Source organism: Schistocerca nitens, chromosome 3 (assembly GCF_023898315.1).
Source record: "Schistocerca nitens isolate TAMUIC-IGC-003100 chromosome 3, iqSchNite1.1, whole genome shotgun sequence".
Lineage (NCBI taxonomy): Eukaryota > Metazoa > Arthropoda > Insecta > Orthoptera > Acrididae > Schistocerca > Schistocerca nitens.
In genome coordinates, this window is record NC_064616.1 from 150,008,672 (window position 1) to 150,080,760 (window position 72,089).

A 72,089-nucleotide genomic window follows, 5' to 3' on the forward strand; every position below is an offset into this window, starting at 1 on the left:
ATAGACGTCTTACACCAAGCGGATCTTGTTTGCCTCAACACGGGGGACACTACATTTTTCTCTGCCTCCACGACAAATTTCTCTCATTTGGACCTTTCGGTCGGTACTGTTCCGCTAGCTCGGCGCTTCGAATGGTTCGCCCTTGCTGATACACACTCCAGTGACCACTTTCCATGTGTCCTTCGATTGCAGCCTCAACTGTCATATATGCGTCCGCGACACTGGAAGTTTGCCCAAGCCGATTGGACACTTTTTTCGTCTCTAGCGACTTTCGATGACCGTCACTTTCCTAGCGTCGACGAAGAGGCCACTCATATTACAGACGTTATTCTTACAGCTGCGGAACGTTCAACACCTCGCACCTCCGAATTTCCCCGGCGCCCCTCAGTTCCTTGGTGGAACGAGGCATGCCGTGACGCAATACGTGAGCGGCGACGTGCTCTTCGCGTTTTCAGACACCATCCTACTTTGGCCAACTGTATCCGCTATAAGCAGTTCCGTGCGCGATGCGGTCGCGTCATCCGCGATAGCAAGAAGGCAAGCTGGGACTTCTTTACTAGCTCATTTAACACCTTCACTCCCTCCTCGGAAGTTTGGAGTCGGATTCGACGGTTATCTGGCGCGCCTAGTTTCTCCCCGGTCTCTGGGCTCACTGTCGCGCATGATACATTAGTGGACCCCGTCGCAATTTCTAACTCATTGGGTCAACACTTCGCTGAGATTTCGAGCTCTTAAAATTACCCGCCAGCGCTTCTCGCGAAGAAACGCGCAGCGGAAATGCAACCTCTTGCCTTCTCCTCTCAAAATCGTGAAAGCTATAACACTGTTTTCTCCATGCGGGAACTCCAACATGCACTCTCTTCATCTCACTATTCCGCCCCAGGACTGGATGGTATCCACATCCAAATGTTGCTGCATTTACCATACCATAGTCTGCGTTACCTCCTTCGCCTTTATAATCGAATTTGGACCGACAGTACTTTTTCCAGACGATGGCAGGAAGCTATCGTCGTTCCTGTTCCGAAACCTGGAAAGGACAAACTTCTCCCATCTAGCTATCGCCCCATTTCTCTCACGAGTAGTGTATGTAAGGTTTTGGAGCGTATGGTGAATTGCCGTTTAGCTTGGTGGCTGGAGTCCCGCAGTCTTTTAACACCTGCCCAATGCGGTTTCCGAAAGCATCGTTCTGCAGTTGACCATCTTGTTGCTCTCTCCACTTATATCATCAACAATTTTCTCCGGAAACGCCAAACGGTAGCAATATTTTTTTGATCTGGAGAGAGCATACGATACTTGTTGGAGGACAGGCATCCTCCGCACACTGTTCTCTTGGGGCTTTCGAGGTCGGATGCCCCTTTTTCTTCGTGAATTTATGGCAGAGCGCACATTTAAAGTGCGGGTGAACACTACTCTCACCCGTACTTTCTCCCAAGAAAACGGGGTACCCCAGGGCTCCGTGCTAAGTGTTGTACTGTTTGCCATTGTCATAAATCCAATTACGGATTGTCTCCTTCCTGACGTCTCGGGCTCCCTCTCTGTGGACGATTTTGCGATCTACTACAGCTCTCAACGGACCAGCCTTCTTGAACGACGTCTTCAAGGATGTCTCGATCGCCTCCACTCTTGGAGCATCGAAACAGGCTTCCGCTTTTCTCCCAGTAAGACCGTTTGTGTTAATTTTTGGCGTCGTGCGGAGTTTCTTCCGCCTTCCTCACATCTAGGACACGTCAACCTTCCGTTTTCGGACGTCGCTAAATTCTTGGGTCTTATGTTTGACAGAAAACTGTGCTGGTCCTCCCACGTTTCCCATCTTTCGGCTCGCTGTCTGCGATCCCTCAACGCCCTCCGTGTCCTGAATGGTACTTCCTGGGGAGCGGACCGAGTGATCCTTCTCCGCCTCTATCGCGCCTTAGTGCGATCGAAATTGGACTACGGAAGCATAGTTTACTCCTCTGCTCGGCCGTCTATTCTTCGTCGTCTCGACTCTATCCACCACCGTGGATTACGTTTAGTGTCTGGAGCTTTTTACACCAGCCCTGTGGGAAGCCTTTATGCTGAGACTGCTGAACCTCCGCTGTCTAATCGGCGAGCTCTCCTTCTGAGTCGTTATGCTAGCCATCTGTCTTCCATGCCTGCAAATCCGGCCCATGACATTTTTTTCGACGCCTCCTTGGATTTAGGGTATGCAGGCCGCCCTTCCTCCCTACTACCACCGGGGTCCGCTTCCGTCAACTGCTCCATTCTCTTTCTTGACAACTGGAGGTACAGCACTGCCACGGCTCCGTCCCCGGACCTGCCTGCTCCGTGACCTTTGTCAGTTTCCCAAGGATGGTACCCCTTCACTTGTTTATCGTCGGGCATTTGCTGCTCTATGTGCACAAATGAAGGAAGCCACATTTATTTACACTGATGGCTCGAAAACATCGTTAGGTGTAGGGAGTGCCTATATTGTTGGCGACACCCCGAATCAATTTCGGCTTCCCGACCAGTGTTCGGTTTATACTGCGGAGCTTTACGCTGTTCTCCAGGCTGTCCACTACATCCGCCGCCATCAGCGGTTACCGTATGTTATCTGTTCAGATTCTCTCAGCTCTCTCCTCAGTCTCCAAGCTCTTTACCCTGTCCACCCTCTGGTCCAACGGATTCAGGACTATCTGCGCTTGCTCCACCTGGGGGGCGTCTGGTGGCGTTCCTATGACTCCCAGGACACGTTGGTATCTGTGTAAATGAGGCGGCCGATATAGCGGCCAAGGCAGCAGTCTCTCTTCTTCGGCCAGCTATTCGCATGATTCCCTTCGCCGATCTACGGAGTGTTTTATATCGTCGTGTTGCTTTTTTATGGCACACACATTGGTCGACACATCCCAATAATAAATTGCGGGACGTGAAAGCTCTTCCCTGTGCTTGGACCTCTTCCTCCCGAACGCGTCGTCGGGAGGCGGTAATTTTAACTAGACTCCGGATAGGGCACTGTCTTTTTAGCCATCGACATCTTTTAAGTGGCGATCCTCTCCCACTCTGTCCCCACTGTTCTCAGCTGTGGGCGGTAAAACACCTTTTACTTGAGTGCCCCTATTTTATTCCATTACGCGCCCGTCTACAGCTGTCGCCTGATACGAGGGGCGTTCAGAAGGTAAGCTCCGATCGGTCGCGAAATGGAAACGACTATGAAAATCCGATAAAGCTTTGCATAGATGTGTTGGGTAGTGTCTCTAGTATAACCCCAGTTAGCATCACGTCGCTCTTCTCATTTCTGAGCTCGCAGTGAGTGCGTAAAGATGTCTAGAAAATAGTGTCTGCCGCCAAGTACGAGGGCCTGGTGAGAAATTTCGCCTGAAGCTATGCAGCTAACATTACATAACTGTCGTGCTGTTTCTTCTTCAAGACAATTCTCAGCCGCATTCTGCAGGGGCAATGAAGATGCTCCTGCATCGTTTTCAAATGGAAATGTGAGATTACCCACAATACAGTCCGCAATTGTCTCCCCCTGAGTTTCATCTCTGGTCACATGAACCGCTGTCTTTGAAGACAACATTTTGACACAGACAACGAGGTGTAGGCCAGCGTGGAGAATTGGCGGAAAGCACTGGCGGCTGCCTTCTATGATGAGGCTATTGAAAAGTTGGTACAACGCTATGACAAAAGTCTAAGTCAGAACGGCGACTACGTAGAGAAGTAGCTGAAAGGTGTAGCTAATTGTTACAAGTAAAACATTTCTGATGTTCACTGTGGTTTCAATTTGGCAATCAATCGGAGCTTACTTTCTGAACAGGCCTCGTATATCTTCCATTTTAGCAGATGACACGCGCTCAGCCGATCGCGTTCTCGAGTTTATTTGTGCCAGTGAGATGACGTCAGTCATTTGAAGCTCTTTTTGGGGACAACCAACCCCCTTCTATAGTGGTTTTTTAAAGCTTTCCTTCTGTTTTTAGTTTCTCCAATTTTTTGCGTTTTGTTCCCATTGCTGCTGGTTTCTAGTTTCGTTTTTTTACCTTTTCCTAAGTCACAGACTGGGCGCTAATGACCGTAGCAGTTTTGCGCCCTAAAACCATAACAAAAAAAAAGTAACACCCATTTTACTTCCTGAACAGTTCCAGATACCGAAACGAGGTTTTCCGAATTGATGATATACTGTGTAGCACGTAACGTTTTATATGGATAATGCACTGCATTCTGGTATCAACCGAGATATTGAAACAAGCTGTTTTTTTTTTTTTTTTTTAATGGGGATCCTTATGCTTTTGACAGCTTCATTCAGTAGCTCTTGGAAAGACAGTTACAGTGATATAGCGCTTTTTAGTATTGAAGGTTGATATCTTCCGCAAAATATCCCGAGAAATGTAGTAATTTTGGAAAGCAACGCGGCAAGATTCGGCTATTGCGCCACGCAGAGCTCTCATGTCAGGCATGCAGAAAGACAGGCTTACACTACTAGGATAAAACCGTATTTCCTATATGACACAGACACAGGGTGAGCTACGGTTTTTGTATATGAAACTATGGCATGTTCAAACATTGGAAAATCCAGGATAGAATAATGACATATGCCATCTAATGGCATACACTAACTTCTGGCGCATCAGACTTAGGAAAACTACTTCAAATGTGTGTACGTTTCGAGGTTTTTGTGGAAACTTCTACAGTTTCGTCAAGCAATTTTCCGTTACTATTTAGATAGCATTGTTGAATATTCGTCGTACCATCTCTAACTTCTACTCACTGATGTACATGTCTCCACGCAAAAGGACTGATGACCAAGCAGTTTGGGAGCCCCCCCCCCCCCCCTTTTTTTTACTCCAACCATCCACGCAAGAAATACTGAAGCTGAAATGACCCTACGATAGACAACACAGTTTCTGCTATTTCTGCAATGCAGACAAGTAAACAGTCGAAAGGTTTGATTGAACGACGTAGCTTGGCATGAGCGTACTTACGCAATAGCCGATTTGGGCCGACTAGTTTTCAGTTTCAGAATATTTCTCGGATTCTTTGGTAAAGAGTTTTAAACTCAGAATTAACAGGCAGTATACAGTCTGGATCACCTAAAACCTGCACCACAAGTGTTACGGAAATGGGAATTGCTATTGATGTGCGGTTTTCACAGAATGGGTCGGTAGTCGGAGGCTTGTACTGTTAGCCAATCAACAGAATGTAATAATACTTAGAAAGCGTATTTTTTTGTGCAAACCTACACTTTCTTAAACGGAAAAATGCCTACCAAGAGGGTTGTATCAAGATCAGCTAACGTCTATGCCTTAAAGTATTCGTATATAGTTATGCATGGTAAATTGGCTTAAAAGCTATTTATTGTACTGTGAAAGTCGGAGGTCCTCCGTCCCTACGATTCTTTCTCGTGTGCGTGATCTTGCAAGGACAGTAGGGAATATTTACTTCACAGTAAGCAAGAGCGGGAAAATGGTTGTAAGAGAACTACAACTATGTTATGAACAGTGCTTTTTGTCAAAATAACCTGCTTTTGCCTGAGTCCTAGTCAGTGTATAAAAATCGTACTCCTTTAGAGCAAACTATGCATCCTGAAATGTGTGTGACACTGCAGGTCATACCACCTGGAACCAGAGAATAAATCCAACCTCTGGACGTTTGTTTTTTCCGTGCCTCTGAAACATATTATAGCACTATCTGCAGCTACGCCTTTAAGGAGAGCCAGTTTCACGATACGCTTCACGACAGACTGTTTCGCATTCGCTTGCTTACCATTACATTCCATCTGTTCTCATCATCCCGTTACACCAATATGATTCTATATGCATTCTTTAAGAGTGGTTACCTAGCTAAACGTCTCACGCGGTTTGTAATACCGAAAGAGTTCACCTTCGATCCTGATGGTGCGAATCTTTGTGATCACTGTGGCGCGCCATTTTTCAATTTGTGAAGTGTAATACATACATCGCATCGAAAGTTGATTTCTGCACCTCCCAGACACTCATTTTCTGTAGCCCGCCTGCTACACATGTTGAGTCATTAGCTGCTAATATTTTTTCTTTTATAACTATTAACATAGTTGTTTCAAATGAGCCTTACTAAAGGCTGATCTTGTGACCTTGAACTCAGAGTGTTCCTTGTATGGTATGTAATCAGTTGATGATCCTGCTGAGAAAGCTACTATAGAACATTGTTATCGCACTGTCAGTTAATTAATGTAGTAGTCTTTTGTGAAAAAGAAAAGATTTTTGCTTGGCAAGAGATGTCGGGTCTCTAAAGCAGTTTCCACACATCTCTCTGCAGGAAGGATCTGTGAGACCAATTAACAAGTTTTCTTACAGATCACACATGTTTGTAGTCGTATGGTTGTGTAATTAAAATAATTCTCGTATTTAGTGCGAGTATACTGAATTGCCTAAAGTTTGCTAGATTTATCTATATTTTTATTGTCCATAGATGATAAAGTAAAGAAAATGTAATTGATTTACTGTCCTTGGTTCACAGACATACTTCAGGATGGTGAAAGGTTAACTAAGAGGGGCCTCTGAATACATGTACTCCTTTAAAACTAAAAAAAATAAATTTGTCCGTTGTCTTAATAGTTTACATAGTTACTGAATAAAAAACCTGTATGCTACAGTTATAAGGGGGTATTAAAAAATGTCAGTTCTCAGCTCAGACTGTGATGTATTGACTCTGAGCACTATGGGACTTAACTTCTGAGGTCATCAGTCCCCTAGAACTTAGAACTACTTATACTTAACTAACCTAAGAACATTACACACATACATGCCCGAGGCAGGATTCGAACCTGCGACCGTAGCAGTTGCGCGGTTCCAGACTGCAGCGCCTAGAACCACTCAGCCACCCCAGCTGGCAGACTGTGATGTATTTAATGAGTTCATAAAAATTAAAAGTTTTGCTTCATTTGATCTTCACCTTTCTCATGAAAGATTTATACTTATGACAGCTGGAATTCTTGGTGCTCTGCTGCACAAATAGATGATACACGAATAAAATTCACTGCAATGTCTTATAATAATTATCATGTGGCTCTAGCTGTATAATGCCACAACTAATGATTCAGAGAAGTTATTGTGTGCTTCACATATACGTTTTGCAGGTCTTTGTCTGGAAGAAGCATTTTTAAGAAAGTCTTGTTTTCTCGAAATTGATATTCTGTGTACATTGGAGATCAGTGGATAAGAAATAGTTCGTAGCTAACCTGAATGGGTCACAGATGAAGTGTCGGTGTAAATTGCTGGAATGTATCCAAGTTTATTTTGGAATAGTTTTTGATATAGAGAGGTCCATAGATAGCATGATGTGTTAAACGAAAATTCCAGTACTTCATAATAGGTTTCCTGCAAAATTTAACTCCCTCTATTTACCTTTGGTAAATTCACTGCTAGGTTGACTGTTGACTGCAGTGGTGCTTGTGAGAACTACATGAGAATACAAATTTCACCAATACCCAAAAATGAGCCTGTGTTATTTCTGTTAAGAAACTTGCTCATATCTTATCACATAGTTACATAATATGTTACTTTGTAAGACAGGGAGGTGAGTACAACTGGTATCAAATCGGCACTTTCGAATACTGACTGTCGATCTGGAAGACTGTCGTTTTAAGGGAGTTTATTGTTTACTGTATCTGTGTAGCCTAATACTGGGCTAGTCACCAATCTTCGCCTCACACACACACACACAGTACCCCAACAGTTGTATACAAAGGCAGGCGTTCACAGGATTTGTACACTGATGATGTACACGAAATCCCTCCATTTGGATAATGGTGGCGTTGTACCATCTGCTGCCAGGTTCACATCAGTGCGTAAATTGACTGCTGGGAAGGGAAAGCGCGTCATTACGTAACACCGGTGATTTTAGTAGTTTGGTATTGAAGGATATAAGTGTCTGGGGAACTGCGATCTATTTAAAAAAAAAGTCTCTTTAAGGGGGGTAGGACGTCAAACGGGCCGACTTGGAGCAGGAGAGGCACCACAGGACATTTTAATTTCCACTGTCTATACTTTTACAAGTAAATACATACAACTTTGTGAGCATGACCAGTAAGGATTCAGGATTCACACTCGTAGCAGCGGAAGTTCAAAAACATAACAAAATAATTTTTTTTACATGTGAAATGTCATCATTTTTTCACTTACTATTGGCTGCATTTGTTGCTATAGGTACACTTTTCTTCATAAGTAAGAGAGACCGTTCGATGAATTTTGCACAGCATACAAACCATATTTACAGGTGTCTGAAACTCTAGAACCTATTTAATTTATGAAAAAATGAATGAGCTGTTACGTTTTAAACTTTATGTTTAGAAGGAAAATCAAATTTTGTAGTTAATTATCTCAATTTTTACCACAGTTTTTAATAGATTTGGAAAATTCTAGAGTTTCATACATCTGTAAGTATGGTTTGTATGCTGTGCAAAATTCATCAAAGAATCTCTCTTACTTGTGAAGAAAAATGTACCTATAGCAACAAATGCAGCCAATAGTAAGTGAAAGAATAATGACATTTCACGTGTAAAAAAAAATATTTTGTTATGTTTTTGCACTTCCACTGCTATGAGTGTGAATCCTGAATCCTTCCTGGTCATGCTGACAAAGTTTTATGAATTTATTTGTAAAAGTGTAGAGGGTAGAAAATGAAATGTCATGTGGTGCCTCTCCTGCTCCAAGTCGGCCCGTTTGACGTCCTACACCCCCCCCCCCCCTTAACGAAGTTTCTCGTTTCTTCTAGCCTCAGCCAAAGAGAGATACCTGTGGGAAAGTACAAACTGGGTACAGGAGACAATTCTTTAATTTCGAAAGGGTTTGTTGGTTGGTTGTTTTTGAGGAAGGAGACCAGACAGCGTGGTCATCGGTCTCATCGGATTAGGGAAGGATGGGGAAGGAAGTCGGCCGTGCCCTTTCAGAGGAACCATCCCGGCATTTGCCTGCAGTGATTTAGGGAAATCACGGAAAACCTAAATCAGGATGGCCGGACGCGGGATTGAACCGTCGTCCTCCCGAATGCGAGTCCAGTGTCTAACCACTGCGCCACCGCGCTCGGTCGAAAGGGTTTGTTAGAAGTTTTGTTAGGAAGGCGGAAAACTGAACAACATTTCCGAAAATAAAAAATAGCTTTAATTATCCGCAAATAAAATTTTGCGATAAATAAATATCTCGCTTGTGCAGCACAGACTAGATAAGCGACGCGACGTAAACGACAGCAGACGAGGAACGGACGAGCGGACGAACGGAGAAGCGACGAGACGCGACAGAAATTCAGTCTTGTAATTGCGGCGGCAGCGGCGGCCGCCTACATGTTGAGGCAGCGCAGCTTCTTGGGGGGGACGGTGGCGGTGAAGTGGCGGCCCGCCCCCGCGCCGGCAGCTTGGCCGTCGCCGTCGCCGTCGCCGTCTCCGTCGCTATCACTGTAGTCGTCGAAGCAGTGCAGCGGCTTGGGCGGCGCGCCCATCAGCGCCTCCACGCTCTGCCGGCTCTCCCGCACCGCCGCCACCACCAGCCGCTCCAGCTCGAACAGCTCCTCGTCCGAGCCCGGCGCTATCCTGTCAAAGTCATCTCACCATTACATTACAATTTTAACGAACAGACGGATCATTTTTATTACACTACTGGCCATTAAAATTGCTACGCCAAGAAGAAATGCAGATGATAAACGGGTATTCATTCGACAAATATATTATACTAGAACTGACATGTGATAACATTTTCACGCAGTTTGGGTCCATACATCCTGAGAAATCATTACCCAGAACAACTGCCTCTGGCCATAATAACGGCCTTGATACGCCTGGGCATTGAGTCAGACAGAGCTTGGATAGCGTGTACAGGTACAGCTGCCCATGCAGATTCAACACGATACCACAGTTCATCAAGAGTAGTGACTGGCTTATTGTGACGAGCCAGTTGCTCCGCCACCATTGACCAGACGTTTTCAGTTGGTGACAGATCTGGAGAATGTGCTGGCCAGGGCAGCAGTCGAATATTTTCAGTATCCAGAAAGGCCCGTACAGGACCTGCAACATGCGGTCGTGCATTATCCTGCTGAAATGTAGGGTTTCGCAGGGATCGAATGAAGGGTAAATCCACGGGTTGTAAAACATCTGAAAGGTAACGTCCACAATTCAAACGTGACCGAGACGTGTAACCGAAGGCACCCCATACCATCACGCCGGGTGATACGCCAGTATGGCGATGACGAATACACGCTTCCAATGTGCGTTCACCGCGCTGTCGCCAAACACGGATGCGACCATCGTGATGCTGTAAACAGAACCTGGATTCATCCGAAAAAATGACGTTTTGCCATTCGTGCACCCAGGTTCGTCGTTGAGTACACCATCGCAGGCGCTCCTGTCTGTGATGCAGCGTCAAGGGTAACCGCAGCCGGTGGTCTCCGAGCTGATAGTCCACGCTGCTTCAAACGTCTTCGAACTGTTCGTGCAGATGGTTGTTGTCTTGCAAACGTCCCCATCTCATGACTCAGGGATCGAAACGTGGCTGCACGATCCGTTACCGCCATGCGGATAAGATGCCTGTCATCTCGACTGCTAGCGATACGAGGCCGTGGGGATCCAGCACGGCGTTCCGTATTACCCCCCTGAACCCACCGATTCCATATTCTGCTAACAGTCATTGGATCTCGACCAATTCGAGCATCAATGTCGCGATACGATAAACCGCAATAGCGATAGGCTACAATCCCCCTTACACGAGGCATCACAACAACGTTTCACCAGGCAACGCCGGTCAACTGCTGTTTGTGTATGAGAAATCGGTTGGAAACATTCCTCATGTCAGCACGTTGTAGGTGTCGCCATCGGCGCCAATCTAGTGTGAATGCTCTGAAAAGCTAATCATTTGCACATCACAGCATCTTCTTCCTGTCGGTTAAATTTCGCGTCAGTAGCACGTCATCTTCGTGGTGTAGCAATTTTAATGGCCAGTAGTGTAAATGTACACGTGTCGTATGTTTCGGTTCGGTTCGGTTGTTTGAGGGAGGAGACAAAACAGCGAGGTCATCGGTCCCATCGGATTAGGGAAGGAAGTCGGCGGTGCCCTTTCAAAGGAACCATTCCGGTATTTGCCTGGGGCGATTTTTAGGGAAATCACGGAAAACCTAAATCGGGATGTCTGGACACGGGATTGAACCGTCGTCCTTCCGAATGCGAGTCCAGTGTGTTAGCCACTGCGCCACCTCGCTCGGTGTGTCGTATGTTCATCCCGATGTTTCATATTACAGTTATGCTAGATTTTCGTTTCCATTTCGAATGTACAGGGTGACAATTATTGAACTATATGAAAAAAAAACGTAAATTAGTTACAAACTACAGCGAACACACATTTTATTCAACCTGTAAACGTCACTACAGATGTCCGGGTGTAGGTTATGACATGTTCGATAATCCTTTCGTCATTGGCGATGATGTGGCGCAGACGATTAGCGAAATCTGCATGACCCACAGAAGAGTCGGAACATCAGAGCTAACGATGACCTCCTGAATGGCTGATTTCAATTCAGCAATGGTATTGGAGTTATTTCTGTACATCTTGTGTTCAAATCCGGAGAATACGGCGGCCAATCGAGGCCCATGCCAGTGGCCTCCGGGTGCCCCAGAGCCAGAATGAGGTCCCACAAGTGTTCTTCCAGGACATCACTCTCCTGCTGGGTCGGACTTCGTCTTGCATGAACCACATATTGTCGAAATTGGGGTCACTTTGGATAATGGGAATGAAATTATCTTCCAAAACCTTCACGTACCGTTCGGTAGACACCGTGCCGTCAAGGAATATCGCACCGATTATTCCGTGACTGGACATTGTACACCACACAGGCACCCGTTGAGGGTGAAGAGACTTCTCGATCGCGAAATGCGGATTCTCAGTCCCCTAAATAAACCAGTTTTGCTTATTGACGAACACATCCAAATGGAAGTGGGCTTCGTAGCTAGACCAAACAACACTGCGCATAATAAAATTATAAACAGCCGACCAGTTGCAATGGATAAAGCAATTCTTTACCGAGGTTTCGACAAATATAAATTTGTCTTCTTCAGAAGGTAACAATTTTACATTAGTAAGGACTAATATACCATCGCCGTTTTTACAATTGTCGGCATAGATCCATGTGTCAAAAATAAAATATAGCCCTAGAATTAGGGTTTGTCACGTTAATATAAAATAGCTCATGGATCCTGCAGAGCTCACAAGATCTGCAAGATCCATGAGATATTTTATATTAACGTGACAAACCCTAATTCTAGGGCTATATTTTATTTTTGACACATGGATCTATGCCGACAATTGTAAAAACGGCGATGGTATATTAGTCCTTACTAATGTAAAATTGTTACCTTCTGAAGAAGACAAATTTATATTTGTCGAAACCTAGGTAAAGAATTTCTTTATTCATTGCAACTGGTCGGCTGATTACAACTTTATTACATGAAACCGTTGCTGTTGTGCAGCTGAGTTTAAAATATTGAAATATTGAACACTGCGCATACTAATTCCCATTATGCTTCGCGGCCCACCGTACAGTTTGAACGTCCTAACGCAAACCGCTCAGAAGTTACAACTTTATTTCATATAGTTCAATAACTGTCGCCCTGTATCTCAATGACAACAAACTCTCATAATTTTGAGACCATAGAAATTTACACAATTCAAAATCAAAGTCGCATTCACTGTTATCAAAATTTTACTTAGAACTGTGATTACGAACTCAGGTCCGCAGAATATCACTGTACGAGCGAGTAAATGAGGGGAATATTGGTTTTTTTAGTCATTTCGGCCTTCTCTCCGAAAGTCTTTCTCTAATTTTTTTCCTTGTTGGGGGCGGGGGTTCTTTTCCATTCTGTCTCGGCTTACTAAACTTCCTGCGGTTTACCTGTTCTGCTTGTGGACTCTCGAACCGTGTCGGATTTGTTGTACCGTCAGACCGTGAAAGGGCGCCTTTACCTGGCTTCGATGTTCTCCACAATCGCCCTGAACTGAAGCCCATCCACGTAGGAAAGAAAATGAAAAGTAGTTTGTAATTTTCTAGATTTCCTCGCCACTTTAGCGATACTACGGCACTCTATTCCCCGAAAGTTACCTGAGAATCTTGGAAATGCACACGTAAAAATGTTAACGCTTGTACTAAAATTATGCTTCGACCTCCACCCACGGTTCGGATACGCCCGGTGGATCCAAGCAAAATGTGCAGAGGGTGGAGACTTACGTGCGCACGAACTGTGCCAGCCGCAGCACGTACTCGACGTTGTGGCCCGAGGCGCCGCTGGAGGAGGCGATGTGTCGCGCCATGTCGGGCAGCGGCGCGTCGCCCAGCCAGTGGCGGTTGTCGGGCGTGGCGACGTACAGCAGCACGGGGAACGCCGGCCGGTCGGCGCGCCGCGGCTCGAAGTTGGCGACGAGTGTGCGGTAGCCGCCCAGCTCGCACTCGCGGTCCTTCAGGTACGGCAGCGCCGCCTCGCCGCGCACCAGGAACGCGCAGCCCCACACCTCGCCCTGCGCAGCCACAAGACGCACCACTGTAGGCTATGCAGTTCCACTAAAAAATGGTTCAAATGGCTCTGACAAGGGAACCTCCCCATCGCACCCCCCTCAGATTTAGTTATAAGTTGCCACAGTGGATAGACCTTGAAAAACTGAACACAGATCAATCGAGAAAACAGGAAGAAGTTGTGTGGAACTATGAAAAAATAAGCAAAATATACAAACTGAGTAGTCCATGCGCAAGATAGGCAACATCAAGTACCGACAGAACACAGGAGTGCCGTGGTCCCGTGGTTAGCGTGAGCAGCTGCGGAACTAGAGGTCCTTGGTTCAAGTCATCAGTCTGCTTTCGGCCGGTGAGCGGCGAGGACGTCTTGTTTACGTCCCGTCCGCAGAGTTGCGAGCGCGCGTAGTTTGTTTACTTCCTCGCCGCAGCTAATACTCGCGTCCGTGAACACTGAGTCGCCGTGGCTCATTCGAACAGAAAATCTACCATCAAGATCAGCTTCCAGCCCGACTACGCACGACCACGTGCTTTTGAAGTCGAACGATTCATCCGTGACGAAGTTCAAATACCAACACAGCACATCATCGGTATCCACCTATCCATCACAAGTAGCGTCGTTTACGTCAAGATGGTCGATGACGAGTTATGTCACGCAGTTGTGAACAGATGCGCGAACACTCTCAAGTTCAAACACTCCGATGGTCACATCGGAGAGGTTACTGTTGACCATGCTGGACTAGGATTACGCACACTAAGTGTGGTGTCACAGCCAGACACCACACGTGCTAGGTGGTAGCTTAAATCGGCCGCGGTCCTGTAGTACATGTCGGACCCGCGTGTCGCCACTGTGTGATCGCAAACCTAGCGCCACCACAAGGCAGGTCTCGAGAGACTGACTCGAACTCAGCCCAGTTGTACGGACGACAGAGCTAGCGACTAGACGTACGAAGCCTTTCTCTCTCATTAGCCGAGAGACAGAATAGCCTTCAGCTAAGTTAATGGCTACGAACTAGCAAGGCGCCATTAGCCTTACAGTGATTGTAATTAGAGTCTCACTTGTGTTCACCATAGAGATGTACAAGAAGAAATTAAAGATAAGTATATGAGAAACTCCGTTCTTTTCTTCATAGCATTAATTACGTATCCTGTTCCAGTACTTCACGCTCGTCTGCGTTAGTCTCGCGTGCCCTTTAAGCCACCTCTATCTACAAGGTGTTGGCCCAGCTGCCGACACATCACTAAGAGTCTTCGAACTCCCTTTCGAAGTACCACCGGACGTCGTTACCTCAGCTTTCCGCCCTTATGGGACGGTAATTAGCCACGTGGCCGAAAAATGGAACACCTTCGAGACGTACCAGGTCCTCAACGGCGTCCGACAAGTGAAAATCGAATTAAAGAAACATGTGCCGTCCTACTGAGTCATAGGTGGCTGTCGAGCAATAGTAATGTACGACGTACAACCTCGTACTTGTTCTGGTTGCGGCCAGGAGGCTCATGTGCGCTCGGCGTGTATTCAACGTCGGGTTACACAACTTCCATTGCATGACACGACACCACCTCCTACGCTCACGGCCCTCCCCCTCAATTACGCAGAGGTGACACGATCGACCGTCATGACAGACGACAACCTCCCCGGAAGACAGAAAGCGTTAGAATGCGCACCTGTCGCCGGTCCTGGATTGACCAACCCCATTATGGTGTCTGCAGAGGTTGAAGAACGCCGCCCATCGACTCCACATGAAGATTCGGACGAGAGAATGGAACTCGACGCTAGGGTTGTACCGACCTCTGCCTTTATACCTGAGGGGGATGCTATACGGGAGCCAAAAACTCTTTCGGACACAGAAACCCACGTCCGCAAACAAAGATCACCGAGAAAACATAAAAAACGACGTCGCACACCCTCAGACGATTGCCTCCAGCGGACGTCTTTTCCAGTTGACGACCGGACGGCCGACGAAACGACGAGGAAAATGGATGACACGAGATCGCCCTCACCTGTCACTATGTCTGATTTTGACAAACCCGATTCCGCTCTCTCGGACAAACGGATGGCCAGCACAGCGCCCGCCGTTGGTACACAACCGGAAACAACTGCGGATTCACCCTTAGTCACTCAGCCCACAAGTGTTCTACCGCAGCCACCGTTAACTTACGGACCTTGGGCGGATGACATTGAAGACGATTCTACGCCCCCTGTGGTGGACGAGGAGAGAGTTCTCTCCTCCCACACCTCGGCCCCTCCCGAGTAGCAACAGATGATGGCGCGGACGCGACCAGCAGATCACAGGCCCCACCTTTTACGGCGACACTGACGGCGGCCCCCACCGCAGGAGACGATCTACAGACCTATCGCTTAACGACCATCAACATTAACACCATTCGGACACGTACGAAGTTGTCGCTGCTCCAAGACATGCTCAATGCAGCAGACGTTGACATTGTCTTTCTCCAAGAAGTCTTCGTCGCCGATTTCCCGGGTATGTATGGTTATACGGCTCATGTGTCCCACGCCTCGCCAACTAACAATGGAGTCGCAATTCTCCTCAGAGAGGGCCTCGAGGCGGACGAAGTCCGATATCTCCCCGACGCTAGAGGAATGGCCGTAACGGTGCACGGCGTCCGGTTTATCAATGTGTACGCCCCTTCCGGAACGAATCGCCGTCGTGACCGATCGCTCTTCTTCGCAGAAGGAATAGCACCGCTTTTTCAGGGCAGGCACGATGACTTGACATTAGGGGGCGATTTCAATTGCACCCAAGCACCTAAAGATCAGCTGCCACGCCATTCACCGTGCCCCGAACTTGGGACACTCATCGGCGATCTCCAGCTGGTAGATACATGGGAACATGTCCGAGGCAATAGACCGGGATACACCCATTTCACGAGTCACTCGTCTAGTCGCATCGATACGATTTACGTCTCCCGTTCTCTCGCGGCAACGGTGAGTGACGCGGAGGTGTGGCCAGTAGCCTTTTCTGATCACGAGGCCTATATATGTGCCGTCACCCTTCGTCGCCAACGGGTGTGGCGCAGCCGACATCCCTGGAAATTAAACCTTGCTCATCTCGCTTCTCCGGATTGTCGACGCGCCATCGAAGACACGTGGAGTTTGTGCGTCCGCCGCCTTCCAACGTATCCTACGTCGATTAGTTGGTGGTTAACCTGCGCCAAGCCGGCCCTACGGCGAACCTTTATTACGTATGGTCGTGAGACTGCTGCTTGGAAGCGGCAGACCCTTGATTTTTATTTCACCGTCCTTCGCGAATGCGCCTCCTTGCCACCCACACCGGAACGACAGTTGACAGTTCAGCGTGCGAAAGCACAGATCGTAGCCCATATGCGCCGACACCTCGAAGGGACGATCGTCCGAGCGCGAACACAAGACAGACTCGCAACGGAACGACCCACCATGTACCACGTCATCCGAGAACGTACACTGCGAAGACGGGCGCTGATACATGCCGTCACCACTGACGGCCGTCATCACACCACACAACGCGATATTGCTGCAGCCTTCTTCGACCATTACGCACGACTTTATTCTGCTCAATGTTCCGACCCGACGACGGTGACAGCAGTCTCACAACTGGTTTACGACATTGTCCCACAGGATTTACAAACTGAATTATTGAACGACATTACGGAAGACGAAGTTATCGACGCCATCGGTAAAGGAGCAGCGAATAAGTCTCCTGGCCCCGACGGGCTCCCTGTGGAGTTTTATAGAACTTTCCAGTATTTACTGGCTCCCAAGTTAACAGACATCTGTCGGGCGCTTATGTCTCCCGCGGTGCCGCTCCCAGCGACCTTCGTAGAAGGAATAATTATACCGGTTCACAAACCTAAAGGTGGGGCTCGAATACAAGATTACCGCCCGCTAACACTCGTCAACTGCGACATGAAGATATTCACCAGACTATTAGCAAACCGTCTACGACCGACCCTACCTTACGTCATCTCGCCAGATCAGACTTCCCTAGGGGGTATCAACAACATCCACACAGCACTGTGTCGATACCGTGACTTAATAGCCCTAGCCAGGGCACGCCGCATCCCGGGAGCGCTGGCGTCACTAGATTTTAGCCAAGCTTTTGATCGAGTGGATCACGCGTACCTAACGTCCGTTCTCCAGCACATGCAGTACCCACAGCAATTCACAGACGTCGTGATGCGCCTCCTCCGAGGGGCGACTTCCAAAGTGCTCGTTAACGGGCGTCTCTCGCAGTCCCTCCCGATCTTCCGCTCCGTGCGTCAAGGCTGCCCCTTGTCGACGTTACTATATGCTCTGGTACTGGAACCGCTCCTCTGTGGCCTCCGTCAACGCCTCACCGGTCTTACCCTACGTGACGTCACATTTCGCTGTACAGCATATGCAGACGACCTGGTTCTCGTGTTCCGCAATCGCGACGATGTCAACAGAGCACTAGAATGGATTACCACGTACGGTGTGGCTTCCGGCAGCTGTCTCAACGTCGCCAAATCGGTCGCCATGGCCATAGGAGACGGGTTGACCCCAGCGTGTGTCGAACCCCTACAGCTTCGTGGCACTATCAAATGTCTCGGAATAGAGTTTCACGACGACATACGGCGCACTGCGGCTCTTAACTACCGCCGATTATTACAACAAATTCGGGTCCAGATCTTCAACCTTCGTCTGCGGACCCTCGACATTCTACAAAGGACACACTTCGTCAATGTTTACCTCGCCTCGCGCCTTCCACACATAGCGCGTGTTCTTCCAATACCGTTACTGATGGCTCGACGTCTATTAGCGGCATTCGGAGCCTACGTCAGTACAGGCATGCTCTTCAAAGTCAGTTATGAGTCACTGACCCTTCCCCCAGAAAGGGGAGGTCTTGGTCTAGTCCATGTCCACGACAGAGCCGTGGCCCTGTATGTCAGCTCACACATCAAGCTGTGGCGCCACCACCCGGAAAGTTTGACAGGTTTGCTGTTGGAGTCCTTAGCTCCACCCTCCATTATGCCCCCACTGACGACGCAAGACATACCCCCACCCTTCTACTACTTCGGGAACTTTTACATTGAACACAGCTATGTCCGTATCGCAGTACCACCGACGAAACAGGCGTCGGCGCGGGATGTATATCATGTCCTACAGCAGAGGCGCCCACCAAACATCGTGGAGACCAAAAGCCCTCAGGTTAATTGGAAGGTGGTGTGGAAGACGATTCAGACGGTTCCACTGGACACTGCCGTCCGCTCCACATGGTACATCACAGTCAATGGTAAACAGATCACCCGATCACGCCTCCACAAGATAAACATGGCGGAATCGCCTTTCTGCGTAGACTGCGGGATACCAGACACGGACGAACACCGTCTCACATGTGGCGCGGCAGCAGACGTATGGCGCTTGGTGCGACAAATTTTGTCTTATTTTCTACGAGTGACTCCGGAACACATTACACCTCGGTTTCTACTATTTCCGGATCAACAGTATTTCCCGCGCGCCAAGACCAACGCTGTAACGTGGATCCGTGCGTATGCGGTACACTACTTATTTCACGATGGACCTAAAGATGTATTCGACTTTTGGAACTACCTACAAGAACGTCATTGCAAGATCGTACGGAACCCAAAATACAGACAGTATTTTTCTAATTACTTAGGGAATGCCCTACGCGACCCTCCACGCAGCTGGATCATCAACAGGTAGGAGAAGACACCCATTGAGTGAGCCGACAAGACTAAGTTCGATTCTTGGTGGAATAACATGATATACGTGAAGACGTACCTGGATGATGAAGCGTAAGGAGAGTAGCGACACACCCTTCTGCAACCTGTATGAAGCACTTTTTTTTTCGTTTTCCCCATATACATTACCTCGGTATATGAACGTGCCGAGGTATTGTTTTCTTTTTCTCAGAGCACGATGCGGTGCTAGATACATTTATTTTTGTTGTGGTATAAAGTGAAACCACATTAAGAATGTATTAAAAACAGTAAATAAAAATAAATAAATAAATAAATAATAATTCCCACAAAAGATTTCCCCTTCCCATCCCTGATTCCTTGATTCCTTGACGGACAAGGGGGACACTGTGACCAGGCCTCGGGTTACGACCCCTGATCGCTCTGCCTTCCCCGCCCTCCCTCACCTTCTATAATTACAAAAAAAAGTCTACCTTCGAGCAAAAAGTTTAATTCTTTATTTTCAGACAATTATCAAAGTTCAGGCACTCACACATAATCAACTTCGCTCTCCAAAATTCCAGGACATGTTCAGATTTGCTTGGACATATGCAGGATTTGACGGTCTACACACGGAAAAATTTGAAAACGTAAAAAACATATGTTTTGACAGAGCACAGGGAAAAGTGTGCGAGTGTGAGACTTTTGGATTCATTTGTTGCGGTTTATGTGACAAACTCTTATGTTTTCATCACTTTTTTGGGCGTAATTATCACATCCACAAGAAAACCTAATCGGGCAACGTAGAAGAATCTTTTTACCCGTTCGCCAAGTGTACAAGTTAGGTGGGTCGACAACATATTCCTGTCATGTGACGCACATGCCGTCACCAGTGTCGTATAGAATATATCAGACGTGTTTTCCTGTGGAGGAATCGGTTGACCTATGACCTTACGATCAAAAGTTTTCGGTTCCCATTTGAGAGGCACGTCCTTTCGTCTACTAATCGCACGGTTTTGCGGTGCGGCTGCAAAACACAGACACTAAACTTATTACAGTGAACAGAGACGTCAATGAAGGTATGGATGGATCATAACTTTGCAAAAATAAAGAAAAATTTTTCGTTTGAGGGGAGACTTGAACCAAGGACCTCTCGTTTCGCAGCTGCTCACGCTAACCACGGGACCACGGCGCTCCTAGTCTCAGAATGTCCATGATGTTGCATATCTTCGCGTGGACTACTCATTTTGTATATTTTGCTTATTTTTTTATAGTTCCACACAACTTCTTCCTGTTTTCTCGATTGATCTGTGTTCAGTTTTTCAAGGCCTATCCACTGTGCCAACTTATAACTAAATCTGAGGGGGGTGCGATGGGGAGGTTCCCTTGTGAGAACTATGGGACTTAACTTCTGAGGTCATCAGTCACCTAGAAACTTAGAACTACTTAAACCTAACTAACCTAAGGACATCACACACATCCATGCCCGAGGCAGGATTCCAACCTGCGACCGTAGCGGTCGCGCGGTTCCAGAATCTAGCGCCTAGAACCGCTCGGCCACCCCGGCCGGCGCAGTTCCACTAACTCGACAATATAAGCACTAGGGCCAAACATTAGGAGACAGTATGCTAATACCGCCTAACATCGCATCTAGCATCGATTTGGAGAGGAACGGAGTCTCCGAGTTCTTTCGAATATGCCATATCGACTGAAGCCTGTCAATTGACACTCGTTGATGATCAGGTACTCTACGTTTCACCCACTATTGCGGATAGTCCTCGGCATTTTCTACGGAATTAACAACGGACCATTTAGCGGGCCAATCGAGATGCAGAATGTTAGGACGTAAAGTCGAGCGCCGGCACGCCAGTCGGGAACGAAAGAGCAGAGACGGCTGTGAAGAGGAAGTCAGCCATTTGCACGCTGACTGACCCCTCTTCACGACGACAACGTGATGGTAGCGGCCTCTATACGAAGAGAACATAAGCGCCGCGCCCGACTGGCCACGGCCCGCCGCGCGGGATTAGCCGAGCGGCTTAAAGCGCTGCAGTCCTGGACTGTGCGGCTGGTCCAAGCGGAGATTCCAGTCCTCCCTCGGGCATGCGTCTGTGTGTTTGTCAAAAATGGTTCTGAGCAGTGTGGGACTTAACATCTGAGGTGATCAGTCCCTTAGAACTACTTAAACCTAAGGACACCACATACATCCATGCCCGAGGCAGGATTCGAACCTGAGACTGTAGCGGTAGCGCGGTTCCAGATTGTAGCGCCTAGAACCACTCCACCACTCTGGCTGGCTGTGTCTGTCCTTGGGCTAATTTAGGTTAAGTAGTGTGTAAGCTTAGGGACTGATGACCTTAGCAGTTAAGTCCCATAAGATTTCACACACATTTGGACATGACCCAGTTCTACGAGAAGCTTCGAGACCGGCGACCTGAATAGAAGTGTCAAAGCTCATTATTTCACTTGTATTAGAACTGTTATACTAAACACACACACATTCCGTCGTCAGGCCACGAGTGGCCTACCGGGACCATCCGACCGCCGTGTCATCCTCAGCGTCAGATGCGGACAGGAGGGGCGAGGGGTCAGCACACCGCTCTCGCGGTCGTTATGCGGGTATTCTTGACCGAAGCCGCTACTGTTCGGCCGAGTAGCTCCTCAATTGGCATCACGAGGCTGAGTGCACCCCGAAAAATGGTAACAGCGCATGGCAGCCAGGATGGTCACCCATCCAAGTGCCGACCACGCCCGATAGCGCTTACCTTCGATTATCTCACAGTAACCGGTGTATCCACTGCGGCAAGGCCGTTGCTCGTTGTACTAAAGAACATTGATTATTTTGTTTGTCGCTCCTTGCTTGCGACACAACTGTTTAACACAAAGTTAAGCATCGTCATTTACTTTTCGTAATAAAACTCGTTAATACGATTGGCTTGAATTGTTGTATAGCGATCCGAGAAAGCAGGACGACGATCTAGAAGATGGAGAAGAAAGGCAACACTTGGTCACTGAAGGCCGGCCGCTGTGGCCGAGCGGTTCTAGGCGCTTCAGTCCGGAACCGCGCTGCTGCTACGGTCGCAAGTTCGAATCCTGCCTCGGGCATGGATGTGCGTGATGTCCTTAGGTTAGTTAGGTTTAAGTAGTTCTAAGTCTAGGGGACTGATGACCTAGCTTTTATAAAATGCCACACTTACATTCCAGAACATTCTTTAGCCTACCATTACCGCCAGGAGAATACCTCCACGGTGATTTATTATCTTTTTTATGGTCTCACACTGATGAGGAGAAAGTTAGGAAAGACTGAATACAGAGAGTTTTCATTTACGCATGTAGTTCATACAAAGTTGTGTCAGAGCACTGACAGCCCAACAAAGTTACGTATTTGACGTTGAAGGGAATATTTACATGTTGAACCACTTTTTTAGATATCTCAAAAGTGATAAGCAAACAGCGTTCCGCTTGTACTGCTTAATGTCACAGAGATGTTAATGTTCAACGTTATCAAAACAAAACAATGTCATGACTCACCTCTTTCTCCTGAACCATCGTCGCAACGCGGCCGGGCTGTTGACAAAAGAGAAACTACAATTAGTATTTCTATATACAAAATGTGAAGGAAGAAGTTACCTTTGATAATACACTCCTGGAAATTGAAATAAGAACACCGTGAATTCATTGTCCCAGGAAGGGGAAACTTTATTGACACATTCCTGAGGTCAGATACATCACATGATCACACTGACAGAACCACAGGCACATAGACACAGGCAACAGAGCATGCACAATGTCGGCACTAGTACAGTGCATATCCACCTTTCGCAGCAATGCAGGCTGCTATTCTCCCATGGAGACGATCGTGGAGATGCTGGATGTAGTCCTGTGGAACGGCTTGCCATGCCATTTCCACCTGGCGCCTCAGTTGGACCAGCGTTCGTGCTGGACGTGCAGACCGCGTGAGACGACGCTTCATCCAGTCCCAAACATGCTCAATGGGGGACAGATCCGGAGATCTTGCTGGCCAGGGTAGTTGACTTACACCTTCTAGAGCACGTTGGGTGGCACGGGATACATGCGGACGTGCATTGTCCTGTTGGAACAGCAAGTTCCCTTGCCGGTCTAGGAATGGTAAAACGATGGGTTCGATGACGGTTTGGATGTACCGTGCACTATTCAGTGTCCCCTCGACGATCACCAGTGGTGTACGGCCAGTGTAGGAGATCGCTCCCCACACCATGATGCCGGGTGTTGGCCCTGTGTGCCTCGGTCGTATGCAGTCCTGATTGTGGCGCTCACCTGCACGGCGCCAAACACGCATACGACCATCATTGGCACCAAGGCAGAAGCGACTCTCATCGCTGAAGACGACACGTCTCCATTCGTCCCTCCATTCACGCCTGTCGCGACACCACTGGAGGCGGGCTGCACGATGTTGGGGCGTGAGCGGAAGACGGCCTAACGGTGTGCGGGACCGTAGCCCAGCTTCATGGAGACGGTTGCGAATGGTCCTCGCCGATACCCCAGGAGCAACAGTGTCCCTAATTTGCTGGGAAGTGGCGGTGCGGTCCCCTACGGCACTGCGTAGGATCCTACGGTCTTGGCGTGCATCCGTGCGTCGCTGCGGTCCGGTCCCAGGTCGACGGGCACGTGCACCTTCCGCCGACCACTGGCGACAACATCGATGTACTGTGGAGACCTCACGCCCCACGTGTTGAGCAATTCGGCGGTACGTCCACCCGGCCTCCCGCATGCCCACTATACGCCCTCGCTCAAAGTCCGTCAACTGCACATACGGTTCACGTCCACGCTGTCGCGGCATGCTACCAGTGTTAAAGACTGCGATGGAGCTCCGTATGCCACGGCAAACTGGCTGACACTGACGGCGGCGGTGCACAAATGCTGCGCAGCTAGCGCCATTCGACGGCCAACACCGCGGTTCCTGGTGTGTCCGCTGTGCCGTGCGTGTGATCATTGCTTGTACAGCCCTCTCGCAGTGTCCAGAGCAACTATGGTGGGTCTGACACACCGGTGTCAATGTGTTCTTTTTTCCATTTCCAGGAGTGTAGTAACTTGTAAGTACATTGCTGCTGGTATACCTGATGATTATAAACACGAAAATCGTAGGCATATTAAAGAAGGACTTCAGTTAGAATAATACCATTCTTAACTACGCATGTATCAGTTATTACTTAAATATGATTAACACTATGCTACTTCACTACAAGACTTTATATAGACACTGAAACCTTATTACGCAATGTTCTTACGGAATACGGAGTCAGAACTTGTCTTTTTATTAAACGATCTCATCTGCGCCTACAATGAGAGTGGCAGTGACCTGGTTGAACAACGCAACTCGCATTTGGTAGAATCTAAGTTCATACCTCGGTCCAACAGTTCTGTATTAGATCCCCCCTTGTTTCCCTATATCCAGCTCAATGCTCAAAAGGCTCCTTAAAAAAGACTACGCCTGCTAATTTGCCCCAGGCCAGCTGAACTGATGATTCCTCTGTAATGATCTCTCCATCAGCTACACTATGCCTGCACATTGAATCCTGCAATGGCCAAAATCCTTTTTCTTTTATATATCATAATATAGAGGAACCAGAAAAAATGCTTTTCTGCACACATATCGCAACAGTATTCAGATATTTTCTCCTTATTAGTTAGGAGAGAGAATGGCTAATTACTGGAATTTTTTTGTTTTCTAAAAGCTCGAAAGATTATCTTTGTTGTTTGCAGAATATTATCTTAGAATTCCGCGAACATGAACTCCGTCGAAATCTAGCCGCACAGAATATCTCCGAGTTCAAAAAATTCTAGAGAATACAAAATTATTATTTCATCATGTAAATGAAACGAAATGTATTAACAGATAATCTTCCCAGCGGAAGTTTACACAGATACCGCACAGATCGCCTTCTCATACGATGAGGTGGTAATTTCGTACAGAACTTCACGACCGACTTCAGCGCGAATAAGTTCAAAATGGTTCAAATGGCTCTGAGTACTATGGCACTTAACATCTGAGGTCATCAGTCCCCTAGGCTTTGAACTACTTAAACCTAACTAACCTAAGGACATCACACACATCCATGCCCGAGGCAGGATTCGAACCTGCGACCGTAGCGGTCGCTCGGCTCCAGATTGTAGCGCCTAGAACCGCACGGCCACTCCGGCCGGCGCGAATATGTAAGAGAAAAGATAAAGAACGACCGCATGTTGCAGGTCCTGTACGGGCCTTTCTGAATACCGAAAATGTTCGACTGCTGCCCTGACCAGCACATTTTCCAGATCTCTCACCAATTGAAAACGTCTGGTCAATGGTGGCCGAGCAACTGGCTCGTCACATTACGCCAGTCACTGCTCTTGATGAGCTGTGGTATCGTGTTGAAGCTGCATGGACAGCTATACCTGTACACGCCGTCCAAGCTCTGTTTGACTCAATGGCCAGGCGTATCAAGGCCCCATAAGTGGTTGTTCTGGGTACTGATTTCTCAGGATCTGTGCACCCAAATTGCGTGAAAAAGTAATCACATGTAAGTTCTAGTATAATATATTTGTCCAATGAATACCCGTTTATCATCTGCATTTCTTCTTGGTGTAGCAATTTTAATGGCGAGTAGTGTATTTTTGCCCGTGAGGGTCAAAAGTCGTACTGACGTGAACGATGGGCATGAATTCCAAATGAAATGAAACTTTAGTCATTTAACACCCTTTATAAGAGATATATCTCCACACTATTTAATAAATCGGACTTGTACTTCATGGTGCAACACTTTTCATTGCCGTCTGCTTTGTGAGTTAACTTTTGGTAATGCTGGTCGATAGAGACTATAAATTCTTTAACTGACGTCATTTCCGCTTTTGGTTGTAACTATTTTTATTGTGCTAGTGCAATTTTGTATTACATGCCGTTGTCAAGCATTTACAAAGATATAATACAAAGTAACAGGAAATACATAAAAGGAGAATAAATTTACAGTCACGTATTTACAAGAAACGATGTCATATAACGAACTAGAAACAGGTTAAAAATGACATCAGCCTTGTAGGGCTGTGCCACACTTGACGGTCATAGAGGAAACGGCTGATATCAATGACACGAATAACATGATACGTAGATTTTTGTTACTTACAAGCAACTTGAAGTCGGTCAACGTGCGGTAGAGATAACAATGTAAGACGTATGTACATCAAAGAGTAACTAGTCAGCAGCAAGTTATCGATTATGACAACTTCCTTTTCTGTAGCGTAATCTTGAGTGGACAATGTAAATCACAGTGGGCGTTTAGACAGCTAAAAGAGTGTACTGATAGCATACTAGAGTAAATAATCATTCCGTCTTCAGGCCACAAGTGGCCCATCGGGACCAACCGATTGCCGTGTCATCCTCAGCTGAGGATGCTTATAGGACGGGCGTGTGGTCAGCACACCGCTCTCCCAGTCGTTAGAATGGTTTTCTTTGACCGGAGCCGCTACTATTCGGTCGAGTTGGCATCAGGAGGCTGAGTGCACCCCGAGAAATGGCAACAGCGCATGGCGGCCCGGATGGTCACCAATCCAAGTACCGGGCACGCCCAACAGCGCTTAACTTCGGTGATCTGACGGCAGTCGGTGTATCCACTGCGGCAAGGCGGTTGCCTAAAGTAAATAATATAGCGATCAAAAATCTCTTATATCTGAGGTCCGTTAGTTCACTGAGTATACAGGGTGTTAAAAAAAGGTACGGCCAAACTTTCAGGAAACATTCCTCACACACAAAGAAAGAAAATATGTTATGTGGACATGTGTCCGGAAACGCTTACTTTCCATGTTAGAGCTCATTTTATTACCTCTCTTCAAATCACTTTAATCATGGAATGGAAACACACAGCAACAGAACGTACCAGCGTGACTTCAAACACTTTGTTACAGGAAATGTTCAAAATGTCCTCCGTTAGCGAGGATACATGCATCCACCCTGCGTCACATGGAATCCCTGATGCGCTGATGCAGCCCTGGAGTGGCGTATTGTATCACAGCCTTCCACAATACGAGCACGAAGAGTCTCTACATTTGGTACCGGGGTTGCGTAGACAAGAGCTTTCAAATGCCCCCATAAATGAAAGTCAAGAGGGTTGAGGTCAGGAGAGCGTGGAGACCATGGAATTGGTCCGCCTCTACCAATCCATCGGTCACCGAATCTGTTGTTGAGAAGCGTACGAACACTTCGACTTATATGTACAGGAGCTCCATCGTGCATGAACCACATGTTGTGTCGTACTTGGAAAGGCACATGTTCTAGCAGCACAGGTAGAGTATCCCGCATGAAATCTCCCGTGCCCCATTGAGCGTGGGTGGAAGAACGAAACTAAAATGAGCTCTAACATGGAAATTAAGCTTTTCCGGACACATGTCCACATAGCATCTTTTCTTTATTTGTGTGTGAGGAATGTTTCCTCAAAGTTTGGCCGTACCTTTTTGTAACACCCTGTATATTTCGGTTGCTCTTTGAAGGCGCTACAAATTTCAATTTCTTCCAGAGCGACCATTAATATGCTCGTCTATGCAGTACCTGCGAAGATTCCTCACTGCTGCTGACATTCCGATCGTAAATAAGCAGATGTACACTACACGAGGACCTCTGTGACACGTCCTTGCTTGCTCTCCGAATCTGGCGGAGAGACAATGCGAATGGCGCTATAAAAGGACGTGACGAGTGGGTATGTGTGGAGGAGTGTGCAGATGGAGGGCGTGCGTGGCAAGTGGTCACGTGTGGGAGCAGGAGAGCAGGTGGAGATTTAAAGGTCCAGGTGGAGAGCCGGGACGAGGCGGAGACAAGCGGGCGCGTGACGTGGGCGCCAGCAAGGCCGGCCGTCGACTCAGGCGTCGCGCGTCTGGTGCACGTGAAGGCCTTGTGCCGCGCTAAGAATACGGGCTCAGGGCCGCGCGCCGGTCCCTCTGCACAGATAAAAATATGCCAGCACCTCACTGCGTTCACCAGGCCAACTGCTCATTACTTATTATCCCATTTCGTGGAACCAAGTTTTTAGATGTGAAAGTTTCCCGCATGCGCTGCAGCAAACTCTTTTATGATGGGACTACATCCTGGTTAACGCGACTTTGTATTGGGAAACCATCTTGCAGATAACAACTGTACGACAGATCGGACGCGAAATACACTACTGGCCATTAAAATTGCTACTCCAAGACGAAATGCAGATGATAAACGGGTATTCATTGGAGAAATATATTATACTAGAAATTACATGTGATTACATTTTCACGCAATTTGGGTGCATAGATCCTGAGAAATTAGTACCCAGAACATCCACCTCTGGCCGTAATAACGGCCTTGATACACCTGGGCATTGAGTCAAACAGAGCTTGGATGGCGTGTACAGGTTCAGCTGCCCATGCAGCTTCAACACGATACCACAGTTCATCAAGAGTAGTGACTAGCGTATTGTGACGAGCCAGTTGCTCGGCCACCATTGACCAGACGTTTTCAGTTGGTGAGAGATCTGGAGAATGTGCTGGCCAGGGCAGCAGTCGAACATTTTCTGTATCCAGAAAGGCCCGTACAGGACCTGCAACATGCGGTCGTGCATTATCCTGCTGAAATGTAGGGTTTTGCACGGATCCAATGAAGGGTAGAGCCACGGATGTAACACATCCGAAATGTAACGTCCACTGTTCAAAGCGCCGTCAGTGCGAACAAGAGGTGACCGAGACGTGTAACCAATGGCCACGCCGGGTGATACGCCAGTATGGCGATGACGAATACGCGCTTCCAATGTGCGTCCACCGCGATGTCGCCAAACACGGATGCGACCATCCTGATGCTGTAAACAGAACCTGGATTCATCCCAAAAAATGACGTTTTGCCATTCGTGCACCTAGGTTCGTCGTTGAGTACACCATCGCAGGCGCTCCTGTCTGTGATGTAGCGTCAAGGGTAACCGCAGCCGGTGGTCTCCGAGCTGATAGTCCATGCTGCTGCAAACGTCGTCGAACTGTTCGTGCAGATGGTTGTTGTCTTGCAAACGTCCCCATCTGTTGTCCCAGGTGTCGAGACGTGGCTGCACGATCCGTTACAGCCATGCGGATAAGATGCCTGTCAACTCGACTGCTAGAGATACGAGGCCGTTGGGATCCAGCACGGCGTTCCGTATTACCCTCCTGAACCCACCGATTCCATATTCTGCTAACAGTCATTGGTTCTCGACCAACGCGAGCAGCAATGTCGCGATACGATAAACTGAAATCGCGATAGGCTACAATCCGACCTTTATCAAAGTCGGAAACGTGATGGTACTCATTATCCTCCTTACACGAGGCATCACAACAACGTTTCACCACGCAACGCAGGTCAACTGCTGTTTGTGTATGAGAAATCGGTTGGAAACTTTCCTCATGTCAGCACGTTGTAGGTGTCGCCACCGGCGCCAACCTTGTGTGAATGCTCTGAAAAGCTAATAATTTGCATATCACAGCATCTTCTTCCTGTCGGTTATATTTCGCGTCTGTAGAACGTCATCTTCGTGTTGTAGCAATTTTAATGGCCAGTAGTGTACTTAAACGACAATCGTGTAACCAGCTTCACGACCCAGATCGAAGTTTCAATCACTTCCACTCTCCGACTTCCTAAATTTCTCTTAAGGACCGAGCGAGGTGATGCTACGGACTCGCATTCGTGATGAGCTGGATTCAAATCGTCGTTTACCCGCTCGGACATTTCTCACGGTCTCACAGATACGTCTCCAGCAAGTGCTGTCTGTACAATGTGTACGAATAGCATCGTTATAAGAGTTTTTCACGATCTACTAGATCAAGACCTCTTTTTGAACTCTCAGGATATGAGAGAACTCAGCGTTACAAATGCAAATATGGCGTACCTGTCTTCTAAATGTCCTCTGCCCACCTTCCGTTCGCGTCAATACCTTTGTCGTTTTTTGTCACGAAGAATTCATCTTGATGTACGCCCAGCCGATGTCTATTTCAGTTTCAAAAGAGCCCAACTCCTGTAACTTCTCTTAATCTTTTTTTCATCCATCAATATCTTTTAGTTTTTTCTAACAAACTTCTTTCTATCGACTATTATCACATTTTGAGTAAGTTATGTTTCATATCTTGATACAATAGGTTCCAGCCGGTAGTATACAATGGTTTTGGGCTTTCATTTTCAAGCAGATTATGAGGTAAGTTCTGAATGAGACATTTCATTTCCAAATGAACTTCGTACCATTATTATCTTCCCGCTGAATTCATGTAGTTAGTCCAGACATATAAATTGGTTCATCAATCTCTTCGTTAGACATCATCTGCATCCTTTCAGCAATATTACTATACAATACTTTAGTCTTTTCAACTGTATATCGACCTAATGTCTCCTTCTCTGCCAGTCCCCACAGAATCTTTTCCAGAGTGCTCTAACTTCGGCCGCCCCGATAGGAATGTTACTGGGGAAACAATGACTTACTAGCAGCTTCAGAAATATTTCGAGAGACAGTTCCTAAGCCGCATACAGATGGCTCGATTGCAAGTGCCTGCCGTATGCGCGTACCTTATTCGAATATTAGTCCAAACTACAGTTTTGATCTGTTACGAGTGTTCAGGACTTTCATTCAGTCTCGAAATGACAGAATTCGTTTGCTGTGACAGTGGGATGACATGACATTCGTATTAAACGACCCGAAAGCCGCAATTACATCCACGGCTTGTATTTTATCTGAGAGGATAAATTAATTAATGATTATTTAAAGGTAGTTAAGTTTATCACAGTAATCGAGTCGCGGATGATATATAATTCGACGTTTGCTGTAGGGTCGATATCGATCTTATCAAAAATTAAGCGCTTCTCTAATTTTTCTAGCAAAAAACCTGAGACATTATGAGAAACTTATGATTATCAGAAAAATTTACTGTTGCATTGTACGTACCACCCTACACAGGGTGATCAGCTATAGCATTATGACTGTCTACCTAGTAGCCAATATGTCCACCTTTGGCACGGCCAACAGGGGCGATGCGTCGTGGCATGGACGCAATGAGGCCTTGGTATGTCGCTGGAGAGAGTTGGCACCACAGCTGGACACACAAGTCACCTAATTCCCGGAAATTCCGGGGAGGAGATATGGGGGGGGGGGATGGGATGAGCTCCGACGCCACGTTCAATCAAATCCCAGATGTGTTCGATCGGGCTCAGATCTGGTGTATTGGGGGCTGGGGGGGGGGGGGGGGGGGACGGGGGGGGGGGACGACGACGACGACGACGACAACATATCAATTTTAACTGGCCACTGTGTTCCTCGAATCACTTCCATCACATTCCTTGCCTTATGACATTGCGCATTATCTTGTTGAAAAATGCAAGCGCTATCGGGAAATACGATCATCATGAAGGGGTGTACATTGTCTGAAGCCAGTGTACGGTACCCCCTGGCCGTCTTGATGCCTTGCACGAGCTCCACTGGACCAATGGGTGCCCACGTGAATGTTCCCCAGTGCATCATGGAGCCGCTGCCATCTTGTCTCCATCCCGCAGTACAGGTGCCAAGGAGCTGTTCACCTAGAAGACGATTGACTCGCGCCCTCTCGTCGGCATGATGAAGAAGGTATCGGGATTCAATAGATCATGCACCGCTCTGCCACTGCCCCAACGTCCAGTGCCGATGGTCACGTGCCCATTTCAGTCGTATTTGACGATGTCGTGGTGTTAACGTTGGCACATGCATGGGTCGTCGGCTGGGGAGGCCCATCGTTAGGAGTGTTCGGTGCACTGTGTGTTCAGACACATTTTTACTCTGCCCAGCACTAAAGTTCCGCCACAGTTGGCCGCCTGTCCTGTTTTACGAGTCCGCACAGCCTACGACGTCCGACATCTGTAGTGAGCGGTCTCCGCTCAGCCTCACAACGTCTGGACGAGGTTTCAGCTTGGTTTCGCCTCATGTTGAAGAGACTCACCACAGCACTCCTCGAATATCAAAGTCGCGCAGTTTCCAAAATGCTTGTGCTGAGCCTCCGAGCCATCACAATCTGTCCTCGGTCAAGCTCAGATACACTCCTGGAAATGGAAAAAAGAACACATTGACACCGGTGTGTCAGACCCACCATACTTGCTCCGGACACTGCGAGAGGGCTGTACAAGCAATGATCACACGCACGGCACAGCGGACACACCAGGAACCGCGGTGTTGGCCGTCGAATAGCGCTAGCTGCGCAGCATTTGTGCACCGCCGCCGTCAGTGTCAGCCAGTTTGCCGTGGCATACGGAGCTCCATCGCAGTCTTTAACACTGGTAGCATGCCGCGACAGCGTGGACGTGAACCGTATGTGCAGTTGACGGACATTGAGCGAGGGCGTATAGTGGGCATGCGGGAGGCCGGGTGGACGTACCGCCGAATTGCTCAACACGTGGGGCGTGAGGTCTCCACAGTACATCGATGTTGTCGCCAGTGGTCGGCGGAAGGTGCACGTGCCCGTCGACCTGGGACCGGACCGCAGCGACGCACGGATGCACGCCAAGACCGTAGGATCCTACGCAGTGCCGTAGGGGACCGCACCGCCACTTCCCAGCAAATTAGGGACACTGTTGCTCCTGGGGTATCGGCGAGGACCATTCGCAACCGTCTCCATGAAGCTGGGCTACGGTCCCGCACACCGTTAGGCCGTCTTCCGCTCACGCCCCAACATCGTGCAGCCCGCCTCCAGTGGTGTCGCGACAGGCGTGAATGGAGGGACGAATGGAGACGTGTCGTCTTCAGCGATGAGAGTCGCTTCTGCCTTGGTGCCAATGATGGTCGTATGCGTGTTTGGCGCCGTGCAGGTGAGCGCCACAATCAGGACTGCATACGACTGAGGCACGCAGGGCCAACACCCGGCATCATGGTGTGGGGAGCGATCTCCTACACTGGCCGTACACCACTGGTGATCGTCGAGGGGACACTGAATAGTGCACGGTACATCCAAACCGTCATCGAACCCATCGTTCTACCATTCCTAGACCGGCAAGGGAACGTGCTGTTCCAACAGGACAATGCACGTCCGCATGTATCCCGTGCCACCCAACGTGCTCTAGAAGGTGTAAGTCAACTACCCTGGCCAGCAAGATCTCCGGATCTGTCCCCCATTGAGCATGTTTGGGACTGGATGAAGCGTCGTCTCACGGGGATTGCACGTCCAGCACGAACGCTGGTCCAACTGAGGCGCCAGGTGGAAATGGCATGGCAAGCCGTTCCACAGGACTACATCCAGCATCTCTACGATCGTCTCAATGGGAGAATAGCAGCCTGCATTGCTGCGAAAGGTGGATATACACTGTACTAGTGCCGACATTGTGCATGCTCTGTTGCCTGTGTCTATGTGCCTGTGGTTCTGTCAGTGTGATCATGTGATGTATCTGACCCCAGGAATGTGTCAATAAAGTTTCCCCTTCCTGGGACAATGAATTCACGGTGTTCTTATTTCAATTTCCAGGAGTGTAGATCACACGCCTTCCCCTATCTACACACGGACAGCACGCTCACCGATACTACATGCACCGTGCGTTTTTCTGACAAGTAGTCATTCCTCGCCAGGTGATGCTGCTATCGCCTGGACGGGTTTACATCGATAGTAGATCAGTAGTCATAAGGTTCTGGCTGATCAGTGTAATTTGGTCAGTCTCTTCGATAAGACTCTTTTTTGAAGTTCAGAAAGTCGCCTGTCTTGAATCGTATAGGTGAGTATGTTTCTGATACAGTCTATAAACGGTCTGTTCATCTGGAACAACAGGAGATTGCCTGCACAGAGCAACATGGTAAAAGTTATGTGTATCAAACTACTTGCAAATTTGACTGATTGGTACAAAGAGGTTTTGCTCCCATCTATGAGCATTGTTAATGCCAAGACTGTCGGTAAGAAATAAAGAAGTAAAACCATATATAGAAATATTTCGTTTACGTCGTTACTAACCTAAGTCTCGACCAGTCGAGCTACTGAGGTAAATTTCGTGATGCTACTGGTCAAACGCGTTTCACCTGATCACGGCCGTTTTTATCTGTCACTTCTCCGGTTTCTACATTTACATCTACATACATACTCCGCTAGTCACCGTACCACTCCAATCTAATCAGATAAAACAATAATGAGAATGGTGAACAAAGCTATCATGATCACGCCAGATGGCTGGGACTCTTAACAGACAATTTCTTGAGATGCGATTATCTGTTTTTTTTCTGTCATTACACAAGAGAGTAGATAAGTGAGTCAGCTTTCTGAAACCAGATTGTGGCGGTGAACATTTAGTTAATTCCCAACAGACCTTTATCTTTCGTGCCATATGGTGATAAATCGGCTTAATCTGATGGAGTTAGGATTATCACACCATTAATGCGTTCACAGGCTGAAGCAACACGTCGACTGGCGATATTTTCGTACATAACCCCAACAGTTGTTGTGGCTGGATACGCACGGAAACGGAAAGCTCTACACTAATCTTCGCAGTAATCAAAAACTTCCACCTGGTTGTCCTTCAGACACCCAAAATACTGGTCTCGCACATTCTAAACAGAAAATTTGCTTTAAAAAACTGGCAAAACTACTCAGCATTCCACTTCTGGGTACGGTAAACAAACTTTCAGTTGTTTTCCTTACGTAAAAATACTTTTTCTGTAACCAGTGCTTCAACGTATATTAAATAAAGGTGTCATGAAGTCACCAAAAGCTGTTATGATGTATATTTATTCACAGTTAACTATTTTTGTGTTCGCTTGACAGACACTGGTTGTCTGTCACTAACTACACATTATTGCAGTTTTTGGCGGTTCCATGACGCCGTTTTTTGAAAAATACTTTGTTATCTCTGTGGATGAGTATCTTCCTAATACAACACACGACATCTTCATTGTGGAGGGCTGCCGACCGACAATTCGATTTCAAGAGCGCTAGCCACCAACCTTTCAACCGATGTCTCAGGACAAGACTGCAGGCAATGTCACTGGCCATTTCCTTTTCTCGCTAACTGCATTTGTGTGGAGAGTGATGCTTCCTGCCAAGAATCATCAAAAGTTCATTTCTGACAGGAGCTGGAAAACTCGTGCCATAATAGGATAGTCGCTAGCTCTTCAGCCCGACCACAGCCCACTTTTCGGTTATGGAGAGACCAGCCCACCAGCTCTAAGCTAGACAAAGCCCATATCCACCAGATTCCATCTCTTGCGCCCCTAACAACCAAGGGAACAAGATCGTGAGGGAAATTTTTTTCTCCAGTTTGGTCATTACATGGAATCTACGAAAATATACAACAGAGTACCAGAACACAGAATTTCGTAAAACGCTAACAATGATTTTTGTTCTCTATGATCGATGCGTCTTGCTATAATGACGACAGTCAATCTGAAGCGGTTTATATGATGTGATAACGTACTCATCCGTCCTGTATGATTAACGATGAAGACTGTCCCAGTACGAATGCACAGTTTCATTTTTGAATAAAGCACATTAGTTAGATGAAAAGTGGAAATATTTTTGTCAGGGGCAGTGACAGGAAAACGAGACAAACAGAAAAAAATAAGAAAACTGTTTACAGTTTAAAAAGTAATCGCCACAACTGTTAATATATCTATCTCACTGAGACAAAACGGTCAATGCCTTCATGGAAAAATGTTAGCTGTTGCCAACGGGACCATGACTGAACCCAGGCATGCGCCTCTCTGTCCGAAGCAAACTGACGGCCACGAATGTCTTTCTTCGGGGCTCCAAAAAATACAGAAATGAGGTGATATCGGGAGTGAATGGGGGAAGTGTAAGGGCAGGCCACTTGTTTGCAATGTTGCTTTGACTACGCTGCAGAAGTATCGGTGGGAAGCTCTGAAACATCCTCCAGAGTCCCAATCTCTCGTCATACCATTTCCGTGTTCTGGAGCCCTAAAGAAAGAATTTAGTAGCCGTCGATTCGTTTCGGACGAGGAGGTGCACGCCTGGATACAATCACGGTTATGTAGGCAACCGCAAAAACATTTTTTATGAAGGCATTGACTGTCTTCTCTCACAGTGGGATACTCCTTATATTTTGTAGTCATCAGTACACAATGTGGTTACGTGTGAAAAACAATGTCCACCACAACTGTGTTGACAAACCCTAACTGCTTTCCCAAACTTTAAATGACATTTCCTCCCATTTCTAGATCTATTTTCACAATGACGCGCTAAGTTTACTCCTTTAACCCAGGACTCGTTCTCGGTTTTTTCGTGTAAAAACGTGACTTCAAGTAATCCCATAGGAAATAGTCATGTTGCAAGTTCTTAGTGGTCTGAGAGCACAAGACCAGGAATTTTCTCCCGCAACGATGTCCGTCATTCGTACGCGGTAAGACAGGTGGCGCCTTCTAACCGGGACAATTTGTTTTCCAGGCCTATCACTTCCGCCGGCCGTTGTGTCCGAGCGGTTCTAGGCGCTTCAGTCCGGAACCGTGCTGCTGCTACGGTCGCAGGTTCGAATCCTGCCTCGGGCATGGATGTGTGTGATGTCCTTAGGCTAGTTAGGTTTAAGTAGTTCTAAGTCTAGGGCACTGATGACCTCTGATGTATAGTGCTTAGAGCCATTTGAACCCATCACTTCCAGTTGGGGCCAAACGAACTTACTTATTATATTGTGATAACGTACATCATTTGCCAAAACTGCGTTATCTGCGGTTTTTCGAAAAAAAGTAAGGGCCAATCAGTCCGCCTGCTCTATGTCTGCAGTAGTGGCTGAATGTGCATGTATCTGCTGTTCACGTTTTATGCGATGATTTTCATAGCCCCAGATCTGTCAATTACGCTTGTTGATGTAGTCGTGTACTTGGAAATACGTCACAACGCTAGACATTCCTTGCAAAATTGTCATCCAAATTTTAGTTTTCCAGTACAGAATCGGCGAATTTACGCCGTTGAAAAAAGCCTGTTGACAGCAGTTGAGGCATTAGTCGAACCCATGGACGGTTTAGATGATGATCTACTGTCAGAATTCGCTGCATGTTACTCGATATGCTCAGTTTTTTGTGATCGACTGTGTACCGAGTTTCGGGGACTTTTGGCTACACTCATTAACGGAAACTATATTTTCATTAGACCGGCTGGTACGACGTCGCTATGGAGTCTAAACATCAGCAAGGAACCATTTTACTCAAACTTAACAGTTACTCGTCGAACTGTCGGCGAATAGTGTACGCTTCTGTGGCCGAAAACTGGACGCAATTCACCAAGTGCCCCAAAGAACTCTCCCCGTATTTGTAATGTTTTGGCGACCGACCAATAGGAAGCGTTTCCAATCAACTGGAACAAAAATGGCGTGCTATTTAAATTGTGCAGTCTTGTTTGGGCACCCTTCCCATGACTCACGTGAAACAGCTCACAAGTTGTGTATAGTGACCCCGTGACTTCGTGCGACACGTTGAAGATCATCCATCACCACATCACTCACGTACACTCTAGTTTTGTTAGATGGTCCAGTCACATTAATATTGCCACCGCCTATGTTCGACGTTGTAATGGTACTTGAATTACGTAACCATTACGGCAGCTCACCTGAACCTCTCGATACCAGCAATATTCTACTGTGTTTCTGTTAACTACTTAACATATTTCTGAGACAACATTCAGATTTGATCTGATTAATGTAGAGGTACTTTGATGCATCGATATGTTTATATTGCAATGATATTATTCTTATGTGTATTCTTTCTTTTGTCACTATGATCTTTGACGTACTTGTAACTCTGATTATTGGGCGCGTAAGCGATTATTAGTTTGTTGTTAGAGAGTCGGACCTATAAAAAGTCAAGTCTTGGACGTCATGTTGGAAAGACGCATATTGTAGTCAGCTTATAAAATGTGAACTTTAACAGTGACTGTGAGGAAGATGTTTTCAAGTTTAATCTTCAAGAATGGTTTGTGAAGCGCATCTACAAAACTTTTGAATATAGCAGAATAAAACCTAGGCCTCTTTGCATCTGAGCTTGGAATCATCACCATCTAGATTTTCGACGATTGAGCCATGATTTTACAACGAGACTAGCGTGGGAAACACGAAAGGATGAGTGCCTAGTTTATTAATTATTATATGAAATGACTTTATTAACTGTGCTCGAATGACACCTGCCACATAATAACATTGTTGTTGCCCGAAAATGCAGTATTTAGCAGCGTGAGCAACACCACAATCATTATCAAATTTTGACCATTGTTGTGGTAGGGTTGTTGGAACGTCAACCTGCAATATCCACACACAGACGACAGGTGGCGAGGACATAAAGCGTGACTGGGGGACGCGGAAACAAAGAAGTTTCTGCAATGCGGAAACGACGTCCAAAAGGGCATGATCCCTGGCTTTCGAAACACGGGTGAGAGAATTTTTGAAACGGCTAAGTTTGTAAACTGCTCGCGTGCCGCCGTAATTAAAGTATACCGTGCATGGCAAAATGGCGCTATTCAAAACCGGCGACGAGCCAAGTGTAGCGCACCAGATGACAGGGGGTAATCTACGGTTGTAGACATGGATATGGACGAGCAGACGTGCAGCTGTTGAGCTATTGATAGCCCGGTTGAACCAAGGGGCAACCAACTGTGTCACCTCAACGACCATTCACTGAACGTTGGCTGCGTATGGGCACCCATGCTGACTGTTGTTTATCGGCTGTAATTTGCACGGTAGTACTGCAAATGGACGTCCACTGAGAGGGGACAGGGGGCCTTTCCAGATGACTCACGTTTTATGCTTCGAAACGTCTGAAAGTAAACACCCTACAACAGTCCTCGGAAGCGTCCAGGCCGGCGGCTGGACCGTTATGGTCTGTGGAATGTTTTCGTGGCATTATGTGGGTAATATGGCCATCCTGGAGTGCACAGTGGATCAACACAAGTATACATCTGTTCTTGGGGAACGTGTTCATCCCTCCCGGCAGTTTCTTTTTCATCGGAACGATGGCAGCTACCAGTAGGACAATGCAACGTGTGACACAGCTCGCAGTGTACGTGCGTAGTTCGAAGAACATCAGGATGAGTTTACCAGCACGGATCCTCGACCGAGAAACCTAGCGCAGAGGGCCACGGCATTGGAGTCAGCATGACGCACATCCCAGGCGATTCCTTGCAGAACGAGATTCACTCTCTTCCTGCGTGTCTCGCAGCAATGGTCAGTATAGTTTCATATCTCTAAGGCAAAGCTGTCTTCAACCTGGAGATTGGTTTGAACACCACAGTGATTTACTAGACATGGTCTTGCTATATAGCTGGTGTGCCGTTGTCTTCCTCCGGCCTCTGAACTGACATACCCAGCCAGTTATAGGGAGACCAGCAGTTTAAAGTGGATTTTGAGCCACGGTGCAACTCGGCAGTTTTCATATTAACAAACAACGCCAGAAGTGAAAGTAATGTATCTTTACCATATCTAATAAGTCTTCTTCAAGATTAGTGAAATTAGTTCAGCGTTTCAACACGATTATTTTGCTAGAAAGTTAAAGTGACCGTTTGGTTGGCTTAAATTTTCCTTTATTGCATACTTATCCAATATTGTTTGAGTCTCATATAAATACAAAAAGTATCTTGTATGAATGTTTCACTTTTATTATAGAACAAGAATAATCAGGGACCTGGAATTTACTCGAAAAAAAAAGAGAAATAATAGCTCTCACTTTGTACAAGGGTCAATTAAAATTTTATACCGCACTACAGGAAAATATATGGGCCTCACGAAATGTTTAATATTGTTTTCATCTTAAGTAAAAAATGGTTCAAATGGCTCTGAGCACTATGGGACTAAACATCTGAGGTCATCAGTCCCCTAGAACTTAGAACTACTTAAACCTAACTAACCTAAGGACATCACAACATCCATGCCCGAGGCAGGATTCGAACCTGCGACCGAAGCGGTCCCGCGGTTCCACATTGAAGCGCCTAGAACCGCTTTTTTTTACCCCCTTTTTTTCTTTTTTTTCTCTATCCACTTTTTTATCCATCCTTTTTTCCCAGCAATCCAATTTTTGAAACTTCCTGGCAGATTAAAACTGTGTGCCCGACCGAGACTCGAACTCGGGACCTTTGCCTTTCGCGGGCAAGTGCTCTATCAACTGAGCTACCGAAGCACGACTCACGCCCGGTACTCACAGCTTTACTTCTGCCAGTGCCTCGTCTCCTACCTTCCAAACTTTACAGAAGCTCTCCTGCGAACCTTGCAGAACTAGCACTCCTGAAAGAAAGGATATTGCGGAGACATGGCTTAGCCACAGCCTGGGGGACGTTTCCAGAATGAGATTTTCACTCTGCAGCGGAGTGTACGCTGATATGAAACTTCCTGGCAGATTAAAACTGTGTGCCCGACCGAGACTCGAACTCGGGACCTTTGCCTTTCGCGGGCAAGTGCTCTACCAACTGAGCTACCGAAGCACGACTCACGCCCGGTACTCACAGCTTTACTTCTGCCAGTACCTCGTCTCCTACCTTCCAAACTTTACAGAAGCTCTCCTGCGAACCTTGCAGAACTAGCACTCCTGAAAGAAAGGATATTGCGGAGACATGGCTTAGCCACAGACTGGGGGACGTTTCCAGAATGAGCTTTTCACTCTGCAGCGGAGTGTGCGCTGATATGAAACTTCCTGGCAGATTAAAACTGTGTGCCCGACCGAGACTCGAACTCGGGACCTTTGCCTTTCGCGGGCAAGTGCTCTACCAACTGAGCTACCGAAGCACGACTCACGCCCGGTACTCACAGCTTTACTTCTGCCAGTACCTCGTCTCCTACCTTCCAAACTTTACAGAAGCTCTCCTGCGAACACAGTTTTAATCTGCCAGGAAGTTTCATATCAGCGCACACTCCGCTGCAGAGTGAAAATCTCATTCTGGAAACGTCCCCCAGGCTGTGGCTAAGCCATGTCTCCGCAATATCCTTTCTTTCAGGAGTGCTAGTTCTGCAAGGTTCGCAGGAGAGCTTCTGTAAAGTTTGGAAGGTAGGAGACGAGGTACTGGCAGAAGTAAAGCTGTGAGTACCGGGCGTGAGTCGTGCTTCGGTAGCTCAGTTGGCCAGCCGGCACGGTAGCTCAGCGTGTTCGGTCAGAGGGTTAGCTGCCCTCTGTAATAAAAAAACTGAGTAAATGGATCAATAACGAACTTCAACGGCCGTCAAGTGACGTCCGCCACGAACAATTGACACGAACAATAACGAACAATTGAAACGAACAATAACGAACAAAATGAGATTTAAAAAAAAAAAAAAAGTTGGTAGAGCACTTGCCCGCGAAAGGCAAAGGTCCCGAGTTCGAGTCTCGGTCGGGCACACAGTTTTAATCTGCCAGGAAGTTTCATATGAGCGCACACTCCGCTGCAGAGTGAAAATCTCATTCTGGAATCCAATTTTTATTAACCACTTTTATTTTCTTTTTTTGTATTTTATTTTTTATTTTTTATTATCTCGGCCACACTGGCCGGCCATCTTAAGTATGGGGACCATAAGCGATATTACACCGACTAAACCTTTTTCAGTGACCTACCCAGTCACCCCTGGGGACTCTGTAGTGTTCCCCTGCCCACCGTTCGGAGGATCACAAATGCCCCAGTTTACTTTCCATTTTATCCTACACGGAGAGGAAGACCGCGACAACGTTTTCCATGCCGATATTCCCCATCGCGATGCAAAGTGACAACTTGAAGTTCAATGGCGTTTAGCATACATCTAATTCTCTGTTCACTTGCGTAAATTCAGGACTTAATACAGTCTCTTCACAGGGAGGAAAGAAGGAAACAACTGAAAAGTGTTGATACACTGCGCTCTCATTCAGCAGCAACAGAGTTGCAATCTCTGACTGATCACGTTGATATTAGTTTACATAAACACTTCAAGATAGTGATGAGGTGCGTTCTTCAACAACGTTACAGTCTGATTTTATTTCTCGTTCTTGTCCAACTGAGATGGTGCCCCGTCTCTAAATCAATACAGTCGTCGAAGGGTGGAGGGGGGTGGGAATTAACTGCAAGCTTCGAACCTCTCTTTAACTGCAAAACGTGTTATTGTGACTGTCTGATATTTGTCCTAGGGTATGAGAGTAATTCTATTGTTACCGACTGTCGATTATTTTGTGGACGCATTCCTGCACTACAATCGCGCAAGAGGCACTGATCACCTTCAACTGCCAACATTCGGAGAGTCGGGCTGAAATGCACAACTTCACGAGTGGCTAATGTGAGGGTATTCACTTTTTGAAGTTCTGATTCAGGTCTGTGACCAGTTAGAAAGCCCATTTCATGTCTGTCACGCTTCTACATGTTATTAAAAATATGAATTACTTCATATCACAGAATATTCTGATGCCCAGAGTAATGTGGCTCCATCAACTAAATTTGTCATAGAAAAAATACAGATTGGATTCGTTGTGAGGACGTTGCCTTAAGAATATATTATCAAGGACTGCAATACTGATACGTCGGCAAACAGCATGGAAAGAGGGCAGCGCGGTAGGGCATGAACTCTGAAGTGAGACAAGAAACATTCAACTCTTGTCACGGGGCTATCAGCACCTCCTCTCCTCCACCCTTCCCAAGGATACCATCTTCAGTGTACTTTCCTTCTTATTCTTCTCTCCACTTCCTGTATAAATTAAAGAGGTTTAAATAACATTCAACAGGCGTGCATTGGCACCGCACGATAATAACCCTAATCGCATATGTATTCTTTGGCTGATTCCTGAAACACTCTCGTACGCTTCGTACTCTCTCTCTCTCTCTCTCTCTCTCTCTGTCACACACACACACACATATATATATACTAAACAAATATACAACACTCATGCACGGAAACGATTAGAAAGTCGACTGGAATTAACACTAAGATAGCAAAGCCAGAATGCTGTCACCAACATAAATACTGGCCGTTTAAACTAACGGAAGCACGAAAGACGCTTTTGGCGAGCCGGGCACGGCCGTGCTGTGAAAGGTGAGCGACTAATGTCCTTTAAGTAGTTCAAGGTCACCGCGCTAGATCCACCTGTGCTTAGGAAGCTCCCAGCTGGATACAGTTACTTTGGAATGCAGTCGCTTGGCGCGTGTATTTTACTAGTATAAAACTTGTTTCCCCCATCTGTCACCTAAAGTTGATGATTTCGAGTGACTTTTAAGTTGCACACTGGATCGTACAATGACTACCGTTATTTTGTATGTGACCGGAAACGCGACATAACACACTAAGAGTATGCCATACGACATTAAACCACGACACGTGTGAGGAGTGATGTTCCATATTGTAGCATTAGATACGTCCTCTGAATCGACATTTATGCTTCCATCGCAGATTTCATTTCTTGAATCGACAAGTCGCTGAACACCACAGAGAGAAGAAACAATATCATGTTAGTTTCTCCGTGAACCAAAGGATACTAGTTCCGCATAATCGCTGTATATAGTTACAGAAAATGGTGACTTTCGCAGATCGTTTCGACTTCTTTTTCAAAATAGTAGCGCTTCAACACCAATGAAATATCTATCATCGTCCGGTCAAAAATTAAAATTGTGACCTTGACAAATACCAGATCCGGAACACGACGTCTGACATTCCGTTAAACTTTTCTAATCGACATTCACACGAGGTTACAAATAATTGAAGCTGCATATTATAACGCATTAAACGGCAGCCTATAGAGCAGCCGTCACGTCAACTTCGCGATGTTACCGAGTGAAAGACATTCGGTTGACGCGTCCGAACGTAGAGGCAGGAACGCTTCTTTTGTCGCCTTACTAGTGCTAAATTATCAGGCACGGCTTATTCACTAGCGAAGATATAACGAAGTTTTTTGCGAGGAAAGAAAACTACTACACGGCGTAGCAAGCTGGCTTACCTTTCCTTCAGTTCCACGATGCGTGGTGTTGCCCTGCCAGAACTTCCGCGACCAGCCACGCACGCATCCGACGAGGCAGCATTCGTAATCGAAGCCCGGGTTCCAGCAAAGAGACCCGTAGCCGAACACCCACAGCCCCGTCTGGTGATGATCCACAGCCATAGCCGGCCTGTCAACAACACGAACCGCTGCCGCCGCCACTGCCGAGCTCTCAGCTGATGTAAAAGCGGCGCCGCGTCGCCGCCTTTTTGCAGTCGCGACGCCCGCAGGAGGGGGACGGAAGGGACGGCGGCGCGGGAAAGCGTATTCGAATCTGATTGGCCGCCGGGCGGCGGCGCGCGCATGCGGTCAGCTGATGTAACCGGGCACGGGGATTTCTACGCAGCAGCCTACTGTGAATGAGTTGCGCGCTTCTCCGTTCCTCTCGCAGATAGACCTCTCTCTTCCACACACGTGCTCTCAGTGTGACTAAGCAAACGGTCAGTGCCATCCGCCAGCCAGTACCCACGTACACAAGCAGAATGACGCTGCGGGAAGCTGTCGATACGCGCGAATGCAGTAGCTGTCTCGATAATGCTTGAGATACGGGCTTGCCTCCGGCTGTCATCGTTCACATTTCTCTCCGATTTCGCCTCTGCAGTTCTTTGATATCTAGCACGCTGAAGGCGCTGCTGGCTTTAACCACTAAGGAGTTAGTGCCAGAATAAACAAGCGATCGGACGTGAAAATATTTCGGCATTTGAACTTCTTTAGGACAAGGAATACTTCGCGAATAAGAAATTACATTGTGAACGCCCGAGGCTGTAGAATTTATTTAACACTGAAGGCCGAGAAATATTAAAGCCGAACAAGCCGACGTGCAACAAGTATTCGAACACTGAACAATAAATATTCGGACTCCTGAGCTTAGTGACTTTTATATAGGTTCCTGTGGACAAAGTCTCGTCTTTACTTCGACCGATGGGTCCGGAAGTTTGTGAAAAGTATTCTGACACAAAACATTTTGTGTATTGGGTTAGGCTGAAATTCTGTGTCCGTTATAAACAGGTTTCATTTAAGTCCAGAGCATCTGCTTACCCAATTATTACAGTTCGTTTTTCTGCATATCCATCTGAAGATGTGGTATACCGACAATCTGCAATTTGCATCCATTATGAAGTAGCGTAGGCACATTTCGCTCCTATCCGACTGACGGCGATTTAGTTGGACTCGAGTTCATTTTTAAAGTATGGGGTGTGTGAATGATACCAGATTCATGATTTTATGCTAATTTTTTGTCCCATAACCAGTCCCAAGTGAGCTCGGGATTGGTTGTAGGACGAAAAATTGACATAAAATTACTTGTCTGATAGGGTATTATTCACACACCCCATATTTTAAAATAACCGAGACGGAGTCTCACTATAGAAGAATTAACTGGAGTTGAAAGAAATCGACCTCAATCGAATAGCAACGAGATGTACCTACTCCACTTCATAATCCATGCAAATTGAAGATTGTTGTGATAGCTCTCTCGACTCAGTACAGAGGTAAACAAACATAACTTTGTGTTGCTGTAAAACACTAAAAAACAGGCCAGTAGGTTTACACCCTCTGTCTCTCGCGATTAGAGAAAAGTTGTTTATTCTGTAGCTTTTTTTTTTTTTTTTTTTGTGGATCTAAGTTCTAGGGGACTTATGACCACAGCCGTTGAGTCCCATAGTGCTCAGAGCCATTTTTTTCTGTAGCTTTTTACAAAGACGACCTGAAGTCAGTGCACCAAAAGTAACGTCTGTATTAATGAAATAAGGCGGTTGTAATATCGAGTGTGTCTCCAAAATCGCAAAAAAAAAGAGAAGTCTTGTTAGAGCTGGCATCATTAGTCCCGTTAAAATGACAAAGGATTTTCGATGTGACTGTTACGCCAGCATTGTTACAAAAACCTACAAAAACGCTATGAGATACGTATTCACCAAATAAATCCAGAACAGTCACATGATATACTGTACACGAAAACACATCTATCAGTTCTCACCGAAAATAGTTTGGTAAAAGAAAGTGTTTTCGTGAAGGCAGACTAAGAAAGCATCGAACATGAGCACTTTCATCCCCAGTACAATATTAGGTATGTTAACAGATATTGTAATATTGAAATCTTATACTTTGTTATTAACTACTGCAATTATTTTTTATTTTGCTAGTAATTTGTACAAAGTCGTTTCGTCTCGGGCAATGAAGACTTAAAATTGATGACTGGGTGTTGTGTGATGTCCTTAGGTTAGTTAGGTTTAAATAGTTCTAAGTTCTAGGGGACTGATGACCATAGATGTTTAGTCCCATAGTGCTCAGAGCCATTTGAACTTAAAATTGGCTGCGGCAGAAGGAACATTTGCCTACCACGCTGTGTGTCACAGTCACAGTTGTACTGTAGTTCCGTGGTTTGCACATAGAAAATTATTAAGAAACTGTATGATATCTAGTTAATCTGTGCAAGGACAAAAACAGAATGTATTGTTAATAATGTATTGGCTCCGTGGTGCAAAGAGCTTCTTTCTGAAGACCTTAATGATGCGAATTTTATAATCATTTCTATGGATACCAGTATTCATAAATCTATTAAATTACTTCCTCTCATTTTCAGATACTTCAAACCTCAAAACCGGGTACACGTAAAGTTGCTAGCTTTCTGTTCTGTCGAAAATGAAACATGAGCTGTCTTATCAGAGCGAATACTGCATGTTCTACAGGCCCATAATATGGAGTCAAAATTTATGTATCTCTCAGCAGATAATACGAATGGTGGGTAAAGACAGGAGGTAAAGCAAACGTTTTCAGAAAATTAGAAGTAAGTCTGAAAAAGTCTCTTGTAAGCATTGGTTGCATGGCACATATACTTCACAATAGCATAGAAACAGCAGTAGGCAAGTTACCAATCGATGTTGACAACACTGTGTCTATTATTTATAAGTATTTCCACATACGCAGTGTTAGGGTGGAAAACTAAAGGAATTCTGGATTTTTTAAATATTGAATATCAACAACTACTGGGTTACAGTAGCAGAAGGTGGTTAGCATTACTGCCTGCACTTGAAAGGATTGTGAAATTGTATCCTGCTTTAAAATCATTTTTCCTGTCACAATCAGGATGCTCTGCTGCTTTGCATTCATTTTTCAATAACGAGGAATCAGCATTATGATTATGGTTTGTGCATAGTCAGCTAACATGCTAGAAACTGAAAGGCGTAATATTTGTGTTGCAGAAGCAGTAGAAGATAAAAATATGAGAGATAATAATTTTTTGAGTCTCCAAGTTAAATCCATGTTTCTGGAATTGTATGAGTGTGACCAACCAGCTCAAGATGGATTTTATTCATTTGTAAATATGTTCTACAGTGTAGCATATGACTATCCACTTTCGTGGAGTCTGAAATTCCCACATGACACTGATTTCAGTCGGTCTACTTTTAAATCAAATCAAAAATGGTTAGATGTGGAGGCCAGTATCTCAGCAATACAAGACATAAGTATTGTAATCCTTGACTGTTCACTCCTGCTGGATGAGTTTTGTATGGCTAAAGCAATTACAGTAGAAAAATTATGTGAATGGAATGCTAACAATGTAGTAGTACATGATATGTGGATAGAAATTTTCAAAGTATTTAAAGAGAAAAACATTGCAATAACAATCCTCTCTAAGGTTACAGAATTTATCCTTTGCCTTCCAGGCTCAAATGCACCCCTGGAATATATGTTTTAAACGTATTTTGTCAAAAATGAATAAGTACTGGTCATGTGAAGACCAATGTTTTAGAACCTGCACTTGCAAATTCTTTAATGCTACAACGTAATATCACTGTCCCATGCATGGAAATGTGTGACAGACTGTTAGGTCTCAGAAAGATCTGTGCAAAATACGTAAATAAGCAAACGTGAATGAATGCATGAGGTTTGTTCTATGCATGAAAGATTAATGAGAAATATTAAATTCCTTTAAATGTGGCAGTGTTATTTTGTTTAGTGTTTTGTACCACTTTTAAATAAACAATTATGGCTTTTTATCATCTTTGAAATGCAATTTCCCTTCATTAATATCGATGGTAAAAGTCATTATCAATACAATCATCATCATCACCATAGCGGTATTCAAGTCACGAAAAGCCATTGTTGATCCGTTTCGGTTCCAGTTAAACAGGATTCATAAGTCGTTTTAGTGAATGTCTAGGCCGTATTAGTTCCTGGTTCCTGAGGGTGATACTAGAGTATCGTTGTAGGTGTCCGGCATATATATATATATATATATATATATATATATATATATATATATATATATATATATATATAGTAGCCTAATAAATGGAGGCCCTGTTAAATTTCACGCTATGGCTTGTAAGAGTACCTGGTTGAGGAGCATAGTAATTTCCCACCATGCTGATTTCTCAGTCAGAGATGTCGTCTCCATATATACGCCGCAAACCTATGTACGGAGTATAGCTGAGCGTACTGCGTACTAATATTAATGCTATTCATTTTTCTTCCACTTTCGTACGTGGGAGGGGGAAATGATTATCTATGTACAAGTTAGGCTCCCTTATGTTATTCTCTTCATCCATACTTTAAATATATGATGGAGGCAATAGAATGACTACATGCTCTTCTTTTAACATAGGTTCTCCAAATCTATCCGATAGTATTTCGCGAGAACAATATCGTTTTACATCCAAGAATTCCTACGGAAGCTCTCTGAGCGCCTCTGTCTTACTTTAGTATTGAGTATACCGGCCTCTTAGCAGATTTTCTCTGAATTCGCACCTAGTCTGCTGCCATCTTCAAATGATTATCGCTCCAAATACTGGAGCAGCGTCTTACATGCTATTTCCCTTTCAGATAAACTGGACGTTCTTCAATCTTACCAACAAATTACTTTTCATTTGCCTTTCCTATTATCGATTTTACGCGTTCGTCTCAGTTGATTGGCTTGTTAGAACTGCCTTCAAATATTCAAACGACGTGACAGACACATCTTTTCCATGATACTGTTACTGGATGGTATCGGGTTCTTTACGATAGTCATTATCTTCCAATTATCCACATTTAAAATGCTGTGATATTCGTTACACCAAACAGAAATTATGATCAAGTCGTTCTGCATTTCTGATCATTCAACTACGCGAAAATTTCTGGTAGACGGTAGCATTTTCACCGAACAGTGTGATGGTGCTAATTATGATGTACGATAAATCGTCTGTACACTCATGTTCAGAAGAAACAGAACATCTAGAACGACTAGAGAAGAACGTTCATATTCACAGGACATGTACATTAGTATGTTCTGCAGAAATGATTAACATCTCAGTCACCTTGGTTCAGCCTGGTAGGCACATGGTCCGTAATTGGCCCTGATAACTTGTTCCATGCATGATGGCATCGAGCTGTATGAGGTTCGAATGGTGTCCTGTTGTATAGCCATCTATACTGTGTTCACCTGGTTCCAAAGCTCATCTGTGGCGGTTGACATTGGGTCACAGCACAGCACCTGACGTTTCGCCATATTCCACACATTTTCGATTGGCGACATGTCTGGTGATCTGGAGGGCCAGGGCAAAAGGCTGGCATCCTGTGACGCCAAGAAGACACATATTAGCGCAGCAACATGTGGTCGTGCATTGTCTTGCTGAAAATGGCGTCTGGGGTGTTGTGGAGAAAGGATGTGGCTACGGATCGCAGGATGTCATTCACGTAGGTCACACTGGCTACAGTTCCCTAGACACACACCAGCTGTGACCTGTGATTGTACCCAATAGCACCGCACACCATAAGGCCTTCAGTTGGCACTGTATGTCTTGTGCACTGTAACGCCGCTACCCCTGACTGGGGTGAACCAAAATGCGGCCATCATTTTCAAATAAACAGTACCTGGATTCGTCCGAAAACACTATCTGATGCCACTCCTGTCACATGTGATGTCGTTCCACACACCATTGTCGTGTGGCATGTTTCTGCACATTCGTCGAAGATAGGCGGAGAAGTGGACTAAGAGCACGTAGCCCATGCCGTAATAAGCGGAGATGGACTGTCACCTCTGGTAGTGTACGATGTGTTACACTGTTCCACTGTTGCGCAGGAGCCGAGGAGAACGCAGATCTGTCCTGCAATACCATTCGGATGAGGTGCCGATTTTCTCGTATGGTGGTCTATATGGTGTGACCTGACTCATCTAATCGTGTTCTACGTCCTTCAGTAAACCATTCTGCTCACACCCGTTGCACTACCGAAATACTTTGTCCCACACCGAGCAGCAACTCCCCAGATGGTTGCATCACGTTCTACCATGGCATGCGCCCTCCTTCAAACTCATTGATTTGACGGTACGGTTCGCGCATACGTCTGCTAGGTATCCTGCACGTCTGCTGAAGCCACACTGATTCATTACCTGCGGTTTACAACGACAACGAGAGTCGCAGGTATATTTTACCGATTGGTGTTGATCATCAAACCGCGGACAGACATGGTTCAAATGCTGATCATTTCTGCAGAACATACTAATGTACATGTCATGTGAATATGAACGTCGTATCTCTAGTCGTTCAATGTGTTCTGTTTTTTTCTGAATATGAGTGTATGATTTCGTATTACGCTTTCTTGGACCACACATGGCGTTACTTTTGTTCCTGTTCACATAAGCAGTCGAATGCAACAAATTGTCCTGATAAGAGAAAAGAAAAATATTCCAGCCAATCACATACTTGAAAAGGCAGTCGTTTTGATCGTATCTTGCTTATTAGACGACAATGTCGTACTTTGTTGGACGTCTTTCGTGCAGCATGAAAGATGGAATCTACCTACACATACGGCCGGCCGCGGTGGTCTCGCGGTTCTAGGCGCGCAGTCCGGAACCGTGCGACTGCTACGGTCGCAGGTTCGAATCCTACATCTACATCTACATTCATACTCCGCAAGCCACCCAACGGTGTGTGGCGGAGGGCATGGATGTGTGTGATGTCCTTAGGTTAGTTAGGTTTAAGTAGTTCTAAGTTCTAGGGGACTGATAACCACAGCAGTTGAGTCCCATAGTGCTCAGAGCCATTTGAACCATTTTTTGAACCTACACATATGCAGATCATGTACAGCTCTGCAATCCTTATCATTTGCGTATTTTTATGTACATCATCTGTAACATTAAGTTTACCGGAGACAAATGTGTCCTCCTCGGTATTGTGGTTCCTCAAACGCTCGTGTATTTCTTTGTATCTATTCTAGTGTGTTTTTGTAACTAGAATAGGAGAGAGAATCCGTGTCGTAGAGCGGACGATTCCTGATTGGTTAACTTCCTGTAGAGGAAAGAGTCGAGACGAGTTTATTCTCGTTGGGCTTGTGGGAGCTGCGAGCACGGCTACTGGCTGATATATCGCTAAGAATCTCCGTAGGCCTGCTGTCCACGTGAAATATAGCCAGCCGGCAATATTTCGCGAGGGCAATACAATACGGACGAACGAGTCAGCGATAAACTGGGCTGTAACCAGGCAGTATACCTCCGGGCTTTAGAGCCGGTGGTGGGAGGGGGAGCCGGTTGAAATTGCGCCTCGTCAAGGATGCGGACTCCGAAACTACGCGGAAGAATTAGTTTCACTAATAAATTTCAGTGACAGCAGAAATACATTTAATTTTTTGTGAACAATATTTTTCCTTAACATAGTTCATGTTATTTTAGAAGGAATAAATAATTTTTATCGAATCTACTGACAGAATTATAAAATTGGCTTTATCTGTGCAGCAAAAAATTGATCCAAATACTGTTGATTGTCTACGTAGGTAACAGGCTTACAGTCATAGACACGCAGAATCTTAGAACTCTATAATTCCATATCGGCAGTTTAAAAAGCAACTACGCTAGATGACTGCCACTTTGACAATAATTTATCTTCCATGTATCATCTTAAGCTTAAGGCTCACATCAGTGTCATCATCATCATCAGTAGCAGCAACACCATAATCACCAGCCATCTGACGTTTACTGCACCGTGACTGTTAATGAATGTTGTAATGTCATTTTAATTCACTTGTCAGCTAGCTGTCGAGATAAAATAGCTTGAACAACCTCCATCGAAGCTGTCCAGAAACTGACACTTGTCACAGACGAATGTACCTTTTGCGTGACGATAAAAATGAGCCTTCACTTGGGCAGGAAGTATCTTCAGGTAGAGACATAGTCAAATGTGGGTTGCGTGGCAGCCTAAACCAAACGGCTACCGTATGAGTGCTTTAAATGCTATATCCTTATTTAGGAAAAGCCCAGCTGTAGCTTATCTCACCCACAATCTTACACTACTATCTGAACAGTACAGCACAAATACTCTTCCTCGACAAAGTAAAATTCTGTCTATACAACTACATAATATATCTATTCTCTCAAAATCATTTTCTGTTCGGGAACCCTAATTTGGATCTTCCTCAAAATATCAGAGAAATAAAATTTCTTGCAAACTTCAAAAGACAACAAATGGTACAAGTCGTATCACAATAGCTACATCTTTCATGTATTTGTCTACAGCTCGCACTTTTTGTCAACACTTCCTCCTCACATTTCAATCTTCACCCTTTTCATCACCCCTTTTGTTTCTGATGATACGAAGTACGGCTTCAAGTGTGCTAAACTAATTATTACTATTACCGTACTTTTATCATTCTTAATGCCCTTTATTTTATCATTATTGTCACTTATTACTATTATTCGCTGTTGTTATTTGTGTTGGTAATTGTTCTCATAATAATTTCTCAGATGAATGTAACTGAACCAGAAGTATGCATAGGTATGTTTTGTAATATTTTTTGATGTGTTATTTCTGTTCAGATGTGAGACAGGGCCTTAAGGTACTACTCTAGTCAGGCTAAATAAACAATAAATGAATAAATATGAGAAATGAACACCTCTAACGGCGTGATGTCGGAAGACTGTATTTGCGTTATGTTTTGATACAGGGCAGTAACGGCAGTGATTTCAACCGCTGTGCTGTGGGTGGAATGGGAACCGCCAACTGAGAATCAAAACCCTGAAGACATAACTATTGTATTTGTGTTGCTGTTGTTTCGAGCATCGAAATGCAAATACCCGAGTCGAAAATCAAAGATGAAAAAAATCACGACTTCAGCTGTTTGATAATATAAAAATAACAGAACTGTATCGTTATAGATCCCATTGATGATGGCTTAAAACAAGAGAAAGGCGAAACGCGTCTGGGAAAAATAAATTAAGTGGCAGCAGGAAAATGCTGTTTTATTTACAAAACAAGTATTTCTATTTTGCTGTGGAGGATAGCCACGCAAACAAACTGTAATACCAGGCTGTGTCCAACATCCTCGTAAAATAAAATAAAAATACACGGATGAATGAAACTACTTCTACTTCTACTACTACTACTACTACTACTACTACTAATAATAATAATAATAATAATAATATCACAGTAGTGCAAAGCCGTCCGGAGTGGCCGAGCGGTTCTAGGTGCTACAGTCTGGACATGGATGTGTGTGATGTTCTTAGGTTAGTTAGGTGTAAGTAGTTCTAAGTTCTAGGGAACTGATGACCTCAGAAGTTAAGTCCAGTAGTGCTCAGAGCCATTTGAACCATTTGTAGTGCAAAATGGAGTATAAGACAAAGGGCTGAAGCTCTGCAGTTCATGGGCTTGCGTTTTATCTATAGATGAGGAGAGTTTCGCAAAGAGTAGGATAAAAAATTACCACAGTAACCACGTGTAGGTAGGTTCAAATCCTCGGGCGATGGAAGCAAGGCGTCAGGTTGGTGTCAGTATCAATGCGTGAACAGAAACTGAGGGTGACTGACTCTCTGGGCCATACACTTCACCGGAAAAATTAACAGCTGCGATTTCTCTCCAGTTTCTGGGTGAAAAATTGGTCGCGATATTGAAGAAATGTGCCCTCGCAGAAATATAACTGATAGGGTTTAAGCAAGAACGCATTTTCCATGCCTAACATATATCTTTCATGCGCGGCGGATTGGTCGAATCCGAGGGCACCCAGATGTGGTCGCATATATTTGTGATTCATTGAGGAGGAGGCTGACGCACGTGTAGAAATGAGTGATAAACACATTGAGCACCTCATGTAATGTCAACAAACAGATGACTGTCATGGGACGGAGTAGCCCAAATCTCAAAAAGAATACAGTTTGGCCGACTGTTAATCTGGATGGTAAACTGGCTTGAAAGTTATTTATTGTGCTGCGAGAAGTTGGAGGTGCTCTGCCACCTACCTTTCTTTTTTTTTTTTTGTGGGTGATCTTGCAAGGACAGTGGGAATATTTAAGTTACAGCAAGCAAGAGTGGGAAAATGGGCGTAAGAGAACTACAACTATGGTACGAGCACTATTATTGACCAATAGTTCATCAAAATAACTTCCTTTTGCTTGAGTCTTGGTCTGCGTCTAAAAATAATTCTCCTTTAGAGCAAACTATTCCCTTCTGAAAAGTGTGTGACATTGCAGTTCATACCACCTGGAACCACTGGACATATTCAGCCTCTGGATGTTTGTTTTTTCTTACATATGAAACACATTATCGCACTATCTGTAGCTATGCCTTAAAGGATAGCCAGTTTCACGATAAGCTCCAAGACAGACTGTTTCACATTCGTTTGCGTGTCACCACATTTAAAATGTTCAAATGTGTGTGATTTCCTAAGGGAGCAAACTGCTGAGGTCATCGGTCCCTAGACTTACTCACTACTGAAACTAACTTATGCTAAGAACAACACACACCCCACGCCCGAGGGAGGACTCGAACCTACGGTGGGAGTGGCCACGCAGTCCGTGACATGGCGCCTCAAAACGCGCGGCCACTCCGCGCGGCGTCACCACATTCCATCAGTTCTCGACTCCCTGTTACACCAAGATGATTCTATATGCATTCTTCAATAATGGATACACAGCTGAACGTCCTGCACGGTTTGTAACTCTCAAGGAATTCGTCTTCGATCTTGATGGTGTGAATCTTTGTGATCACTGTGGCGCGCCGTGTTTCATTTGGTGTTCATTGTGCAAGTTAATGTTTTGTTCTGAATATTTCTTGAATGTTGACGATGTCCATTTTGTGAAGTGTAATACATACATTCCATAGAAGATTGATCTCTGCACCTCCCGGACACTCATTTTCTGTCGCCCTCCCGATGCACATGTTGAGTTATTAGCAACTAATATTTTTACTGTCATAATTGTTAACATAACACTTTCAATTGAGCCTTACTAAAGATTGAACTTTATGCCCCGCACTCACGGGGTTCCTCGTCAGATGACAATAATGATCAAACGCTAGTCCAATCATCCTGATGCAGATTTCCCATCTGTACTCTAAATCGCATCAAATGTGTACTCATAATGTGCTTTGAACGTGATTATGCAAATGTGTTGTCTTATGCTTACAAAATTCAGATGGAACCTAGGACTTTAACATCATTTTTCTCAATGAAGTATTAAAGGTTAACATACACAGCTGTCTACATCTAAATCTATGCTCTGCGAACCACAATGTAACACATATTCGAGTCACGTTCTCGAAGTCATTCGCTGTGGCTCACTTCAATATGTTCTCGATTTACAAGATTTATTACGTCGCTTCGAATAAAACACTCAAGCTTTCAATAGCTGTCGCCACCATTGTCATCAAGAGTTAAAACCACCGACTGCCTTCTGCAATGTAAGAACTGTGGGTTCTTGATAGTTTGTAAGTGGGCTCACGTGTAATAACGTTATTCGGCAAACAGAGATTTTACAAAAACGGAGCCCATTCGTCCATTTGATCCAGAGCACCACAGACATCGGCGCCAGGGTCGATGGTGTGTTACTTAATATCAGGAAGGTATTGGATACAGTCCCACACTGTCGTTCAGTGAACAAAATACGACCTTACCCAGTATTTGTGACTAAATTCAGGAGTTTCTTGCTTGTGAATATCAACTCCTCACTCTTAACGAAACAAAATCCACAGACGTAAAGACAGTCTGAAGAGTACTCCTCACTGTTTACAAGATATGTAAATCATCTAGTGGATAACTTCCAAAGCTTCATGAAAATGAGAGAGATATAAGGATTAATAACACATTCGACGATCTTTTCCTTCTCTTAATTCTGCCAAGAGATTGTATCAGATCTCTCCTGCTGATGTTTTGCAACAGTGACCGACTGATGTACACAGCATGAACGTAAAGTCCATCGAATGATTCTGGCTACCATATCCCGAATAATGGTGGGTGGAATGGTCGTAGGCATCAAATTCCACCAATAGGACAGCACCACACGAGTGGGGGAGGGGAAGCGGCCATTTTTTGGATCATAAATTATGGTCATTAAGGTAAGAATTGCATAAAAATAAGTAGAGACCGTTTAGTGCCATAAATTATGGTAATTAATATGACAACTCTGTTATTATAGTGGGCCTTAAATTATGGTCATTAAGATTAGGCTAAAAGCAGTTGGCGAGAAATTAGATACGAAACAAACTTATCTACGAACACAAGTGACCACTTTGTTTACATTATGATCATAAAAATTACACCAGTTTGTTTACATAAGGACGCTAGGCCAAATGGTCGGTTAGTTTACATACAGACCCATTGGTCAAGGAGCCGCACTGCCCCTCTTCAGATCTCTCTCATTGGTGGAGGGACCGTCGGCTGTCCTTGAACCTAAGCAAACATAACATAATGCGCATAAACTGTGGTGTCACCGCCAGACACCACACTTGCTAGGTGGTAGCTTAAATCGGCCGCGGTCCATTAGTACATGTCGGACCCGCGTGTCGCCACTGTGTGATCGCAGACCGAGCGCCACCACATGGCAGGTCTCGAGAGACGGACTAGCACTCGCCCCAGTTGTACGACGACGTTGCTAGCGACTACACTGACGAAGCCTTTCTCTCATTTGCCGAGAGACGGTTAGAATAGCCTTCAGCTAAGTTAATGGCTACGACCTAGCAAGGCGCCATTTGTACCATTGCATGTATCATCAAGAATGCTGTATACCAAAGGACGATATAAAAGTTAAGTGTTCTAGTAGCTACGTTCTTTTCTTTATCACATTCATTACGAATCCTGTTCCAGACTTAACGCAAGACGGCGTGAGTTTACGCGTGCCCTTTCGGCTACTTCACTGTGGACTGGCTGCCTTAACAGTCCACTACATAAACAGACGAAGAAATTCTCAACTGCATGAGCACACAATTGGCAACAAATGAATGGAAGAATTAAGTACTGTAAAATACCTAGGAGTAACATATCAGAGCCACCTGAGGTGGAATGACAACGTAAAACAGGTTGTAGGTAAGGCAGACGTGAGGCTGAGCTTAATCTAGCAAAATCTTATGGAAATATATTTCATCCACGAGAGAAATGGCTTGCAAAACACTTGTTTTATCTATTTTTGAGTACCGCTCCTCTATCTGGTACCCTTACAAGGTTGCATTAATAGAAGAAGTGAAGAACATCCAACCCAGAGTGGTATCTTTTGTCATCGGATCGTTTAGATGGCGCGAGGGCGTAACGGAAATGCTCATCGAAGTTCAGTGGCAAACGCTTCAAGACAATCGTTGTGTTTTACGGAATTTGCTATTGAAATCCTGAGTGAGTAAGTTACGGGAAAAGTCGGGCACAAATTTACATCCTACCACAAACGTCTAGTGAATTGGTCACAATGAGAAAATTATATAAATTAGAGCCGATACGGAGATTTATCGAATATAATTACCATGTGCCATTCGCGAATGGAGCAGGGAAGAAAAAGATAATGGGACCAGAAGTAGATTTAGAAGTACAGTCTGGTAAGTAAGCTCGGGGTCGGGTTAATCAGTAGGAAAATGTATTTGACAACAAGATAAAACGTATACATACATCACATATGAACAAAGAAATTACAATCAATAATACGCCCAGTCCCCCACAGCTTTGATAATTGCTTGGTATCTCCGAGGCATCCTCGAAACCAAGTTTTCCGCGTGTTCACGTGGAAGAGATCTCCAAATTCGTCGAATATGCGTTCACAGCTATTTCAAAGTAAAGATCTGTTTTCCTTGCAAATTCGTTTTCATGGAAGACCATACGTTTTCAAAAGGATTAGCGTCAGGCGACAGTGAGGGCCAGTTCGGTATCTGCGCACCTTTCTTCTTTTTCCAGTCACTGCAAAGCCTACTGCGGTGCTTCGGATCGTCATCCATTCTTCATTTTCGTCACGGAACCAAGGTTTGGCAATCGGCATCAAATATCTTTTGATAAACGCGACGCGTATGCTGCACTCATCTCTTTTCTTGTGCATCTCAATCAAGAATTCGAAGTAAACCAACGCGTTGTGGGCATTGCATGAAGGACAAAGGTATCCTCTTTCGGACTGTGCAAGAACTAAGGCTATATCCTTTACCATATGTGTGTTACGCTGACCACACTCTTATTCAACATACTGTAGTCACATGCTTTTGTGGAACAGTTGGCGTTTATCTTCAAGTGTTTGCCAGTTGAGGTTTCTCAGCGTCTCCCGTAGGTCAAACCTGTGAATATTTGTGCCGCCTTTCTTTCTATACTTTTAATATCTCGCTGCATTTGCACATGGATTTGTGGCGCTTGACTTGTATTCGAGAGCAGCGGATGTCAAATCCCTGTCAGGCATCCAGATATAGGATTTTCATCATTTGTCTAAATGATTTCAGGTGATTGATTTATTATGAGACAGGCGTCGGTGTGGTGTTAAAAGCACAGAAACGTCAGAAGTCATGGGATACTCACTTAATACAGCGTAGGAACTTATTTAGCCGGTTTGAGAATTGAAACGCAATATAAATTATATGTAATACTTTACGATTCACTGTGATCTCCAAAAGATATAGTGAAGTCATTCCAGCTCAAATGTCAAATTAGACCTGAAGGTATGCCAATACAATTTGGTTCGTTATATTGTCAAACCACGCCTCTCTATAGCAAGATATGTGCATCTCTGCTGAAGACGCACGGGACATCAAAAAACTCCAGTTCAAAAATTCAACCGTGAAGAGAGATCAGAGACAGGAAGGGCAAGATCGTAAAGACGTCTGTCCTCAACAGGTAAGTTCCCCAAAGATGAATCACACTCGATAAAAAGTTGGTGGCTCTGGCTATGACGATGGGATGGAAATTTACACTTAGTTATTGTCTGCCTGCAGACATTGCTAAATGGTTGCTAATAAAGGCTTTGTTGGTGGTGTCTTTAGCATCCGTGACACAGCGCTTGCGACTTCACATGCATTTTCCGAATGGTCCTCGCAGATACGATACGTTAGTTTTATCGCAGAGTCAGTGTTTTGTACCAAAGATGTAGCACAGTTAGCTAATATCCACTTGCTCTAATGATTGTTTTCAATCACTCAGGCAATCATATCGCCGCAACTGCGACGAAGAATTATTATTTGCTTGGAATCCTCACAGGTTTAGTCTTTACCTCGTGCGATGAAGCTGTTACTAAAGCACAGAAGCAAAACACACAATACTATGACTGCAGTCTCAATGTCTACACACAGTTAAACGTGCTGTAGAGTGAGAAAGAAAAACCGCTTCGTTACGCCTTGCATTACAAAATCTTATTTAGCAGCCGAGCAATAACGAGACAGGCATAATACGACATTTGGTCTGAACATACACTTCGTGATTTCAGACTGTATTTGAGAGTGAAAGAACAGAAACTGATGTAATCCTAACGCAGCACTCACCAGACTAAAAGCTGTGTGAGTGGTGAAATTACGAAATCTTGCGATTGGAGAGTCTGACCTTGTGTCTCGCGTGTGTCTTTGCAGATAACGCGACAGAGTTTTTCGGTGATAACGCAGTGAACCGTGAAGGGACGATGTGCTTATGGAGTAAATCCAGGTCAAACACTGTCAATTAGCGTGAATAGGTTGTGGCGTATTTTCATCATTCGATGAAGAGATGGTCACCTACCGGATAGTTGACGCTGGTTGGACACTTTTACAGCTAACTTCACGAATGCGTAAAATGCTCCTTTTGTTAATGAAAAGTGAATAACAGGATTACGCCGTAGATGTGAGTGGCGTTAACACTTGTGCACACAACTCAAAATGCTTATTGGAGACGACAGTCTTGTGTTTGTTAAGTGAGAGCCGAACGACACGGCCGCTGTTTCAACTTTTCTGTTGTAATCAGTTCTGTGACTGGAATGAACGTATAAGGACCTGTGAATGGAATACACACGCAGTTGTATAAACAGTTTCTCTGCTGCAAAGGCTAATTTAATTACTACTGTATAGTTTCAATAAACTCTGTAACTTAATTATATAGCAAACCACGACGAGCCAGCATAAAATAGCAATATAATTCATTGCTTCCAGGTATAATAGCAGGCAACGAACTGGAACAGTAAGATACATACTCTTCTGTATACTGTTACGTTTTGTTGAGTTGATTACTTTTATCAAATTCAACACTCTAACCTGATAAATTAGCCGTAATGCCGTCCGAGTGCAATGGTGGAAATAATTAAACATGCCACCATTACGCAATAAAACTATCCCTCTGTCGTCATGCGGTTGCAAATATTTTACTATCAGTCGTAAATCTGTCACTTTGCTTAGAGAGTAAAGAACTTCTCTGACAGCCAAATTTTTAGTTTTCCACAACAACCCGCAAATTTGATACTCTCTGAGCGAACATGCTACACTACTTACAGGTTATTTCATCACTGAGTTCTCTTCACGTCAAAGAGTGAATGAGATCAACATCTGTCCGATGATGCACTATCTTGGAAACCCCTGAACATCTTAATAACATAAAAAAATCTGCTTCAGTTACCAGTTAAGTTATTACTTAATGCACGACCTATTTAAAAGCCTAAAACTTCATCTGCAAGTGCCACAAAATAATTATGGAAACATAAATGTGTTGCGGTCGGGCCACTTGTTTGTGAGGGTCACACCCGTGTCAAACAAACGTATGGGGGCGTAGGACCAGCAACCGCGGCGTTCCCCTCGACAACACTACGTGGAAGCGACAAGTGCCAACGCATTTATATTCCCATAATTATTTGGTGGCACCTGAGGATGAAGCTTTGGGCTTCGAAACCAGTCGTGCAACAAACAAACAATTACTGTCAAATGAAGCGGATTTTATATTCTATTAGTATGTTCCGCAGTTGCGTATGTTCGCCTGATCATATATTTTGCCCCAAACATCTATTCGAGGATAACTATATTTTTTCGTCAAAATTAGGCTTAACACTTTTCCATAATTATATTTTGCTGTGCCCATGTAATCTGCAGAGCGTCTATAAATTAATATCTTTACTACTTTAGCATCTTTGTATCTAATGTTTTTCTTACTTATGTGAAGCTGGGTCACCTTCTGTGAATGGGGTGAGTCGGTGTGCTGCCATGAAACGTAGGATGGGGTGTATTTAACCAATATTCCGACGATTTAACATCGCTCAACTAATGCACGTGCCAAAACGAGGAAATTTTGCGTCGCACAAAGTATATTCCATGTAAGTTGTTGTCACATTTCATGTTTTATTAACCTTAAGACCATTTCATTCGTGTTTCCGCGAAGCACAACATAATTATCTCGTAAGATTATCGAATTTAGAACGAAAAAGTTTTTGTTTGTCATAGAGCACTAAACCAATACCCACTACAAAATGAAGCTCCAGCAGGTAAGTAAGGAAGTCTGTTAGAGTCATCTGAAGGTGAATTTGTAAGAAATCCGAGGTAGGCTGTGGTTTGATTTTTTAAAAAAATTTTAAAACCATGGCTGTGGCTGGTTGCTGTTTCAAATATTCGTAACAAGTGTTACCACTATAATACAGCCACAGCTCTAATAATGTATAGGGACCGACGACCTAGCAGTTTGGTCTCTTCCCCCCCCCCCCCTCCCCCCCGCCTCTTTAAACCAGCCAACCATAATGTATATTTTCGACAAGATAGCGTGCTGATACTTTCAAGTATAAACAACCTCATTTATTTTATATGAAATCAGTACAGTAGTCTGATGATCTATTCCAAAATTGGAGCCATTAACTATCTTTCTTCAACCTTAGGTTTCGCAGCAAACTTTACATTCTGACACCGTTAAAAAATCGCTATTCTCTTTATGACCCTTCTTCGGAAAATCAGTTTCAACAATAAACGAACTAACACACATTGCCTCTCGAAACAATGCATGCTGAGAGCTCCATAGAACAAAATTCACATGTTCTACTACTGCAGTGGCTTCTAAACTCTTGATATTTCATTCTATATACACAGTTTAACCCCCCATGAACCATGGACCTTGCTGTTGGTGGGGAGGCTTGCGTGCCTCAGCGATACGGATGGCCGTACCGTAGGTGCAACCACAACGGAGGGGTATCTGTTGAGAGGCCAGACAAACATGTGGTTCCTGAAGAGGGGCAGCAGCCTTTTCAGTAGTTGCAGGGGCAACAGTCTGGATGATTGACTGATCTGGCCTTGTAACATTAACCAAAACGGCCTTGCTGTGCTGGTACTGCGAACGGCTGAAAGCAAGGGGAAACTACAGCCGTAATTTATCCCGAGGACATGCAGCTTTACTGTATGATTAAATGATGATGGCGTCCTCTTGCGTAAAATATTCCGGAGGTAAAATAGTCCCCCATTCGGATCTCCAGGCGGGGACTACTCAAGAGGACGTCGTTATCAGGAGAAAGAAAACTGGCGTTCTACGGATCGGAGCGTGGAATGTCAGATCCCTTAATCGGGCAGGTAGGTTAGAAAATTTGAAAAGGGAAATGGATATGTTAAAGTTAGATATAGTGGGAATTAGTGAAGTTCGGTGGCAGGAGGAACAAGACTTTTGGTCAGGTGATTACAGGGTTATAAATACAAAATCAAATAGGGGTAATGCAGGAGTAGGTTTAATAATGAATAAAAAAATAGGAGTGCGGGTTAGCTACTACAAACAGCATAATGAACGCATTATTGTGGACAAGATAGACACAAAGCCCATGCCTACTACAGTAGTACAAGTTTATATGCCAACTAGCTCTGCAGATGATGAAGAAATTGATGAAATGTATGACGAGATAAAAGAAATTATTCAGGTAGTGAAGGGAGACGAAAATTTAATAGTCATGGGTGACTGGCGTTCTACGGATCGGAGCGTGGAATGTCAGATCCCTTAATCGGGCAGGTAGGTTAGAAAATTTGAAAAGGGAAATGGATATGTTAAAGTTAGATATAGTGGGAATTAGTGAAGTTCGGTGGCAGGAGGAACAAGACTTTTGGTCAGGTGATTACAGGGTTATAAATACAAAATCAAATAGGGGTAATGCAGGAGTAGGTTTAATAATGAATAAAAAAATAGAAGTGCGGTTTAGCTACTACAAACAGCATAGTGAACGCATTATTGTGGACAAGATAGACACAAAGCCCATGCCTACTACAGTAGTACAAGTTTATATGCCAACTAGCTCTGCAGGTGATGAAGAAATTGATGAAATGTATGACGAGATAAAAGAAATTATTCAGGTAGTGAAGGGAGACGAAAATTTAATAGTCATGGGTGACTGGAATTCATCAGTAGGAAAAGGGAGAGAAGGAAACATAGTAGGTGAATATGGAGTGGGGGGAAGAAATGAAAGAGGAAGCCGCCTTGTAGAATTTTGCACAGAGCATAACTTAATCATAGCTAACACTTGGTTCAAGAATCATAAAAGAAGGTTGTATACCTGGAAGAATCCTGGAGATACTAAAAGGTATCAGATAGATTATATAATGGTAAGACAGAGATTTAGGAACCAGGTTTTAAATTGTAAGACATTTCCAGGGACAGATGTGGATTCTAACCACAATCTATTGGTTATGAACTGCAGATTGAAACTGAAGAAACTGCAAAAAGGTGGGAATTTAAGGAGATGGGACCTGGATAAACTGACTGAACCAGAGGTTGTAGAGAGTTTCAGGGAGAGCATAAGGGAACAATTGACAGGAATGGGGGAAAGAAATACAGTAGAAGAAGAGTGGGTAGCTCTGAGGGATGAAGTAGTGAAGGCAGCAGAGGATCAAGTAGGTAAAAAGACGAGGGCTAGTAGAAATCCTTGGGTAACAGAAGAAATATTGAATTTAATTGATGAAAGGAGAAAATATAAAAACGCAGTAAATGAAGCAGGCAAAAAGGAATACAAACGTCTCAAAAATGAGATCGACAGGAAGTGCAAAATGGCTAAGCAGGGATGGCTAGAGGACAAATGTAAGGATGTAGAGGCTTGTCTCACTAGGGGTAAGATAGATACTGCCTACAGGAAAATTAAAGAGACCTTTGGACAAAAGAGAACCACTTGTATGATTATCAAGAGCTCAGATGGCAACCCAGTTCTAAGGAAAGAAGGGAAGACAGAAAGGTGGAAGGAGTATATAGAGGGTTTATACAAGGGCGATGTACTTGAGGACAATATTATGGAAATGGAAGAGGATGTAGATGTAGACGAAATGGGAGATAAGATACTGCGTGAAGAGTTTGATAGAGCACTTAAAGACCTGAGTCGAAACAAGGCCCCGGGAGTAGACAACATTCCATTAGAACTACTGATGGCCTTGGGAGAGCCAGTCATGACAAAACTCTACCATCTGGTGAGCAAGATGTATGAGACAGGCGAAATACGCTCAGACTTCAAGAAGAATATAATAATTCCAATCCCAAAGAAAGCAGGTGTTGACAGATGTGAAAATTACCGAACTATTAGTTTAATAAGTCACAGCTGCAAAATACTAACGCAAATTCTTTACAGACGAATGGAAAAACTGGTAGAAGCGGACCTCGGGGAAGATCAGTTTGGATTCCGTAGAAATGTTGGAACACGTGAGGCAATACTAACCTTACGACTTACCTTAGAAGAAAGATTAAGAAAAGGCAAACTTACGTTTCTAGCATTTGTAGACTTAGAGAAAGCTTTTGACAATGTTGATTGGAATACTCTCTTTCAAATTCTGAAGGTGGCAGGGGTAAAATACAGGGAGCGAAAGGCAATTTACAATTTGTACAGAAACCAGATGGCAGTTATAAGAGTCGAGGGGCATGAAAGGGAAGCAGTGGTTGGGAAAGGAGTGAGACAGGGTTGTAGCCTCTCCCCGATGTTATTCAATCTGTATATTGAGCAAGCAGTAAAGGAAACAAAAGAAAAATTCGGAGTAGGTATTAAAATTCATGGAGAAGAAGTAAAAACTTTGAGGTTCGCCGATGACATTGTGATTCTGTCAGAGATAGCAAAGGACTTGGAACAGCAGTTGAACGGAATGGACAGTATCTTGAAAGGAGGATATAAGATGAACATCAACAAAAGCAAAACGAGGATAATGGAATGTAGTCAAATTAAGTCGGGTGATGCTGAGGGAATTAGATTAGGAAATGAGACACTTAAAGTCGTAAAGGAGTTTTGCTATTTAGGGAGTAAAATAACTGATGATGGTCGAAGTAGAGGGGATATAAAATGTAGACTGGCAATGGCAAGGAAAGCGTTTCTCAAGAATAGAAATTTGTTAACATTGGGTATAGATTTAAGTGTCAGGAAGTCGTTTCTGAAAGTATTTGTATGGAGTGCAGCCATGTATGGAAGTGAAACATGGACAATAACTAGTTTGGACAAGAAGAGAATAGAAGCTTTCGAAATGTGGTGCTACAGAAGAATGCTGAAGATAAGGTGGGTAGATAACGTAACTAATGAGGAGGTATTGAATAGGATTGGGGAGAAGAGAAGTTTGTGGCACAACTTGACTAGAAGAAGGGATCGGTTGGTAGGACATTTTTTGAGGCATCAAGGGATCACAAATTTAGCATTGGAGGGCAGCGTGGAGGGTAAAAATCGTAGAGGGAGACCAAGAGATGAATACGCTAAGCAGATTCAGAAGGATGTAGGTTGCAGTAGGTACTGGGAGATGAAGAAGCTTGCACAGGATAGATTAGCATGGAGAGCTGCATCAAACCAGTCTCAGGACTGAAGACCACAACAACAACAACACAGTTTAACTGAATTCACACGCTTTTAGTAAACGTAAGAAGGCAGCGCCTCTGCTTTATTCAAATGTTCTTCTCTGCAGTCACATTATTTGCAATGACAGTAGACAATGCCGCTACTGTTCCATTTCACTTCATCCAGTACCCACAAAGTAGCGTCGATCGCGTTCCCAGTTCAGGTATCATACAAAAAATGCAATATAAATTTTGCCTTATCAAGCTCTCATGAAAGCTAAATCGTTCATATGTCACTGTGCAATAATCCTACACCACCCATTGTATACCTTGCATAGGGACTATAGGAATAAGATAAGGGCGAGACAGATGTGGGCGAATGGTAGACTTAATAATTCGAGGACTGTATCGCTTAACTAGTTTATGAGTTTATAAAGTTTAGCGAAAATAGCTTTGGCCAAAAACTTCTGGTAGTAGTGTATCAGTACCAGTTCTACCCAAGATGGCAATCTTATCTCAAGGCTACAGATAAGACAAGACTTCCGCAAAAAATCATCCCCTACAGTAAAGTACATGAAAATAGATATCATTTTCCGAAACATGTCACGCAGCCGAAAAATAATTTTAGTTTAGGTATTATACCACTGCTGCCGTTTTCAGCTTCGTATTAGCAATAGTAGAATGGGACTGCAACACATACTGTTATGTATTTGTATTGTTAGAGCAATAAAGACCCTAACATGGGGAAGACGACAGCACGAACCAACCAGTCACCTAACACGTTTGTATCAGTAGCGTCAATATGTCTATTAAATTTAGTAGTTTAGCGGCGTTATGATCACATCTACATCTGCATGGCTGCTGTGCAATTCATATTTAAGTGCCTGACAGAGAATTCATCGAACCAACATCAGACTACATATCTCTACCGCTCCACTCTCAATCAAGATGGGATTTGCGAACGTTCGTCTGTTTCACGGTTCAGTTTGATAGTTGTTCAACGAATACGCAACCCCTGGACTGGTTTTCCATCCGCAATTAAATAGGCTTCCATGAAACAACAACGAAGTTCTCGCGAATATCTGCTGGGTTATTTTTAGAGAAGGTACGTTTGAGGTAGGCTGTGCAATAATTCTGCACTAGTCATTGTATACTTCGCTTAAAGCCCATAGGAATAGGATAAGAGCGAGATATATGTGGGCGAAAAGTAGACCCAATAATTCGAGGTCTCCATCGCTTAACTGCATTGCAAATAGAACAGGGATGTACATAAATATTAATGCATTGTCCGTTTCTTCCCACATTCTATTCAAGAGGCAATCACTCCGATATTATATTTAGGAGCAATAACTGCCAAGTAGTTTAATGATCTGCCCAAGTCTACAACGCCACATTATATTAAGACAAAGGACAAGACACATATTTAGATAGAATGAAATTTTCTGTTTAAGCATATTTTTTTTAAAAAGGTGACTCTAATATCATCGACAGAAAATCTATGCCAAGTACCCACCAACCCGTCAAATGACTGCCAAAATTGTGAGGAAACAACGAGGGAAATAGAACTGCTGACGACAATGTGGCAATCACGCTTTTCAAAACTCAAGAAGACGAAATTTGCTATGTTCTCGATGACAGCAATTTTTAATGGGAATAATACAACCGGATGTCGATTTTTAATTCTCCGGACTAATGATCAATTAAAATTTTAATTTTAATCATAGTATGCTCACTGTAGCATCTGCAAGATATCAGATTCCAACAAGAGTAGAGTACATCCCAAACATCCCACAGGAACTTGGACGGAATTCGAAATACAGCAGCTTTCTGAAATGATACCAGTGCGTAACACCCACATACCATCTCACAGTTTGTGACGAAGAGATTCGTCCTGTTCCATTTGCGTGAAAGAATACATGTCGCTAAACATTCACAATTCCTTGTTGCAGCAATTTCGCGAGACGTTTGTTTGAGGAAGTAATCTACTGCCTGTAGTGCACTCTCTTAGATTTTTTCGCAACACTAAAGTTCTCCGTTACACACAGCACCTCTAATGCTGGGGCTGTTATCTAGAGAGGAAAGTTAGAGGTACTGAAGCGACGCTTAAATCATACCTTGATAGGTATATTGCATCCTTGTGCAATAAAGCAACATATTTTACAAAACTCAAATTTATCTGCAATATAGCAGGCCGCTGTGAATTGTTCTGATGGCTGCGAGCAATATGATTAGAACGTCTACCACCAGCAAAAGCTCTTCTTGTTGATGACGATTGTCCGTACCAGCAGCAGAAACCTTTGCGAAGGCGTAGCGGATGCCCGGCTTAGCTGCCAGTGTATCACCGCAGATAAACATGCTACCCAGTCTTGTGTCAATCGGCTACATATCAAGCTTCCGACCACAGGAAGTTGGCAGCGGAATCAATTTCCACGTAGTTAGCCACTCCACTAAAAAACAAAAGCTCGTTAAATACAATTATTCCACAGCAACTAGGCAATGAACGTAAAGAGTTACTGTCGGCAAACCTACTTAACAGCTCCAACGTTACGGATTTTCCCATTGCTAGACGTATGCGGGAGGAAGTAATTCGTTGCAGCTGTACAGGCGCTTCGTTTCTGACTATGTTCCACACTTGGGCTGTTAAGTGCAGCTAAGGAACAATTCTTTAACCAAACTTACTCTATCAGAACCGAAATACTCCTCAATAACAGGAACTACTCTCCAACTGTCTACATCCTGTACGTCTATATACTTTGACGTATAACACTGGTGATGAATCCGCAGCAGGTAGTCGTGTCCCCTTACCGACCAAAAGTAATTTCCACGTGAAATGAGTCCTTGTGACTTTGCTACAGTTTAAATAGATCGTCCTTCATGACGAACGAACCCTGGATAGATGTTTGATAATACTATATGTCATCTACGTCAACGAACTCCTCCTCTTACTTTACAGGTACAAAATTAAGAAAACTGTAGGTAGAGGGCAGATAGAGAATTTCCCCCGTAGAAAAATCTACAGAATAAGAATAGTGTCATATATGCATCTTATACTCTGAAGACCTAAGCACTTCCAGTCACGTAATCTTCTGGTCATAACAATTAAATTTCGTTGTACTTGCGATCCAGTTGTAAACTCCTGGACAATTTACACTGTTTTGTGTTTGTTGCATCGCCAGGGGGAGTGGGTCCAGCAGTAATGACATGCAACTTGCATTCTTTTTTAATGAATAGCGTTACTCTACACACCAAGGCACTTAGGTAGGAAGTTTAATGGTGTATATTAACTGAAGTATCAACCTCGATGTCTTTAAAGGGCGAATAGTACATCTCACCCTGGCACCTGCATAGAAGAACCGAAGTAAAAAACAAGGTGACGCCGTCCTTACTTAGATGGTCACAAGAATGTGTGCGTGATTTTGATATCATTGTAAGTAGAACTAAGACGAGTGCTTCGACAAAATAAATAGTAACCTTACGAGATAGGTTTATTAGAGAACACCACAGCCGATTTATTTCCCATTCCAAGTTAACCCATATTTATGCATCCTCTGAGTAAATGGCCAAGAATACGAGTACACTAACAACTTGAGTTTGTGCAATCGATGTCCACATTAAATAACTAAAAACTAAAGACGGACAGATAATACACTACTGGCCATTAAAATTGCTACACCACGAAGATGGCTTGCTACAGACGCGAAATTTAACCGACAGGAAGAAGATGCTGTGATATGCAAATGATTAGCTTTTCAGAGCATTCACACAAGGTTAGCACCGGTGGCGACACATACAACGTGCTGACATGAGGAAAGTTTCCAACCGATTCCTCGTACACAAACAGCAGTTGACCGGCGTTGCCTGGTGCAACGTTATTGTGATGCCTCGTGTATGGAGGAAAAATGCGTACCATCACGTTTCCGACTTTGATAAAGGTAGGATTGTAGCCTATCGCGATTGCGGTTTATCGTATGGCGACATTGCTGCTCACGTTGGTCGAGATCCAATGACTGTTAGCAGAATATGGAATCGGTGGGTTCAGGAGGGTAATACGGAACGCCGTGCTGGATCCCAACTGCCTCGTATCACTAGCAGTCGAGACGACAGGCATCTTATCCCCACGGCTGTAACGGATCCTGCAGCCATGTCTCGATCCCTGAGTCAACAGATGGGAATGTTTGCAAGACAACAACCATCTGCACGAACAGTTCGACGACGTTTGCAGCAGCATGGACTATCAGCTCGGAGACCATGGCTGGGGTTACCCTTGACGCTGCTTCACAGACAGGAGCGCCTGCGATGGTGTACTCAACGACGAACCTGGGTGCACGAATGGCAAAACATCATTTTTTTTAATGGATCCAGGTTCTGCTTACAGCATCATGACGGTCGCATCCGTGTTTGGCGACATCGCGGTGAACGCACATTGGAAGCGTGTATTTTTCATCGCCATACTGGCGTATCATCCGGCGTGATGGTATGGGGTGCCATTGGTTACACGTCTCGGTCACCTCTTGTTCGCATTGACGGCACTTTGAACAGTGGACGTTACATTTCAGATGTGTTACGACCCGTGGCTCTACCCTTTATTAGCCGGCCGCGGTGGTCTCGCGGTTCTAGGCGCTCAGTCCGGAGCCGCGCAACTGCTACGGTCGCAGTTTCGAATCCTGCCTCGGGCATGGATGTGTGTGATGTCCTTAGGTTAGTTAGGTTTAAGTAGTTCTAAGTTCTAGGGGACTGATGACCACAGATGTTAAGTCCCATAGTGCTCAGAGCCATTTGGACCATTTGATTTACCCTTCATTCGATCCCTGCGAAACCCTACATTTCAGGAGGTTGCAGGTCGTGTACGGGCCTTTCTGGATACAGAAAATGTTCGACTGCTGCCCTGGCCAGCACATTCTCCAGATCTCTCACCAATTGAAAACGTCTGGTCAATGGTGGCCGAGCAAGATGAACTGTGGTATCGTGTTGAAGCTGCATGGGCAGCTCTAGCTCTACCTGTACACGCCATCGAAGCTCTGTTTGACTCAATGCCCAGGCGTATCAAGTCCGTTATTACGGCCAGAAGTGGTTGTTCTGGGTACTGATTTCTCAGGGTCTATGCACCCAAATTGAGTGAAAATGTACTCACATGTCAGTTCTAGTATAATATATTTGTCCAATGAATACCCGTCTATCATCTGCATTTCTTCTTGGTGTAGCAATTTTAATGGCCAGTAGTGTATTTCTGTATTTGAATACTCATGCCTATACCAGTCTCTTTGGCTCTTCAGTGTATGAGGAACAGTAACGGACCTTAGATTGAGCTTTTTGGAACCCCATACGTGATTTCTCCCAAGTCACAAGAATCTCACCTCATAAAATTGGTTGAATTACGAAGAACAACTTCCTACATTGTTTTGGTTAGGTATGACACTATCCCTTGATTGGCTCTACCATAAGTCCCAAAAGGCATATTTTATGTAAAAGGATATTGTTATTCCCACAGTCAGATGCCTTAGATAGGTAGCCGTTTCGTAATGGAAATTCAAACTGTTTGCGTTCTGTTCTTATGTAGGTGAGAGAACCCAACTTTGGTGCACAAAGTCATCTAATTTGATTACTACTGTTACAATAGAAGCTACGATTTCTGACTATGCGTGCCTAAATGCCAACACTACAGCGTTGGTTGACTGGTTGGTTGACTTGGACGGACCAAACAACGAGGTCATTGGCCGCACCGGATTAGGCAAGGAAGTTGGCTACGCCCTTTCACAGAAACCATGCCGGAGTTTGCCTGAAGCGATTTAGGGAAATCACGGAAAACCTAAATCAGGATGGCCGGACGCGTGTTTGAACCGTCTCCTCCCGAATGCGAGTCCGGTGTGATAACCACTGCGTCACTGCGCTCGGTTCACTACAGGGCAAGCTGCCTAAGAACAGTGGAGCTCTACAGCTATTGGCTGAGAAAACGGTGCACGGTTGATAAATAACTCAGGTACTTTGGAGCACTAAATTAATAATCGGCATTGACACGACATAACACCGTGTGTATCGCATAAGAGACGCCAACGTTACATCAACGTGACTCACGTTGTGTCGGTGTTACACTAGCTTACCCCCTATACCAGTACTACCAACTGTCCAAATCTGTCACCACTCGACTATTTTTTTTTCCGACCGTACTATGACGTCATTTTTTATACCGTCAGGGTATCGAACCTCAGC

At 44.9% G+C, this 72,089-nt stretch overlaps 1 protein-coding gene across 1 annotated transcript; it reads right to left on the reverse strand.

The window, feature by feature from the left end:
* Window positions 1–9,066: 9,066 nt before the first annotated feature.
* Window positions 9,067–44,201, reverse strand: LOC126249533 (putative glutathione-specific gamma-glutamylcyclotransferase 2). Its single transcript, XM_049951195.1, has 4 exons — window positions 43,950–44,201; window positions 22,657–22,692; window positions 13,192–13,478; window positions 9,067–9,514 (listed from the first exon to the last, which is right to left on the reverse strand). The coding sequence occupies exons 1-4, from the start codon at window positions 44,109–44,111 to the stop codon at window positions 9,265–9,267; spliced, it is 735 nt and encodes a 244-aa protein (XP_049807152.1). The 5' UTR covers window positions 44,112–44,201; the 3' UTR covers window positions 9,067–9,264.
* Between the last annotated feature and the right edge of the window lie 27,888 nt (window positions 44,202–72,089).

Excerpts from the sequence above, each read along its gene's own strand:
- LOC126249533 (XM_049951195.1), bottom strand. The coding sequence starts at position 44,111 with ATGGCTGTGGATCATCACCAGACGGGGCTGTGGGTGTTCGGCTACGGG. Across the intron at positions 13,479-22,656 it reads CGATGGTTCAGGAGAAAGAG|GGCGAGGTGTGGGGCTGCGC; the intron begins GTGAGTCATGAC and ends GTGGCTGCGCAG. Across the intron at positions 9,515-13,191 it reads CTGGCACAGTTCGTGCGCAC|GATAGCGCCGGGCTCGGACG; the intron begins GTAAGTCTCCAC and ends TGACTTTGACAG.